Source organism: Lactuca sativa, chromosome 8 (assembly GCF_002870075.4).
Source record: "Lactuca sativa cultivar Salinas chromosome 8, Lsat_Salinas_v11, whole genome shotgun sequence".
In the NCBI taxonomy this organism is placed as follows: domain Eukaryota; kingdom Viridiplantae; phylum Streptophyta; class Magnoliopsida; order Asterales; family Asteraceae; genus Lactuca; species Lactuca sativa.
This window is the reverse complement of record NC_056630.2, coordinates 82,660,504-82,732,592: the sequence shown is the minus strand read 5'-3', so window position 1 is coordinate 82,732,592 and position 72,089 is coordinate 82,660,504. Positions and strand designations below refer to the sequence as shown.

General features: G+C 37.4%; 2 protein-coding genes and 1 long non-coding RNA gene across 7 annotated transcripts; all 3 read right to left on the bottom strand.

Moving 5' to 3' along the window:
- Nucleotides 1-28,791: 28,791 nt before the first annotated feature.
- LOC111897866 (uncharacterized) lies at nucleotides 28,792-29,921 on the bottom strand. Of its 2 annotated transcripts, XR_002852421.3 has the most exons (3): nucleotides 29,822-29,921; nucleotides 29,603-29,750; nucleotides 28,792-29,310 (listed from the first exon to the last, which is right to left on the bottom strand). It is a non-coding gene; the product is annotated as an uncharacterized LOC111897866 (long non-coding RNA). The 2 variants fall into 2 exon arrangements; XR_002852420.3 differs by lacking the exon at nucleotides 29,822-29,921 and having other exon boundaries at nucleotides 29,603-29,812.
- Nucleotides 29,922-32,560: 2,639 nt separating this feature from the next.
- On the bottom strand, nucleotides 32,561-35,600 carry LOC111897855 (uncharacterized). 4 transcript variants are annotated; one of them, XM_023893791.2, is made up of 5 exons: nucleotides 35,447-35,594; nucleotides 35,086-35,249; nucleotides 33,814-34,663; nucleotides 33,609-33,728; nucleotides 32,561-33,524 (listed from the first exon to the last, which is right to left on the bottom strand). In XM_023893791.2, the coding sequence occupies exons 3-5, from the start codon at nucleotides 34,549-34,551 to the stop codon at nucleotides 32,682-32,684; spliced, it is 1,701 nt and encodes a 566-aa protein (XP_023749559.1). In that variant the 5' UTR covers nucleotides 34,552-34,663; nucleotides 35,086-35,249; nucleotides 35,447-35,594; the 3' UTR covers nucleotides 32,561-32,681. The 4 variants fall into 4 exon arrangements, with proteins under 4 accessions (XP_023749559.1, XP_023749562.1, XP_023749563.1 ...); XM_023893794.2 differs by having other exon boundaries at nucleotides 35,086-35,239; nucleotides 35,447-35,591; XM_023893795.3 differs by lacking the exon at nucleotides 35,086-35,249 and having other exon boundaries at nucleotides 35,447-35,600.
- Nucleotides 35,601-51,196: 15,596 nt separating this feature from the next.
- On the bottom strand, nucleotides 51,197-57,090 carry LOC111897863 (bifunctional 3-dehydroquinate dehydratase/shikimate dehydrogenase, chloroplastic). Its single transcript, XM_023893803.3, has 10 exons — nucleotides 56,672-57,090; nucleotides 53,801-53,909; nucleotides 53,420-53,635; nucleotides 52,995-53,335; nucleotides 52,813-52,876; nucleotides 52,590-52,698; nucleotides 52,355-52,504; nucleotides 52,120-52,268; nucleotides 51,877-52,039; nucleotides 51,197-51,632 (listed from the first exon to the last, which is right to left on the bottom strand). The coding sequence occupies exons 1-10, from the start codon at nucleotides 56,869-56,871 to the stop codon at nucleotides 51,589-51,591; spliced, it is 1,545 nt and encodes a 514-aa protein (XP_023749571.2). The 5' UTR covers nucleotides 56,872-57,090; the 3' UTR covers nucleotides 51,197-51,588.
- Between the last annotated feature and the right edge of the window lie 14,999 nt (nucleotides 57,091-72,089).

Sequence of the window (72,089 nt, the reverse complement as noted above, 5' to 3'; positions counted from 1 at the left end):
CACGGACCTCCTCCGCAGTCAACTGAAATGCTCTCCCATGAGCCTTCGGGGCCTCGGCCTTCACCGGCCGAACCTCGGTAGCCCTAGCAACAGGCGCAGATCCCTGCGTTGACCCCTGAAGAAGCTGAGGGCACTCGGCCTTCCGATGGCCGGTCTAGTTGCAATGAAAGCAAACCGAAATCCCTTGGGGCAATCCCTCACGATACGCCCCTCCTTCCCGCACTTGTAGCATACTCCAGCCCTACACGACCCCTCGTGACTCTTACCGCACTTCCCATAAGTACGACCCTTCACGCCCCCAGATCTCGAATCAGCGGGTCTAGCCCGCTTGGCTGCCGGCTGAGACTGAGTCGGTCGTCGATCCGCCCTCTGTGACTCGACCTCCTCCCTGGCCTGAGTCTCCAACTCAATCTCCCTCTTCTGGGAATTTGCCTGGAGCTCAGCAAATGTCTGGTAAGTCGAGTTCACCATGAACTCCCGAATATCTCTCCTCAGAACACTCAGATAACGGATCATACGAGCCTGCTCAGAAGACACCTGCTCAGGGAAAAACATCGCGCTCTCATGAAACTTCCTGGTGATCACTGCCACAGAATCAGTACCCTGTTTGAGGGTCAAGAACTCCTTAATCAACCGTTCCCCCTCCACCGGGGGAACATACTCCTCTCTGAACATAGCGGTGAACCTCTCCCAGGTCACCTCGGAAATCTTAGCAAAGTGAAGTTTGCCGTCACGAACTTCCACCAATCCTTCGCTCCCAAGCGGAGCTGGTTCAGGGAGAACCGAACCCTTAAGTTCTCTGGACAAGAACACGTATAGAAACATCCCTCGATGTCAAAGATCCATCTCATAGCGGCAATCAGGTCCTGCGTCCCGTCGAACTCTGGTGGCTTCGTGTTGCTGAACTCCCGAAACAACAACGAGTCACCTCCCTGAGGTCTGGCAGCAGCAACTGCAGCAGTAGTTGCAGCTGAAGCAGCCTCAGTGAGCGCTGCATACCGTTCATCAAAAGTCTCAATCAATGTGGTCTTGATGTCCCCAAACATCTCAGGAATCTCAGCTCGGATGCCAGCAGCCACCTCCTCGTGAATCAATCGACGGATCTCCTCGTCGCTGACACCACTGCTCTCAGGTGTGTGTCGAGTCCCAATCATGATGCCTCTGAAATACAACAAAAATTATCAGAGACTCGATCAAGCATACTCATACTCGATGACGCAACCCTACTCATCCTCCGTTGTCCAAAAGATTCTTACTTGGAATGCCCATTGATCCGGTGTCTTCAGTAGTATGGGCCCAATACTACTGACCACATCGCATCAGCATTCACTCCAAGTCCTCCTCCTTGGATCGTGGATTACAAGTACTCTATTCTCATGATCTCCTAACTGCTATCTACTCGCTCTCAAAGTATCTCAGCAGCAGAAATCTCCTAGGCTAAGGCATCACAAATCAGGTCACTCTAGTCCTAATATGTATACCTAGCCTACTCTATCATGTATAATGTAACATAACATATCTCATAACACATAATGTAAGGGTACTTTTAGGGATTCACCATTCGGGCGTTGGCTGATCGTACACACAGATCTACTCTGTTTGTCTCAAAACTCTTTTTAATATTTTCAAAATTTTGACTTCATTATCAAAATTTTCCTCAAATCCTCAGTTTGAGTTCAGATACGCCCGAAGATGCATCCGAATCCATCAAACCAAGGCTCTGATACCAACTTGTAACAACGTAAAATTTGAACAATTTCTCACTTTTGAAAAACCATAAAATATCATTCACAATCATTTTAAAAACATTGTTTCAACATTGTATCGGTACAAAACCCCAAGATCAGAATATGTAAACTCCAATGTGCATGTCTACGAATCATGTCGGCACCTTCCCGCGCTCATCACTGGTACCTGAAACACGTAACACAACAACTGTAAGCATAAATGCTTAGTGAGTTCCCCAAAATACCGCGTACAACACATACGCCACTCGAGGCTATAATATGACCCTCCGGTCGATGTATCTCAGCAGGACCCTCCAGTCTCGTAGCTCGTTGGACCCTCTGGTCCGATCATAGCTCGTTGGGCCCTCCGACCCGGTCTGTATCGTTGGACCCTTCGGTCCGGTCTATAATATCATACAACATACATATAACACATAGCACATAATCTCATACATAACACATAAGACCCTCTAGTCCACACATAATACCACTCTAGGTAACGTATAGTGAGAAGACTCACCTCGGTGTCTCGGTAAGTCTTTGACTCGGTAGATATGTGATCTAGCCTCCGCCTAATCACATAAAGTAAATACTCTCATAAATACAACTATACTCAACCCTAAAAGTCAACAAAGTCAACAGTCAAACTTTGACCCGACTCGTCGAGTGCACTAGGCTGACTCAGTGAGTCTACACGTGTCCACTGACTCTCTTAGTTCCTCTCTTGGCACGTCGAGTACTTCCCCTGAATCGACGAATCACACCTGGCATGAATCGTGGGGCCACCCTGACTCAACTCGCCGAGTCTCAAGAACAACTCGACGAGTTCCGCCTTGAACTCCAGCCCCCTAACTCTCCCTGACTCACCGAGTTATTCCCCAACTCGGCAAGTCTACTCACTAAGTGCTTTACGGGAAACCCTCATCCTACTCGCCGAGTCTGTTCTTCGGACTCGGCGAGTTCATGCCATGCACAAACTCCATAGGCCTCCTGAGGTCAGATCTGTTCCATACATTCATAGATCTGGCCTTCCCAAACATGATAATCACGTAAAGTTCAGACCTTGACACTCATATAACATCTAAATGGTCTAACTTGGTGATTTAGCCCCAAAAATGACATCCCAAGCTCATGGCTCCCAAAATGACTCATAAAGCTCCAAGGGTTAAGGTGTCTGGACCTCTTTGGGTCTAGATCCAGAACATAGACTCGAGAAGGGACCAAATGCTCCACTTATCCAACCTCTAAAAGGGTTAGAAAACCCTAACACTAAGAATCAACACCAAAACTGAAGAAGGTCCGAGCAAAATACCTCAATATGATCTCTATGAACTCAGAAATCACCCAAATCGCACCTCCTTCAGCCTCCTCTTGCCTTGGTCACCTCCTTCTTGCAAAAATACCAACAAAAGGATCAAGAATGGCCTCTCCTTCCTCACAAACGCTCTAGATCTCTTAGGGTTTATCTCTGGGGGTTGGTGGCCGCAAATGATGGCCCTAAGGGCCTTTAAATAGGTCTTAAACCCTGGAAATTAGGGTTTCATTAAACAGCATGGACTCGCCGAGTCCACTCATGAACTCGCCGAGTCCAGCTGTGAACTCGGATACGAATCCGCGACCATACTCGGCGAGTTTAGACACCAACTCGCCGAGTCTCCTCACAACTTCCAAAAATAAAAGAATAAAATATATTACCTGGGAATCCGGATGTTACACATCTATTTTTGCAAAAAGAATAAAAAAGGTAAGTAAAAAAACCTAAAACAACTAAAAAAACTCTTTTTCAATGTAAAGACATCATTTTGGTTCGTCTCAATTCAAAATTAAATTCATAAATCTGCAATTAAAAAACATCATAAACAGCTAATCAAACAAATAAGCAACTTGCAGTCTAAATAAGCATTCCAGCTCCATGTTTGGAAGATTCAATCCCACATCTAAATAAGCAAACTACAGTCCGGTAACATATCAGTACCCTTTCAATATAGGTCATGTACAACACTCAATCGACTATCATCAATTGGATGGGATTCTTATTAGTTACTACCACCTCTACTTAAAAGTAATTGTAACATCCTGTTTCGGATTGTCCGTGATTAGGGTTCGTGAGCCGCAAGTCGGGCATGAGGAGGTCGCGGGTTGCAGCGAGTTGCCAAAGTGTAGGGCATCTCATCACCTGTCCGTAGATATGAGGATCTTTGGAATCTGAAGATATATCAAAGAAGCTATGATAGTTTGGAAGTTATGGCAAGCTAGGTCCTTATTGATAAATGGGGTGGCATCGGGTACGCTGGGCGTAAGTATGGTTACGCTTAGCGTACCTATGAGCGTGGAATGGACGCGAGGACGACCTAGTACATTAGGCGTACCAGAGGGTACGCTAGGCGTACTAGGCGCTGAAGGAAAACTCTAATTCAAGTAGTATCCCTATTTAAAGAATGAGATGGTCTCATTTCTGGCCACCTTCCTCGGTCAATAAACCCTCTCAAACCCTAATACCCGTTCTTGAGCTTGTGGGTGGCTATGTTGAGCTTATATGTGTTATTGTGGGCTCTTTGGAGTTAAGAAGGAGCATGGAAGAGAATGGAGTTGAAGTCCAGGCCTTGGATCTGAGCTTTCTTGGGGCTAGAGCATCATTTGAAGGTAAAAAGCTCAAAGCTTTCCCATTCTTTTGATCTATGCTTAATATGGTCCATTTTTAGGGTTTTATGTCCCAAGATTTGAAGTTTGTGAGTTGGTGAACTCCAGAGCTTAATAACCTGTCCTTTTAAGTGTTTTTAGTGGTGAGGAACCATAAAAATGAGATCTTGATCATGAGAATCAACCTATGCATGAGCTATGTGCATTTTAGGTTAAGAAAGTAAGAGTTCCATGTGTTGTGTCCTTATTAGCCATTCTAGGGCCTAAAGTCGTTAACTTTATGGAGTAAGAGATGTTAGGAAGTCCAGATCTAAGAGATGAGTTAAGGTCTTAATGAATTAAGACCCAGAAACTTGAATAAGCAAAACTGAGAGTACGCGCAACGTAATTCCAGTACGCCCCGCGTACTGGGTTGAGGTCCCCGATCAGTTTCATGCACGCTTGAGTACGCTAAGCGTACTAAGGAGGTACGCCCCGCGTAATCTCTCTGTACGCTTTTGGGTTAGGCTTTATTGTTGGGCCTTAAGTTTTGGACCGAATCTTTGGGCCTGTGTATTTGAGACTTTGAGCAGAGAAATAATATAATTATGCCCTGGGCCCTTGGGTTGGGTTTGTCATGTAGGTTGAGGTTTGAGAAGCCCATTTATTACTGGGCCTTGGTGGGCCCAATGGGTTTAGGGCATTAATGGGCTGGTAGGTGGTCTATCTTTAGACCCAATAAGTGAGAGGTTGGACTTAGCTCCTAATTGAGATAATTGTGGGTTTGGCACAGAGTTAGAGGCCGGTGCGTAGCAGCAGTGTTTATAGGAGTTATTCTTCACCCGAGGTGAGTCTTCTCATTATACTTTACCTAGAGTGGTAATTAGAGTTATGTGACAGAGTAGTTTGTATGCCATTTATATGATGTGATACACTACATTATTTTCTATGTGATTTATGCTATGCATGTTTCAGAGTTTACAAAGTTAGGACCGGGAGGTCCACAGAGTTAGGACCAGAGGGTCCACAAAGTTATGGGACTGGAGGGTCCCACTGAGACATATTGACTAGAGGGTCAAGCAGATTTATAGCCTCGAGTGGCTAATATGTGTTGTATGTGGTATTTTGGGGAACTCACTAAGCTTCGTGCTTACCGTGTTATGTGTTATATGTTTCAAGTTTTCTTCTCAGGATCGCGGGACGGCACCGGCTTGATTGTACACACACCAGAGAAAGAGTTAGGAGGATCCTGGATTAATAATGGAGTTGTGTTTTGTAATTGAATAAAAAGAGATTTTTTATACGATATGTTATGAAGAGTATGCATTTTAAAAATGAAAAACAGTTTTAAATTTTCACATCGTTACAGTAATTATCAAACAGGACCAATTAAAACCATAAAGAGAAGAAAACCTCATAAATTGGATGCAAGTACTAATCGTAGTAGCCTCTCATACAGATACCCTTCAAAGCAAAACCAATCTACCCTAATCCAAGGCCATCATTGGCAACATGGCTTAGCTTAAGCTTATTCTCCATGGTTACAAAATTAGATGCTTTGAGTTTGACCTTAAAGGTAAAAAAGGAACAAAATTAGAAATTTTAGCCTATCGCAACAACTAAAAAGAGGGCACAAAAACGATTTGGACAAAAACCTTAATAAACCATTCCTAAGGTGTTTATTTTGTCACCTCGATGCTGACTCTTTAGGCCTTTCAGTAATCAAAATGAATGTTTCAGTAGATAGTCTACGCTTGATCAAATAAAAATTAGGGTTTTTAAGAAAAAGACTTACATTCCTTACATGTGTATATAGTTGTCATCATCCACATCTGCAACCCTAATATAATCAAGCAACTAAAGAAGTTTTACATAAAGCCAATATATAACCCTAAAGAAGTTTTGCTTAAATGACATAAAAAATTCAGCTTTGCCTCATGACTCAAAGGGAAATCCGCAATTGAAAACTGTGAAATTTGAGCATTCATAGTACATATATGATTGAGAGTTGAATAATCATACAAATTCATAAGTTTTGGAGCCAAACCCGAGTGTTACTTCCTCCAATCTCTCCTATTTAGCTAACCCTCCATCCAAGATACTTAATCGACATCATCCATTAATTGGATTCGAACCTGATATGTCTTAAATCAACCTTCAAACATAAAATTAAACAACTTACAAGATCAAGTATACCATCGGAAGTTGAAATCAAAGAACACAAAACCGGTATAAGTGTGAATGGCAAAAGAAGTAGGATATATAATCAATGAATCAGAATCATCAAGTCCTAAACACAAGACATCTGGCAAAAATTATCAAATTAAAAGAGAAACACAACCAAAAAGAGTAGTATGGAGGGAACAAACTTAGGTTTACCTGAAGTTGTCGGAGAATATGACCATCAATTTATGATTTTCCATTCTTCCATAGCGGTATATGTGTTTTGCATAGATAGACCCATGAATAGAAGCGATTTGAGGTAATATATGGAGTCTACTGAAGTCTAGTAAGTGCAATTCAAATTTGAAAATGATTTTGCTTCCTAATTTCTTGCGATGTAGCTGTTTTTATTGATATATTGATATTTCTTGATTCTTGATAGTGAAATCGAGATAAACCAAATTTGAAACTGATTTTGCTTCCTGATTTCTTGCAACCCTCCTCGTTCTTCCGGCCGACCTTAATGGGCATAGTGTTTATTCAAGGTTATAATAGGAAAATCACTTTTGATAATATAGGCGGGAAATAAGTCGGAGGGTTGCTGAAGAGTTGCCACGTGTCATTAAAGGTACTATTTTATTATAATAGGGGATTATATTCAATCTTTCATAATGTGTTGTCTTGAAGAGACGATGTACACAGAAGTTATAGAGATATGGTAATATAACTTTAGTCGTATATAAAGATAAGATAAATGACTTAAAGTTAATTGACATTTGGTTAATTTGTTTTTGCTTTTTAATACAAAATATAAAACAAATATAAATTTATAATGGTTAATAACTAAATAATAAGCTATGAAAATCTTAGTAACTAATCAATAAATTTATATATAAAATGTTTATATATATTAAATAACTTATTCGGTTTAACCAAAACAATTAAAATTTAACCAAAAATCAAACAAAATAAGTATATTTATTCGGTTAACCAAACCGAATTAAAACCAAATAACCCGAACAAAATAAACCAAACATCATTTGGTTTGTTTTGGTTTTTTATCATGCCCCTGATTGCCATCATTGCTTACTACCTAACTTATACCTTGTCCATCATGACATTCACTAGTCACTCGATGATCTATATCGAGTTATCAAAATACAACCCTTACTCAAACCCCTTAGTGATGAAAGGTTTTTATCAAAATCATTCCAAATATTTAGTTTTGGTAATTACAAATTTACAATGATTTATAATTTGTTAAGTTTATTGACACAATTCTAAATGAAACAAAAAATGTTTTAAATTCTAGCCACACCAAATGATTACATCAACAATCTTGTAACATCCACAAAATTTCAAAAATCTTAAACTTTTCAAAACAACCCTTTTTCTAAAGAAGTGTTTACAAAAACCAATGTTTCCAGAACATTATTTAAAAATCAGAATCTGTTTCGACATAGTTTTCAAAACATTCACATTATCAGAGTTTTCCATAAATCATAAGTCCAAAACGCGAGGATGTGTACGGTCACGCCTTCACCTTGACACGGTCCACTGAAGTACATGAAAACATAAAACCAAAACTGTAAGCACGAAGCTTGGTGAGTTTCCCCAAAAATACCAACACCTAAACAAATAACAGCATGCAATAGGTCCACAGCTAAAAGACAGGATTACCCCTGAACCCACAATATGAGTCTAGCTTGCCTATTGGCCACACAGCTTATATCTGGCTTGCTCCTGAGCCCATAGCATAAGTCTGGCTTGCCCTCAGGACCCACGACTTATGTCTAGCTTGCTCCCTATACCGATCAGTCATCAAACTGAAATGTTAATGTCCAGCCTTTAATATGAGTCTGGCATACCAACCGGGTCCTCAGCTCGTATCTGGAATGCTATTAAGCCCTCGGTATGAGTCCGGTATGTCCTACCCGACTCTCAGCTCATATCTGGATTGCTCCAATACCCTCAAGCCCTCAGTACGATCCTAGCATACCAACTGGGTCCTCAGCTCGTATCTAGAATGCTATTGAGCCCTCAGTATGAGTCTGGCATGCCCTACCCCGCCCTCGGCTCATATCTTGAATGCCCCATGGTTTGTTGGCTACAACACAAAGCAATACAGCCTCAACCCAACACAATATGCTGATAGATAACCACATGCACAGAGAATCATGCAGAAGGAATCATAGGTAATCCTACAGATCTACCAGACTAACATATCAAGAACTAGCATACTCATGCATATATGTTCCATACTAGGCATATCAGCAAATAGCAGAATATCAAGCCAATGGGCCAGCCCTGGTGCCTTCGACCTGAAAGTACCGTGAGGAAAACTCACCTCGAATGCAGAAGCTCCCTGAAAGAAAATCCTTAGTTGTTGCCCTGTCGGCTTCCCGAGCTATCAATACCAACAACACACCCAGTTAGCAATTGGGTTACATGCTATAATCCATAATCCATACTTGGGGTAAAATGATCATTTTACCCCTGACCCAACATGAACTAAAACTGAGTCCCAAAACTAAAAGATCCACAAAGGCCCGCTAATGGCCAAATTTTCCAAATTGAGCCCAAACTCATATGGACCTTATCCTAAGCCCATAATTTTCCTTGTTACAATTCAGATTATTTCAAGTACCCCTTGGGAAATACTTGGTCAAATACGTCAATCAAAAGTCAAAGTCAACGGTCCAAGTTGACCCAACTCACCGATTTGTCCTTCAACTGGTCAAGTTTCTCCATAAATCTGCACATATCGGGAAACACCAAGTCAACTCGCCGAGTTGACCAACTAACTTGTCGAGTTCCTCTATCAATCTGAAAATGTCGGTGAAAACCGAGCCAACTCGTCGAGTTTATCCAACAAACTCGTAGAGTTCGCCAGAAACCCACCTCTTAACACATTAAGCACTTAATCCATGAGGACATGAATCCAAAACATATATATGAATTCCTTGAGCTAGAAAACCACGTAAAGTTTCCAACTTTACATTCATACATGTCTAAATGAAGCTCTTAAGCTTCGAATGGACTTAATAATTGACTTAATGCATGCATGACACCAAAATCCTCATAAAGTTTGCACCTTAAGCTCAAGGGTACCAAAACCAACTCAGATCTGAAGGAACAACCCCTAAAATGACTTTACTCCATCATCATCCCCAAAAAGAGGCCAAAACACAACAAACCCTAAAATAAGGAGATCTAATCATCCATAAGTCAAGGTATGAACTTGATACCATAAAGTGACTGCAAGAAATAAAGTGATTCTGGATCCAAGACTTCCTTCTCCAAGCGTTCCCAACAATGTCATCAACACGACCTGGCTTAGAAACAGCTTCATTGCACTTAATACCTAGACAAACGTCGGCATCCAAACGATCGCCAAAACCACCACCGACATCACTCTCATTAACAAAGCCCTCGCCACCACCAACAGTGCTCTTACCATGATCAATCCCATCGTTTCCATTCACCACATCTTCAGGAGTACCATCGGAACCAGAGAAAGCACAAAGATAACGAACCCCTTGTATGTCGAATTCGCCTAAAGCTAGCAATGAAGCATGATCCATGCTAGTAAAGGCTAATAAGAGAGCCTCGTTGACAGTAGTAACGAGGCCAGCAACAGGGGTATCCACAATACCTGGGTGACCAGCAGCAACCAGAGTAGCACACACAGATTCCGCTCGAGCAACAAAGGTGGCGTGACGAATAAGACCCACCACCCCCGTAAACTTCGGATGCTCGATTATCTTATCAACAACTCGCACAAGCCCCACCTGTAATAACCAGTTCAGGTCGCATTGCGTAGCGGTCACATTTGATTGCAAGTCAGCAACCACCCTATCATGATCAACTGCATCGCGTTCAAGACTCTCGACCTGAATCATTAAACCATCGTTAACCTGAGTAAAGGAATCAACTTTGGCTTCCAAACCGGACTTGAGTTCCTCCATCGCAGCCTTCTCAGAGGCCAGAAGTTGATACCTTTGCTCTACATACTGCAGATCACCAGTAAGTTCTGAAATACACCGCTCTAACTCGGTTACGCGAACCCCATAACCGGCATGCGAAACTTCCATCTTATTGAGCATCTAAATACGTCGAGCCCCGACAACAAGATAAAACATGGATTGCGCATCAACGCAGGTCATGTTATGGGACAGGGTAGGACTACCCATAGCCTCCATATCAGCAGCAGTGACATGAGTAAAGGCATGTCGGGCGAAATCTAAAGCATTAGCACGAACGGAGAGATGAGACTCGTTGTGAAGATTCCAAGTGGGAACAAAGGGAGAGGGTCCTGAAGAGCCTTCACATAAGTTTTTGATGGCAGAAACAGGGGTGGGGTCTGGGTCACGAATATCCTTTGAAGGAGAAGAACGGACAGAAACAGGGTGAACAACTGAAGCAGGAACTATGGGCTGTTTACACGCCCCATCAATCCATTCAGACTGTTGAGTGTCATCATCAGGGATAACAACCACGGGTGCCGTCAGCAAGGAGATTAAGCTTAGAAGGCACGAGAAACTACGTTGGGTTTGAACTCGCTTGGCGACGTTAGGTGCACTACTCATAGTCTCCCCCATGGCCAGAACGGCCTTCTGCTTGGCCTGCAATCGCCGAACATCAGCAATGACGCCATATTTTCTGTCTTTGTCACTCTCGGTGAGAGTAGTATGAACGCCACCTAAAGGAATGACAGAATAAAGTGGGCGGACAACAAGGGGATCCACCCCGACAGACGGCGGATCCACGCTTGTTGTCGGAGGAGTAGGAATAGCGGCAGTAATAGCAAGCTGGTCCAAACGGCGAGGGGGGGAGACAATCAACTAAATCTGTTTCCCAATGATCCAATTTACCCATGTATTGTTTGTGAAGCACCTCATCCATAGTCAAAAAAGACTCGTTACCTGGGGAATTTAAGGTATTAAAAGAAAGGCAAAAAGGGAAGATTTCTAGATAATAAAACCCTAGCATCAATGCAAAACGATAACACAAACACTTACCATCCACGACACAAAAGAAAACCTCCATTTTACCACGACGTCTCCAAGACGGGCTCATTCCTACGCCAGAGAGAAGAGCCTCAGAGTAGTCCTCGGGAGACACTTGGATGTTCTTGAGAAAATCAGCCACACCCTGGTTATGGGGGAAGAGCTTAGGGATAGTATCAGCAAAAGTGTTGGCTCGGTAGCGTCCGCTACCCACCAAACCCTGATTAACCCGAAACCACTTATCTTGCCATTTTTGGGCGTTCGGCCGTCAGGCACTAGGGTATGTCCCCCCCGGCGAACAGAAAACGTGAACTTATCACCAGTGCAACAAAAGCAGAAGAAGTATTTAAACACAAAATAATCAGGAAGATAACCGTTAGCCCAACATATCATCTCAAAAGCAACAACCTTGTTTACAACATCGGGTGTTAGCATTTGAATGCTACAACTGTCTCTCTGGAGCACCTCTACCTGGAAATCAGTCAAGGGGAGACGAAGGCCGACATCTAGGGTTTTTTGGTAGATTCCGACTTTTCTAGGAGGGGGGAAAGGATAGAATAATTTGGTGAAGGAAACTCCACACCATCAAGAGAAGTAAGGCCATAAGTGGTTTCGAGAAATGAATACTTAGAAGCAGAAGGCACAATGCCTGGGGGACTCTCCATGAAAAGAAAGGAGAGAAAATACAGTTGAGGAAGAAGGATAGAAAGGAAGAGGAAATATAGATAAGAAGGCATAACAAGTACCCTTATAAGAAAATGGAAAGGGCGGGATGTTCAAAATGACTGACACGCTGACGTAACCGCCAACCATCATGAACGGTCATGTTTCCATTAAAACTGGAACGGCGAATGAACAGGGAAGTAATGCGTGTAAAGTAGCAGCACAATGCTACGACTACTAGACTGGGGGACTTGATGACGTACCTAAGTCAGCACGGAAGAGTCACGCCTGCCCAAGACGCCTGGCGCCCTGGACGAACCAAGAGGAGCGGGCTCAGCGCCTGCCAGCGCCCCTAAGAGCAGGGCGCCCCGGCAAAAGGCTCATGCCCGCTAGAGGCGCTCCCAGCATAAGGACAAAGTATACGGTCAAGCGACAAGACAGAGAGTCGGAGCATTACCGCTGGAGCCAATGGTAACATTCTGACATAAAGAGGCGCACAACCCTCTAATCAGCACCTCTGACCTTGTCCCCTGAAAAGCGATCATGTCCCGTACGGACAAGCAGGATCGCTAGGTATAAAAGGGCGCACTCAGGAGCCCTAAAGGTAAGCCATCTTTTCTAAGAGCAATTCCCTTAAGAAGCACCTAAAACCCCATCTAACTTGACCGTCAGAGCGTTCTTCTAGGAGCCTCCTCCTGGGAAACGGCTGGCGGCTGTTCTTTCATGTGACCTTGCAAATACCTTCTAACACCGTACCGGAGAATAAGTAGAAGATCAAGGTCAAGGTCGCATCAGTACCAGAACCTCAAATCAATCTTGGAGAACCACGATGCCCCTGCAACTGATCAGAAAGGTCGTCTATCCTTAGGAGTGGGTAACGGTTCTTCACCGTCAACTTGTTAAACTCCCTGTAGTCTATGCACATTCGGTGTGATCCATCCTTCTTCTTCACGAAGACGATCGGTGCTCCCCACGGGAAACTGCTCGGATGAAAGAAATGCTTGCCCAATAGTTCCTGCAGCTGTAACGACAACTCCCGCATCTCCGGTAGTGCCAACCGGTACGGCGCCTTGGAGACAGGGGCCGCACCAGGCACTAGGTCAATCCTAAACTCGACCTGTTTCTCCGGGGGAACTCCGGGCAACTCCTCCGGAAACACGTTATTAAACTCCCTGACCACTGGGACCTCTGCAACTGATAGTTGATCGTCGAATCATGTATCCACCACATACGCTAGATAACCCGCACACCCGTGCTGAATGTACCGCCGAGCCCTGGCAGCTGAACAAAACCCGGAACCCTGTTGGATCAGTGTCTAAGTCCATAACTATTTTGGTATGTACTTGATCCGATGGTGCATGGTCTTTTTGGGTTGCCTTCACTAAAGCAACTTGATAGGATGAATTATGGAGAGAAAGGATTAAATATGATTTATTAATATATTATGAGAATAATATATTAAAGGAGAAATCATATTGTTTAATTAATATTAGTCAAGAATTAATTGGTAATTAGTTTTGTGACTAAAAGAGATTAATTAAACTTAAGGGACTGGAATTGTAATTATAAGATAATTGCAATTTGGGCCATGGATTGCCTTATATTAAGGAGTGGACGAATTCTATGGGGAAGCCCATATGAAATCGTCCAAGGCCTTAAGGAAAGGGATCAATGGGTTGCTTAGGGCTTAAGCATCCAAATTAGGGGTTCCTTGTTAGATAACCCTAATAGCCTCACTATATATATGACCCTTATGACCCAAAAACGTGGTGAAGCATTCTTCTAGGGTTAGAACACGTTTTGGGCAGCCTCGATCCTCTCTCCTCTTCATCCTCTTGCTTATGGTGTTTGTGAACCATTAGAGGAGTGACAATTGTGACTCTAAGCTTTCTAAAGTCAATACAAGGAGATTTGGGATTGTTATTGCTACATAACAATCAAGGTAATATATTAAACCCATTCTTATGTTAATATGATTACTTGTATGCTAGAATTAGGGTTTATAGTCTTGGATAACTTGCATGTACAATAGAGAAACCTAGATCCAAGCATTAGGTTTGTATGAGCACATAGGATGTTCTTAGGACCAAAACCCATTAGTGGTATCAGAGCCTAGATTGGTTTCTATTGTATTGATGCTTTGCATGATTAAAAAATTCGATTTTTGTGATTCTGGAGGTTGGACTCGACGAGTCCATGCCTGACTCGACGAGTCGGCTCGTCAGAAGGAGGGAAAACCGGGATTTCTTGTTGTTTTTGCTTAAGGATAGTTGCCTTATCATATTAGATCAATATAAATCCGAATTTATGATATATTTGACTATATTCTTGATCTAATTGAAGATATTTATCAATTAATAAAATATTTGTTTCCTTATGTGATAATTGATTAATTATTTTGATTAAATTGGTAAATTGTTTTACAAGAAATCATTAAATAAATCAAATATGAATAGTTATGTGATTAAATGTTAATTTAGATTATTTGTTATTTGATTCTTGTGCTTTGAAAAGTCTTCATATTTTCCCCTTTAGGTTTTATAGTTTAAATTTGAACCCAAAAGTTTTGTTGTTTTGAGTTAAAACCCTAATGTTTTGAAAAAGGTTTCAAAACTTGCCCTCAAGTTTTGGAATTTAAAAGTTGATTAAAAGTTTAATTAGGAATGTTAAATTCTAAAACCCTAGTATTGTTTTGAAAAAGTTCAAATCACACCCTTATGGTTTTATTAATTAATCAAGGTGTATAATTAAAAGAGGTTTACTAAATCCATAAAAGCTTAGGTTTACAATTTAATTGAATTAAAAGTATAATTGTTAAATTAAACCACCTAGTATTTTAAAAGTGTAAAATACACCCTATACTATATATAACATTAAAAGTCTAACATTATATATATGTATGAGTAAAAGTCAGTCTTACCATTAGTAGGCCTCATTCACGAAGCTGGTCTATAAGGGGTGTTTAAGGAAATTGCCTATAAAATGGCGATTGAATGGGTATCCACTCTTACCCACCGCACTCTTGACTAGTGGAGGATCGTTAGCCGAACGGGTAGTATAGGACGAAACCTTCCATTATAAGTATAAAGAATTACTAAACTAACTAAATGTTTTTCAAATTCCCAATCTTAGTTACTTAGGCAAAGTGAATTGATGCAATTCCATGAAATTACACTTTGTACCCTTGCGAAGACGTTATTGGAGCGTGTGTGGTTTACCGGCACACTAAATGGTTCTAAGCAAAGGTAGCAAAGGGTGACTCAATGTTTGTCATAGTTCGGTGGAGCGTGTGTGGTTTACCGGCACATCGAATAGGTGACTGTAACATGTGAGGGCACCATGTAAGTTTGCATGGTTATTCACACCCGCTTTGTGATCCTCGGCATCCCAGTCACAAACTAGAGGGGCATATCGAGATTAAACATGCCATTGAAAGTTCAATGAATCTCAAAGGATCTAGGAGTTTTCATAGATTTAAAACTTAAATGTCTTTTTCGTTTTTCATGGTGGAAATTAGTGAATCATCATTCACTTACCTTCAAATGTTCTGCAATTTGGGTTACAACATCCCTCTCCCGAGTTGTAGAATATTGTGTTGGGTCCTAACCTTAGTAGTTCATTTGGGTGATTTACTAAGGACTCAATCAATCAACTAACTTGAGTTTGTTTTCTCCCGTTTTGTAGATGTCAAAGTTCGACAACTATGGTCTTCCTAAATCCCGTGGAACAAGCATTCCACATGAAGATGGTATTCCACGATTCGATCAAGGAACAAAAAATCATGCTTCACTTCCTCCACCTCCTCCAATTATTCTCCCTAACCCACAAGTTCAAAGGCTTGAAACGTTCAAGATCACTCAATCCCTTTTGGCAAGTAAACATAAAGAAAGAAAGCCGGTGTGTGCACACGTCCTAGGGATGAAGTCACACATTGATAGGTTAATAATGTTGGGATCCGTCGTCTGTGAGGAAATGGTTGTTGATTGGGTTCTTCAGTCACTTCCTAACTCATATAGTGAGTTCGTAAGAGAGTACTATATGATGAACTGCGACGTGACCCTTATAGATCTCACCTATATGCTTATTGCTGCTGAATCAGCAATGGTTTAGCGCAATAGAAAAGCAAAGTTGATTGGTGAATCTGCCTTCAAGACCTCTATGGATATAGACAATGGCAACGAAAGACATGCTATGATCGAAAAGTTTGATCATAAGAGAAAGACAATGTCTGAAGTAGTTCCATGGCATGTTCTAAAAGAGTCAATTTGCTTTTATTGCCAAGAGAAAGGGCATTGGAGACGAAGCTGCCCCATTTACCTAAGAGATCTAAGAGATGGGAGAGTCGAAACATATGGCTCTAATATAGGTAAAATCCATTAACTAACTCTTCTAAGCTTCTATTCTAGATTCTTAATACATAATGTGATAAGATTGCAATTGATGTTTTGTAGGATCGAAGAAAAGAAAGGAAGCTTAAGGGAATAAGTAAGCAGAATCTAACCGTGAAGGAATGGATTTTGATCGCATTTCTCGAAGATTAGATTATTGAGCTACTACTTAGAGTTAGAATTAGATAGCTAAGAAAGATGTATTAGCATAGTTTTTCAATGAGTTGCATTGTAAGGACAAAATTTTTCCGCAATAAAATAAATTTTGATTTTATATTATTAATTTATCCTTGCAATGGCGTATATGAAAAAATTGATGTTTGAATTATTAGCAATAATGGATTTGGTTCTTATTATGTTATTTATGGAAAGTAGAGAGTTTATCAAATAGGGAGAGTTTCTCATCGCCCAAGTTTGAATTGGACATAAACTTGGAATCATGCAACTTGGTTGCACGATGAATGAGAAATTTCATATTTGGAAATTAGACTAATTCATTGACAAAGTGTTAAGTGAAGGACTAGGAGATCGAGCACACAAAGTTGCGTGTTAATCAAATCCCACATAAGAGTAACAATGATATTCGTCATGATTTACTAAAGGTTTAGTAAATATGATTATACTTACAAGATTAAGTGTAATTATGAATTGATTAAAAAAAAGTTTAAATCAATAGCAAAACGAATAAGAAGAATCATGTAAGCAGAAAGATAAAAGTTTCTCCATTCTAAGAAGGGAGAGTAGTTTTTATGCTTTATGATAGGTCTTAATGATTAAGAACCATATCTCAATTGATCCTCTAAGTGAGTCTTATGGTTAGGAAGAGGAATCAAGAATTGAAGAAATGGTTAAATCAAGAAGTCAATCATACTTCGTTCAAAAACAAGTCTTTGAGTAAAGATTGTGACATTGAGTGACAAGAATTAGAAAGGTTTATAACATTCATCAAATGTGGAAAGTTGTGATGTCTTGGATAAGACAAAGACCAACTAGGACCCATTTAGGAAGTGTTTTGATAAAAGCTACACTAACTCTTGAATATTTGTTTGTCAAGAAATGGTTGTTGACAAGAGATTCTTATATGTCAAGGAGTCAGTGGGAGTCTTATTGGTCTTGAAAGGTTTCAAGAACAAATCAAATAGACCTTATCGATCATCACTAGCACACGAGTTGAGTTTTACAACCCATCGCGTTGACATTATTTTGTTTCTGTGCCGATCCAATCGAGTTAATTATGCATGTGAGTCCTATGAGTTCTCATTTAAATGCATAAAAGGCAAGGACCTTGATCAATGAAAAGTACATTGATAAGAAAAGGTGAGTTGCTTAACTACTTGGAAGACGTGGTGGGCAGCTGTGCTACCATAAGGCAAGAAATCGAGATTAAGAAAGTTCGGTCCATATGAGTTTGAATTTGTCGTAAACCTTGGTTTTAACAAATTCACATGGATAGGAACACATACACCGTTTAAATCTAAGTGTCATAAGATTTCCTCCTTCATGAAAATGATTGTGAGGAAATGATTTCACTAAGAAAGATTTTAAGAAGATAGTGATTGTAAAATTGCATTCTTGAATTCGATTATGGTTACGGTATCCCTTTCCATAATTTGAATTGTGAGGTTTGGCAATTAGTCTTAATTGTTTAGACACACATATGAACTATCTAAGGCAAAGGTGTATAAGTTTAAGAGGCCTTTATAAAAGATTATCAAAGCATTAACTATTAGAAACATGGACTTAAGAAATTCAATAGGTATTGTTTTTTCTGGAAGTTAGCTGTTTCTGAATACATGTCGAAGCTAGTGGGAGCATAAGTGTTATGTTTATAATAATCATCATGATAGTGGGAACATAAAAGTTATGATTGTATGATTATTAAGGCACGTATTACAAGTTGTCAATATTAATTATAGAAAACAAGAGTTATACCTTGCAAAGTCGTAAGGGTTGTAAAGTTGTTTTGCTATAATTAAGGGAGAGAATATTATGCTTCATTTCAAATCTAAAGGATTAGGTTGAGAAATGTTAATAAAATTAGTCAAGGGTACATAGTGTGTTCTTAAAATTTCAATTATGATTACGACATTCCTCTTCACAATTCGAATTTTGAGAACATAGCAAATAAAATATTATGGAAGAAGATTGATGAAGTATCAAATCTTTATGCATCGTGTCCCATACGCTTCGGGTATTGGATCGATTGCAAATGCTATGATATTTGACCATTCTAAAATTTTCCAAATGTCTAGCACATTTAGAGGGAAAAAGGACAAGAATCAGTTTTGACAAAAATAATTAAACAACTATCAAAGGACAATCCAAAGTTAGCCGAGGATTGGTCGCTTGTGAGTAGTTGGAAGTATAGTATTGGAAAATATGGAAATGTTTCCATATTGGATGGATCATATCGACATTACTATGAGTAGATGAGATTCTATTAAGAATGAGTTGTCATATGGAAAATATGGAAACGTGTCCATATTGGGAATTGAATATTGAAAATCTATGTCTAGATTAGAAACTTTTATGCAAAAGGATGTTCAAAGGAATGTACTTTGAGTGAGAGACATCATATCTAAGGAATTGTCTTGTAACAATGTCCAATAGAGGACTTTGTAATATCATTGACAATAGTCTTTGTGACTTTGGTGCAGTGACATTACGAAAGGATCATTGCATAGAATGTTAGAATCTAGCATATTTTATAAGTAACAAGAATTTGATATTCTCAAACTTATGAAAAAGGATTTGGAGTTGTGAAATGAGTATGATTGGAAATGTGTTCAATGTGATCTATTTCACAAAGTAAGAACCATAGGTAAACATTGTGTGCATACTAGGAGCATGGGACACGTGTAATAATTCAAGTAAGAAGTTGATTACCCGAAACGACAAATAATGAGTAATCGATATGGTGATAAATAAAAGGTGTTTTATTTATGCTCAAAGGTTGAGGCCATATGGGATTAGTATTATTCTTGTGTTTCACTTTGCATGTTTTGACTTCCTGAATAATTTATTTGGTTAAGCACGGTCAAATTATTCGAATGGGCCACAGTCGTTCATATGTTGGAAGTAGGTATGAATAAAGACTGTCGTGAATTGATGTGTGGATTGTCTAAAAAAGTATTAGACATAAGCAAATGTTTGCTGCAACGTTCATGAGTGCTTATGAATATGAATTTGAGCATTGGATTAAACCCACGCTCACTTGGATCACTCCATGGATTGTGTCACGAGTGATTGGTGAGACGATAACATTTTATATTCTTGAAACCGAGATGTGTGAGTTGTATCTTGCAAATCGGTTGCACATTGATAATATGTAAACGCACCAGTAACTTGGTGTTATAAAACATATTGTTGTGTGTAATTTGGTGAGTGAGTGCAAGCAAACATTGAATCAAAGTTTATCCATTCCTTTTATCCAAAGAAGGATAAAAGCGATATCTTTGGGCCCCTCGATGATTTAGTGATGACAAACGTAAATGCTCGGCCGGGCTAGGGCTAATTTGATTTGTTCAATTAGTCAGTCGTCATAAATCAGGAATCGAGATATAGTACAAAGAGAATGATTTGAAATCATATCTCATATGATATCTAGAATGGAGGAATATATGATCCCTTATCTAAGGACACACGTATCTGATAGGATCAGAGTTGACAGCGGCTTTGGAAAGCTACGATTGCAGATTAGGATATGAAGTCATACGCATAATAGTTATTAGACTTATCCAAGTGGGAGACTGTTGGATTAGTGTCTAAGTCCATAACTATTTTGGTATGTACTTGATCCGATGGTGCATGGTCCTTTTGGGTTGCCTTCACCAAAGCAACTTGATAGGATGAATTATGGAGAGAAAGGATTAAATATGATTTATTAATATATTATGAGAATAATATATTAAAGGAGAAATCATATTGTTTAATTAATATTAGTCAAGAATTAATTGGTAATTAGTTTTGTGACTAAAAGAGATTAATTAAACTTAAGGGACTGGAATTGTAATTATAAGATAATTGCAATTTGGGCCATGGATTGCCTTATATTAAGGAGTGGACGAATTCTATGGGGAAGCCCATATGAAATCGTCCAAGGCCTTAAGGAAAGGGATCCATGGGTTGCTTAGGGCTTAAGCATCCAAATCAGGGTTTCCTTGTTAGATAACCCTAATAGCTTCACTATATATAGAACCCTTAAGGCTCAAAAACGTGGGGAACTTCTCTTCTAGGGTTAGTACATGTATTGGGCAGCCTCCATCCTCTCTCCTCTTCATCCTCTTGCTTATGATGTTTGTGAACCATTAGAGGAGTGACAATTGTGACTCTAAGCTTTCTAAAGTCAATACAAGGAGATTTGGGATTGTTATTGCTACATAACAATCAAGGTAATATATTAAACCCATTATTATGTTAATATGATTACTTGTATGCTAGAATTAGGGTTTATAGTCTTGGATAACTTGCATGTACAATAGAGAAACCTAGATCCAAGCATTAGGGTTTGTATGAGCACATAGGATGTTCTTAGGACCAAAACCCATCAAATCCGATCTGGTGCCCTCACCATAAATAACCAGTTCTCCCCCACTTGGGGTTTGAACTACAACCCGCTGGCCCTCGCAGTCAATCATGGCACCGAACCGACTCAGCCAATCCATACCTACTCTCATACCAACATCCCCCATGGGGATAGGAATCAAGTCAATAGGGAAGGGTACCCCAAATATCTCTAATGTGCAACCCCGGTAAACTGAAGAAGCAGAAACCCCGAGTTCGTTGGCAATAGAAACTAGTAATTGACACTCAAGCTCCCGACCGACAAATCGAACTCTCCATCGAAAGTCTGAGAGACGAACGACCGACTCGCACCCAAGTTGAACAATACCAAAGCAAGTAAAGATTTCACTAAAAACGTACCTAATACAGGTATACACATACATAAGCATAAAACATATACAATCAACGAGATAAAAGGATACAAACATACCAGCCACCACATCTGGTACTGCTCTGGCCTCCTCGGCTGTGAGCTAAAAGGCGCGTCCTTGAGCCTTCGGGGGCTCTGCTCCGCCCTGCCTCCCATCAGTGATCCTCAGTGTACCTGGCGTTGGGGCCTGCGTTAGCCTGGAAGCTAACTACGGACAGTTGGTCTTCACATGACCAACCTGATGACAGTGAAAACAAATCCTCATATCTGGGGTAGGGACGGGCTGGCGACACTCTCGTGCGTAGTGCCCCTCCTTGCCACATCTGTGGCCTCCAGTACTCAATCGTCATGCTCCGGTATGAAACTTCCCACACTTCCCACAAGTGCGGGCACGCTGCCCTCCCGTCCTGGAATCAGCGGCCTTGAACCGCTTCGGCACCGGCTGCGCCTTCCCCGGGGCCTATCTCAACTCTCGTAACTGTAACTCAATCTCCAGCTCACACCGCCTTGTGGCCTCCTGAAGCTCCAACAAGGTGTCACATCTCTGTGTCGCAACAAACTGTCTGATATCAGTCTTGAGCATGCTCAGATATCGATTCATCTGAGCCTGCTCAGAAGCAAACTCCGGGCAGAACATCGCCCTCTTAGTAAACAACCTGGTGATCTCCGTTACCGACTTTGTGCCCTGACGTAGATCTAAGAACTCCTGTGCCAATCTCTCCCTCTCCACCCGTGGAACATAACGGGTACTGAACATGTCTCTGAACTGATCCCAAGAAATTGCAACTTGCTGCTCCTTAGTGTATGATCCGGTCACCAATCTCCACCAATCCTTCGCTCCGGACCGTAACAGGTTCAGAGCACACCTCACCCTCTGATCAGCAGGTCATCAACATGTGAAGAAACATCCCTCCACATCAGACAACCATCTCATAGCGACGATCGGATCCTGAACCCCATCGAAAGTAGGGGCTTCGTGTTGTCGAAGTCCCAATACTGAAATGCCCGGACAGCTCCTCCCCCTGCTGCAGTTATAGCCGATGCCGCTGCAGCGGCAGCCGTCTCAGCTAGGGATGCATAGCGCTTGTCAAAGTACTCAACCATGACGGTCTTAATAGACCCAAACATCTCCGATAACTGCGCCCGGAACAGAGTAGCAACCTCATCATGCAAAATCTCACGAATCTTGACATCCAACTCATTCGTCCCCATATGACCGATAACCTCGGGCGGTGCGGATCCATCCTGACCGCCAGCTCCTGACCCCGATCTTGATCTAGATCCAGCCCCAAAACGTCTCGTAACCACCATACTGAAAATATACCAAGGAAGATATCAGATAATCCGCATAATAACTAGGAACCAACTCCCAACTAGCCCTAGGGATTATGACTTCCTTGACACGCGTATGGGTCCTGTGCTTTCAGTAGTACGAGCCCATACTACCTTCCACACATACCCATATTTGTCGCAAGTATCATCATAACGCCCTAGTATACACATGCATGGTTTCCACTCAACCCTTGCTCCTAGTGAAGGGCCAATTGTTTCATAACTGGTCTACTGACCTCCTACAACTCACCCATGAAACTTCCACCAACCCTGAAACACTAGTGTATGCTAGCCATACATAACGTTGGACCCTATAGACTTTCAAATATCTGATCCTACCCTAATCCCTTAATCAAATAAGAACAGAACATAAGGCCAAATCAAACATACTCAGGCTATAAGATCTTAATTAGGTATAACCATGATGCATACACTAATCGACTACAGTAATGATGTCAATCTCATATAAAGGAAACCCTAGGCTAGCAAGCATCACATAAACATACAATTATATCATGCAATTTCCTTAAGATCTCTAGCCTAGCACTAGCATGCTATTCTAACATATCACATAATCAAATAACTGTATAGTATTTTGGGGTCTACTTACTGGCTCCAACTAACGTACACATCACATCCCTTTTCTTTATTTTGAAATTCATTTGAAAATCATTTGGAGAATCCTTTCCTTGATTTGAGACAGGATTCACATGAATGTTCCTCCAATTCACTCAAACCAAGGCTCTGATACCAACTTATAACAACCCAAAACTTTGCTAAAAATTTTAAACTTTTCAAAAACCAATCAGAGTAATCAAAAACTATTCAATCATCAACATAGTTCACAATTGTTTCAAATGATTTCATATCAGAGTTCCCAGAAATCCAAAATCATAAAAATGTGAGGATGTATGCATCACGCCTTCGCCTTGCCATGGTCACCTGAAGTACCTGAAACAAAAATCGATAAATGTAAGTTCGATGGCTTAGTGAGTTACCCCCAAAATACCAACATATACCACACAAAAAAATAATAACAAACAACATGTAAAAACGAGCCTTCAACATGACTGGACCGCCTCCTCATGGCCTACAACCAATCTGGACCGCTCCCGAGCCTTCGGCATGACTGGACCGCCTCGCAGGGCCTACAGCCTACCCGGACCACTCGTCGGGCCTTCGGCCTGACTACCTATCTGGACCGCTCCCGAGCCTTCGGCATGACTGGACCGCCTCGTAGGGCCTACAGCCTACCCGGAACGCTCGGCAGGCCTTCGGCCTAACTGGACCGACTCCTCAGGGCCTACAGCCTATCCGGACCGCCCCGGGTATGTTGGCCTACAACACGAAGCAAGACCGCCTCAACCCAACCCCCAAACAAACAATCATGTGCACATGGATAACATATAAACAATAACATGCATATAACAGTCAACCGATCTAACATATCACAAACATAGCAATGATCCTATAACCAGGACACTGACCTAACCAGGTCACTAAGCATAAGCATACCACCATCCTAACTACCAGGATGTAATCAATAAACATATCATGCCATAATCCAGATAGAAATATATATATATATATATATATATATATATATATATATATATATATATATATATATATATATATATATATATATATAAAGGGCCTGCCTTGGTGCTTAAGACCCTGTTGATATTGTGTGGATAACTCACATCGCAAGTAGTGTAGAACTGAACTGGGAGTCTCCCGCCGCTATATCACCGACCACCCTAGCTGCCTAAAATGGTGAACACTAAATTAATAAGTGGGCTCTCCAAAATTGCCAAAGGGTCCATATTGTCCATTTTCCTAATTTGGGCCTAAGGCACAATATCAAGACACTTAACCCAAGTCCATATGCACAAGCCCAATAATGGCCCAATTTTCCTAATTGGGCCTAACTTCCTAATTGGGCCTTACCATGGGACCCTTTATCAAAACTGGGCCTACTTCAAATATTCAGGCCCAACAAGGCCCAAGTCCAAAAAGTCTAACAGCGGCCTAACCCAAAGCCCACAAGTCAAAAGTCCAAACCGAGGACGTACGCGGGGCGTACGCCTGCCCTATGTTGACCGCCATTGGGGTGGTTGACCTCATACGCTGGGCGTATAGAAACTATGCGGGGCGTACGCGGGGTTTCACCAAAACCCTAATAAGTGCTTAATGGCTTAAGCACTCAAGACCAACTTCCAGATCCATCGACCAAATGTGCCCTTGAACCATAAAGTTTCGAACTTTATCACTTTGGACGTCCATAAAGTTCTTAACACATGGTCTTAATCCATTAAGAGCTTCCTACTTCATGCATGAGACAAATCTAGCTATTGGGACCTCATTTTTATCACTTAGGACATATTCTAGGGTCTTAAAGGAAAACCCATTTCGTCCAAGACATCACATGCACCATTTTGGGACTTTTGGGACAAGAAAGCTTCCATAAAACAAAATGACTAGATCTATAAGACACAAGCATAAAGTTCCAAGCTTTTTACCTTCTGGAGCTTCTTGGACACAACACAACTTCAGATCTATAGCCTTGATCTCCTTCTCCAACTCCTTTAAGCAATGACTTCACCTTCAAAGGTTCAAAATGCACACCAACTCACACTTCTCACATAAAACTAGGGTTTGGAACGTTTTTCTGAGATATAGAGGTTGAGGATAAACAGAGGAATGAGCTATAAGGTTGTTTATATAGTCCCCAACCCTAAATATTAGGGTTTTCTCTTGACATGAGTATGCCCAGCGTACAAGGGCGTGCCTAGTACACTCATCGTACCCTTATGTACGCTCAGCGTACTCCTTCCGGACTCAAAGTGGCAACTTTAGTCCTCATACTTCTCATGGCCCAACTCAACCAACTCCAGGGACTTCAATTGGCAACTTATAAAAGAGGAGGGATCCAATTATACCTATGAAAATTCAGGATGTTACATCCTTCTTGTTCAACCATGGTTTCTTCTTAGAGACAGATGTTGACTTTGAAGATTGTCCGACAGATGGATTGTTGAAATTGGGTTTTATCGGAACTAAGGTAGATTTGGAAAAAACTTTGGAATTCAGAATAAACAAATCGGAAGACTTGTCGTCATCACAAATGATACCATCATCATCGTCACTGTCTTAGGATTCATCATTATCTAGGGATGCCCAAAATGAACTATCATTTTCGATTGGTTTTTCAGAGTCATGTATAGACATCTCAGGAATAATTTCTTCAATAACATAATTGTGTGGAAGACTTGAGTTTGGAAAATAACTCCAGTACCCCCCCTGTGCCACGTGGAATTTCTTGATGTTGATTCAGGTCCAAGGATATTAGAGGCGAAAGTTGTGTGAAATCAGGACATATGACAATGATAGGTTTGAATTCAGGAATCAAGGATTGATATCCTCCTGTTGGCTCTTGAAGAGACGACAATGGAGAGACAACAGTATCTGGATAAGTGTGATTCAAAATGTTATCCATAAAATTCAGATTCTGAAGTTCCTTCAAGGGTGTAGTAACTGGCTTCAGAAACTCGCTTCCGAGACCACGAGCTTTTGACCATAAAATTCAGAAACTCGCTTCCGAAAGTTGTGTGAAATCAGGACATATGACAATGATAGGTTTGAATTCAGGAATCAAGGATTGATATCCTCCTGTTGGCTCTTGAAGAGACGACAATGGAGAGACAACAGTATCTGGATAAGTGTGATTCAAAATGTTATCCATAAAATTCAGATTCTGAAGTTCCTTCAAGGGTGTAGTAACTGGCTTCAGAAACTCGCTTCCGAGACCAGGAGCTTTTGACCAAGGGTGAAGAAAATTATGGGTCATCTGTTCATTTGCTTCAATCATGTCAATGAAAGTATGCAACTTATCAATATTAGTATTAAGACAAATATTATCATTAACCAAAATATTTCTTTCATTAACATAAATATAACACTTGTCATTTAAGATTTAATTAATTAATTAATTAATCAGAATTAATCTTGAATTAATTGGAATTAATTAACAGAAATATGAAATCAATAAGAATTAATTACTTATTAATAAGAATTAATCTTAAATTAATTGGAATTAATTAAAGGTGCAAGGGTTGAATTGTGATTGTTCGTAGTTGATCAAGGAAATGCAATTCTAGATGGTTCCATATGGTGGATGGTTTTTATAGAGCTTTTAGGGTTTTCGAAAGCCTCCTGAAGCTGATAAGGATAACTAACTTGAATAGTTAAATGTGAATATTTTATTATTCAAATAAGGGTTTATCCTTCAGATCCCCTAGCTATAAATATCTTCCTTGGGCATCAAATTTCATGTTTCTCACTTTCAAGAAGGTTATACATGAAATTCTCTTGCTCATCCTCTCTCCTCTGTTGTCTTCTAGTTCTAGGGTTTAGGTATAAACCATTAGAGGTATCATCCTCTTGGTGCTAAGCTTTCCAAGATCAATAACTACAAGGGATTGAAGTGATTTGTTTATTACACAAATAAAAAGGTATGTAACCCTAACTTGGTATTTTGATTATATTAGGGTTCATGTTAGTTTTGTTGTTCAAAGTATGTTGTCTTTAAAGTATTATGACATAGATCATTCATGTTGCATGTATCCTTAAGTGTTAAGTGAAATTCCGAAGCACATTGTTTTTGTAACCTATAAAACTCATCAAAAACAATACTAAACTATGATCATTCAATCTTTGCTTCACTTCAAAAAGTCCACCAGCTCGGATAACTTCATTATCTCGGATCATACCACTCTACACTTCATTGAAAAACAATTATCTTGGAACTTGGAATTTCGGATTGCCAAATGATCACTTTTTTTGAACTAACAATAACTTTGTTGCTTCAACTATTAGTTTCAATCATCGATTATCCAGTCGTTATCTGCCTTGATCCCCAAGTCACGTAGTATAGACAATTGAAAACTTGACCGTTGGCATTTGAACCTGCCGAAACCCTAATTTATCTTGAGAGCCTTCAGGTCAACTTCTAAAAAAAGTTGTCTAAATGATTTGCTAACTCATCTTATTTCAAATTTTTATTAAGTTAACACATATCAACCTAAAGTCATTTTTTTAGTTACCATTTACCAAGCCGCTCTATTTGTCAATTTCGTCAAATTTGTGTTCTAACAAAGAGTTGTCTAAAATGATTTGCTAACTCATCTTATTTCAAATTTTATTAAGTTAAACACATATCAACCCAAAGTCATATTTTTAGTTACCATTTACCAAGTCGTTCTATTTTTTCATTTTTTTCAAATATGTGTTCTAACAAAAAGTTATCTAAAATGATTTGCTAACTCATCTTATTTCAAAAATTTTATTAACACATATCAATCAAAACTCATATTTTTAGTTACCATTTACCAATACGCTATATTTCTCCATTTTGTCAAATTTGTGTTCTAACAAATATATATATTAAAAAAAACCTACCATTTTATCCCTATTACTAAAGTTGGTTGCCCATTTGAGATTTGAGCATATATGAAAAGGTTCCCATTTGCACCCCAAATTGATGGAGGTAGGTCCCACAGAGTAACAAAGGAAACAACATAAAGTTATTGCTTGCTACAAACACAAACTAATGTGTGGTGTATCCCATTAAGTTATAGTGCACAGCTCTTTTATGAGGTTTCCGACATGCACCTACCCTTTATGGCTAAATTTGTGATTACGAACCAACAATCCCCCGACACACATATATTGTCCCTACCTCGACCCAAGTTGCCCTTGTAACTTGAACATGATGTGAAAGCCTTGTTTGTATAGTATATACTAGCACATTAGCACCTCCTTTTTTAGTAATCTTAGTTATTAAAATTTTATATATATATATATATATATATATATATATATATATTACATTCCATTGTCTTTGTATAGATATACATCGGGATCATACCAGTCTTGCTTTTGAATCACCCAAAACATCTGGAAATTCAATAAATAAGTACTTGGAAAACAAACAAGACAACTAAAGGTCTGTGTTTGGTTATGGTATCATGAAATGGAATCACAAAGGAATAGGATGAACACCGTAGGAATCAGCAAGGTAATGGAATGGATTATTACATTCCATTGTCATGTTTGGTTGGCTTGAAAGAACATAATGGTACAACATCTTGATCTTTCTTAATTTCCAGTTTTTCTTCATCATCTTCGACTCTCTTTAACCCCAAAATAACAAAAACAGCTTCTTTACCAATCATTTTCTTTCCTCTCCAAAGGGAACCTCTAGGTAATAGCGAGGCCTCAAACATGTATGAAACTGGTATTGGTAATGACAGATATCGTAAACAGTTTTGGTTGTGTGATTGAATGCTAATGGTGATGTAGTGCCAGAAGAATAAGAAGAGATGTAGAGTTTCAAAATGGGTATTCTGATAATCGTAGTTTTGACCTCAATAGACCTCTAATGGCTGCCATTTGATTGCTGAGCAAACCAACACCTGCTGTCCAAAAGGCAGTATTTCCCATCAGAATGGTATCTTATTTAAATTATACCAAAACAAGTAAAATATTGTTTTCAACCAAAATTATTCTGATCCTGTTCTTGTTTTACAAAAAGTAGACGCTATTTAATATAAAAAAAGTAAACCTGCCATTGCTTGAAGAACAGATGAATAAGGATGTTATACAGATCAGATGAACCATGTTATAAAGAATAGATGAATCGATGTTTTATAAAGAACAGAGGATCAATTTTGATTTGTAAAATTAAGAACGATTAAGATGCTGTACCTGAGTGAGGTGTGCACGCATAGTCGGAGATAAGGGATCGATGCTTCAAAAAGTTTAAATCTTCATTGGAGCAGGAACTTTGGGAGTTTGAATTGGGATGAGTGAACTGATGAGAGAAAATGTGACGCAATACTTTCAAGTTTCAGCCCTTGCCAAAAAGAAACCCTTTAATCATTAGAATTTACTTTCAAATCTCCATATTTCAAGAACTAAAAATACCTTTTTAATTAATAAGATAGCAGACCCGAGCGAATTGATACCCGTCGGGTTTCAAGCGGGTAATGGTTTTGTAAAAATGAGAACATGAACTGAATTCTGAAATCGTTTATTGGTGGTTCCCCACTTTTAGGAATACCCGTGCTTACCGTTATAAAAAGTATAATTTATATATTAATGATTAAAATTTAAAACATATTTATTATTGGTTTTATTAAAAGATTTGCCTTTGAAAATACTTTAAAGACTTATTTTATTTATTTATGTTAGGAGGATGGATTTATCCATCATGTCATTTCAAAGAATCTTTTATCTAACCATGGTGGGATATGTAATATTTTTCGCATGGACACTTCAAGATAAAAAATAATGTTAAAAATTCTTATATAAGGTGCTAAATATGTATATTTCATGAATTTTTTTTATCAACTTTACTAATTTATTGAGATAATTCGGGGAATATGCCATAAAATAGAACCAATAGTCATGTATTTGTTCTTTTAAATAGTTAATATCTAACTTAACTTATCAATATTTTTTATTTGTTTTTATTATATTATCCACTTCGTCTTTTATCGGTGATAAGTTGTTTTGTAGACTCCATATCACTAGTTATGTTCACATAGTTGATGCTACAATAGCACCAAAAAAAATTCGTTAGTCAATTAGAAGCTTAATAATTTAAACAATAAATAAATTGTTATTGATTCATAACATTTTCTATTTACATAAATAGTTGGCCATAAAAATATTACATCTTTATCATAAAATAAAAATAAAAATCACTAGCTTGAAATTGACATAAAATGCAGAAAAAACTAACAAACATGTATCCGTTTGAAAAAAAGATGGCTATGTTTTGTTATGATGATCGGTCATAACCAACATTATGCGTTTATCAAACGGATATTTCAACACTAAAAGCAAACAATTCATAAATTTTTTTATGAAGTGTTGGACAAAATGATGTTTTTCGCAAAAAACATTTTAGTATCAACTTCTTTTAATCTAAATCTCAATATTCTGATACATAATAAGAGGCTACGATAGGTTTTCAAATGAGCAGTTGGTGCACTTGATGACACTTTGATACATGTTTTGTCCCTGCTAAGAAACAAAATTTATATAGAGGTAGGGAAAAGACGATTGTTACCAAATGTATTGGCAGTTAACCAATTAATAAAAATTTAATATGCACATGCAAAACTTTAGAACGTCATTGAACATGCTTTTGGTGTCTTGAAAGCACAATTTTAACTGTTTTCTACTACGGAGGGTTGTAGATGTGGTCCGCAGACTTTAGCTGTTTTTGCTTCGAAAAAACAAACAACACCTAAGTTAGTTATATACATTTGGAAGAAGTTAGGACTTTAAGTCGCTAAGCTTCTAATTTTATCAAATTGGCCAACAAGCTTTTTTTTTGTTTTATTATACCATTGATTACATGTATATAACATGTGAAATAGAGTCCATGTAGACAGGTAACAAGTAATCATAAGTAAAAGATGAAGTCGATGGTATAATCAAACCAAAAATATATCGTTGGTCAATCGGATACAATTAGAAGTTTAGTGACTTAGAGAGAATAAGATGAGGCTCACTTTCTCAAGACCTAATAAACTACTATCTTGATTACTACTATACAAACATCTTGGCGTTGTCCAAAATAATTTTATATAGTTAAAAGTTTGGCAAATATATATTGATAATAATATTGATGTTGGGATTATCTATTAGATAATAATTGTTGCATTAAGTTGATATATAAAATTGTAGTAGTTATTTTGAAGCATATTAAAAGATAAAATATCTAATATAACATATCTTTTAATGGTCTCTACTTCAATATTTGCTAAGGATTGAGCTTTTCTAGCTTGTCTTTCCTTTTTGGTGTCTGTGCATTTAACAACCAAAGGTGTTTAGTTGAAAACCTAATACACAAAAAATACGTAACAAGATCACAACTACACAAACCAACGGCAGTTATACAATCCAAATAGAAATACAAAGAGTATATTGCAGGAAATAACAGCATTCCTAAAGTCATTTTTACCAATATGAGGAAAATACTTTATTTTTTACTCATAATAGCAACATACTTTCATTTCGCTATTAATAATGGCAATGTACTATAATCTAATTTCGGGTGCTTCAACTACTAGTTTCAATAATCAGTTATCCCATCATTATCTGCCTTGATCCCCAAGAGACATAGTATAGACGATTGAAAAGTGATTTGATAAATGACAACTCATCTTATTTCAAAAATTCTACCAACGATATTATTTTCATAATAACTCATATGCTTAAGTTAACCCATATCAACCGAGACTTAATATTTACTTGTTACCATTTACCAAGCCGTTGGTGGTTATGTCATTTGTCAACTTTGTTTTCTAACAAACACTGAAAAGACCACCATTTAATCCAATATTCAAGTCGTTGCCCATTTGAAAAGGGTCCCGGACCCGGTCCCATTTGCACCTACCTCATTTGATCCCAAACATGCCAAAATAAAAATATTATATTATTATGTTTAATATGAAAACTTTCACCAAACATGCCAAAAATAAGATCATCCTTTTCCTTTATAAAAACTATTATGCAATAACACAGAAGGAAGTCATCTCGGAAGACCTTTTGTTTTTTCTCTTCAGTTCCATCCTATGGAAATAAACATTTGATCCGAAATTGAAAGATAACTAAACAAACAAGTTGTTTGCAACAGCATAAATAGGCTAATTTTCCCTTGAAGCAAGTAGAGCGATGTTAAATAAAATACTAAAATGTATACAGACAGTAACAAGATTGATTCTGGGACAACATTTGAAAGATAACCAAAAGAAGAAACCTTTCATTGCAATCAACGGTGTACTACAGAAGGGCCCACAAACGCATATCGAGAAGAAACAGCTCCACCAGATCTGCTGTATTCACCCTGACCAATGTTTTGTTGCTGCTCATTAACCGAATATAACCTTTCTACTCTATCAGATAAAATTGTTTCCTGACGAAATCGCCCCTCGCTATTTTCCACACTGATGTTGTCATATTGGTAAGAGGTGGAAGGATGAGGCGGCAGAGGCAGATAACGTTCCACCAAACTAGAAGTTGGTTCATAAAAATATGGTTCAGACTGATACAAACCGAGGGTAGGGGCAGGGGCAAGATTGGAAATTGTATCTATTTTTGGCTTTTGAGTCTCATGTTGACGTTTAAGCCCATATGTTCTATAGTCCTTTTCACTTAGAAAAAGGGTATTATCCTGATCACCTCCAGCTCCATAACTTCTACTATATTGTTGCCCGGGTAGGATCCTCCTGCCCGAATCATCTTCTCTTTCTTGACCGGTGGTTCTATTACTATATGGATCATACATAACTCCATAACCCCGATAATCATGTTCGGTCACCATATTTGGGTTTAGGAACTGCATGCTTTCTTGTTCAAGGATGACCGGATGATCATCTCGGGCAGCTTCTCTTTCTCTTTCTTGACCGGGACCAGGTCTATAAGGATCAGGTGGAGGAGCAGTGGTTAAGTTGTGGTGGTGGTGGTGGTGCCTTTCGCCTCTAAGACCGTAACTTCTATACTCTTGTTCGGTCAATAAAAGTGGAGACTTTCTTTCTTGTATGAGAAGAGGAGGTTTTTGTGGAATTGAATGTAATAATGGAGCTGGCTTGAATAAGTTTGTAAGTCTCTTTACCTAACAAATACAAACCCCACCAAATTAGAAAAGCACATAACAGAGATAATGTGACAGAAATAAAAATGGAAAAAAGAGACTCACTTGATCGATAGTTAACTCGGTCTTGAACTTGCGAGTTCTTTCATCATAACTCTCCTTAATAGCCTTCTTAAAAACACTCTCAGGTAGTGGAAGACAGTCTTTATAAACCTCAAAACGAACCTGTACCAATTAAAATTTCTTCAGTAAACAAAAATGAAGTAAGTTTTATTTTTTATTTTTTTAAATAGTAGAAGTGAAAAAGAACCTGAAGAGGAAAGGCCCCACCAAAAGCAGCTGGTTCAAGTTTCATGCCACCAGGTGAAGATGCAGTGTATATACCATATAAAAGCTTCACATCAAAATCAAAGAGAAACAGCTTCATACCAGGTTTGATCCCCATCACTAACTCTTTCTTGTGTGCTTGAACACCCATCACACGGTATCGATAACAATCTCCTTTTGTTTTTCCATTGCACATAAAGATAAATCCTCCAAGTTTTTTCGTGTCTTTATTTCTCTCATGATGAAACCCCTTTTTTGCACCTTCAGGTTTAGTGTTTTGGGAGTTTTGAGTTTCCTTGGTATTTTTTACTACTGGTTTAGATTCTTTATCAGGCGTCTTTTCAACATTTTCAGAGTTCTGTGCTTCCTTTGAACTAGAAGCAATAGGCTTCTCATCAGAGGCTTTATTCACAAATTTACCTTTATTCTTTTCAGAAGTTATAGTTTTCTCTTTCGAGGGTAACAAGGGTGAGCTAGATTCACCAAGTTTAGAGTTTTTATCAGAGGATTTCTTCACAATTTTGCTTTTAGCCTTCAAAGAATTTGGGGTTTTCTTTTTTATTGACAATGGTGAGCTGGATTCAACAGGTGCAGATTTTTCAGTTGAGAACTTCTTCACAAGTTTATGTCTGTGCTTAATAGACTTTTGGACTTTCTCTTTTGAGGTCAACAACGGTGAATTGCTTTCGTTCTTTTGAACGATATTATTTTCTGATGACATTGTCTTCCAGACAAAAGATCGCAGTTTATATATGAACTTTAAGGGGCCACAAAATTATTCACTAAGAAAGAATGTCATCAGCATAAAACTACATGACATAAAGAAAGAGAACCTGCAACAATGAAGATTCATCAAAATATATCAGTATATGAAGGAAAAGAAAAACAAAAACATACTACACAGAATTCCAATTTCTAACTGATGGCTAAGCAGATGCATATGCAGTTTGATGTACAGGAGGCAAGATTGTTTGAAGCATAATGACGCACGTATATTGAACTTTTGATACGATCATATTTCTAATTGACTAATCTCATTGTTCCATTAATACACTCAAATGATGATCGAAAGGGTTGACTTCAAGTTGACTAGCTGCTTATCGGAAGAGTGGAGGCCACTAAAGTCTAGATGCACATACGTCCATCTCATGCTTAAAACTTGGAACTTGGAAGCAAAGCAATTGATTTCCCCCAAATTTTGATGTTAATTTCCTAATATGTTCCGAATCGTAGGATATAATACCAAAAGACTTACCAAGGATATGCATTCAGATGATCATATACTCCATATGCTAAAACTGCAAATAACTGTTTAGATCTTTCATCTTAAGCCTACGTTCTCTCTCACTTTAACGCGCACACCTCGTCCGTCATTCAGATCATTGCAGCAGTTCAGAAGGTTACATCTACTTTTTATATCTCAAATCACAACCAACAAAAAATTTAAACGATTTCTAGCGGTCAGGAGAAGCAAATAAGAACAGAAAAACGAAACGGAGAACGAAATTGACGCGCAAATTATCTAAATTTACACATAAAACACATAATCAAATGAAGTCGCAGGATAACACGAAGAATTTAAAACAAATCAGTAGCTAAAACCTAAAATCGCTAACCTCAAGAGGACTGCTGCAACAAGGACTAAAATCCGGCGATGATGAGGCCGATCGAGATTCGCGAAGAAATTACGAACCAACAGGGTACCTTTATATATCTCCTGGTAAGGCTACCAGGTACCATTTTAGATTTTACCCTAGTTCTTATATATATAACCTGGTAAGGGTACCTTTAACATTTTTACCCGTCTCATTTTTCCTATTAGTACCTTATCAGTAAAAAAAAATACTATTTTTTAGAACATGTTTTTTCTTATTGCGTTAATCATCTCATGTTTAGAATTATTATTATATATATTTTTAATTTATTACTTTTGATAAATAAACATAGTATATCGATTGTTTGAAAAAAAAATAATAACGATCAGTTTATAATTTCTTTTAATGAGTCTTTTAGTTATACCACATCATTATTGTTTGACGAAAACAAAACAAATTTATCCAAAAATTTTAAATAATTGTCAAAAAATAGTCAATTTTTTTATGAAATGACTCAAATAATCATTAAAATTGCAGTTAGATTTTCATGAGTTACGATTTCAGCATTTGTCTAATTTATATTTTTTGTCAACTTTAAACATTTATATATGTTCATACGAACTCTGTTGATCGGATTCTTTTTTATTATGTTTTTTGTAACAAGGGTTTCAATTGATAGCATTAAAATTAATATTTGGAAATTCCCTTTCAAAGATTCAAAGTAGACATCTAAGACTACTAATTCAATTTTCTCATATTTTGACATTTTTTCTTAATTTTTATGAGTTCATAGAAACTTTTCCTAACTTTAATTATTCACAAAATTTTCATATGAACATAAATTAAGTCGATTATTTTATATACATATTTCTTAGTATATCGAACACAAAATTCATTTAGAAAGCTATTGAAATAGTCCCCAGATTTCAGGTTATAAAGCTAATAGGCTACTTAGTGATTTTTTGAAATTTCCAAATATCGTTTTTTTTTTCACATAAGCTTCATGGAAATCTCTCCATTAATTTCAAACCACGCATAAACTATTATTAATAAGAACTTATACAATTTTATCCATGCTTCATTTTTTTAGATGTAAGCCCTTAAACTTATTTCTCTTTTTCAAGATTTTGAATGAGTTTTATGCATACACCAAGTGAAAATCATATGAATGCAAATTAGTCAGAGATAGAACAGATGGGAAGACTACATCAGGATACTTCACTTTCATAGAGGGTAATTTGGTCACATTAAGAAGTAAGATGTAACGTTCGTTTTCTGGATAAGTTATTAATAGACAATTTTATGGAAATGAGAAAATGGTGTTAGACTGAAAGTGAAAAGAGTAGTACGTTTATGGAATAGCGTGGTGCATCATATAAGTGGAAAAGCGTGTGTGCATCTATGAAAAAGCGTGGTTCTTCGTTGCAACACTCAAAACCCTAGTTCTCAAGTTTTAGACCCTTTTTAATGGCTCTAACTTTTAGGGTTTGTCACTCTCCTCAACATCCAACCCCAGAAGAGAAACCCTAGCCTCCTTCCTCCCACTCCTTGTGTTCTTGCGATTTTGTTTTTTGTGATTCTTGGTGAAGATTAAAGCATTTAGTGTATTGTGAAACTCGTTCTAATAGAAGATTCCACATTTTAGATCAACTGCAAGCTTTGTAAGTTTCAAAGTTTTATGCTTTATGTCGTTCATTCTTAGATCCATGAATTGGATGAGTTTTTGCCTTTTTGGTGTTCATTTTATGATGTTCTTGAAGTTTGGAGAACTCCAGAACATTATGATTATCCTTGGATAGTTTTTGGACATTTTCAGGTCATTTGAGTGCATTAAAGAACTCTCTTTAAGCCATGCACAAGGTTTTGATTATTTTAGACTCCTTTTTTAGTTAGGGTTTAGTATGTTGTTTGATTGAGCCATGGATATGGATAAAATTGGGAACTTTATCCATTAAGACCCTTGTTTGATTTAGATATGAGACTATGAGCCTTGGTCTTACAGGATTAAGCACTTAAGGAAGAAATGCTTCTGCCCAAAAAATATGGTGCGCCATCCCATAGAAAGCATCACATCGAGGGGCAAATTCATGACTATTTTTGTTTGTTAGTGGACGCAACACATCAGGTGTTGAACGTGGCGCTTTTGCCCGTTGATCGTTGACTTTGACTAGTTAACTAGTTGATCGTTGACCCTTTGACCAATTTGATTTTTAGTGGTGGTTAGACTAAGGTTGGACCTCTGCTTGGTTTTAGCTGGTTCATGATAGTTGTTTATCCATCAGAGGCTTGTGAGACTATAGTTGCTAGCATCGAGTGAATTTTCTCACTAGATTATTATTGGCATAAGTGTCCAAGGTCATAACTAATTGGTCAAGGTCATGACTAAATTGATATAAATTTATGGAATAAAAGTAAGGTCCTTTTGGGTTGCCTTCATAACCAGAAATAGCAAGAATTGATATTAGGAGAGCGATAAAATGATTTGTTAATATATTATATGATTAATATATTAATTGGAAGTAGTTAATAGTTAATTTTGAATGAATTATAAATAGATGGAATTAATTAATTAATAATAAAAATTAATCTAAAATTAATTCGGGATTAATTAGAATTAATTAAATGTACAATGGGTGAATTGTAATTGTTTAATAATTGAATAAAATGAGCAATTCTAGAACCTCCTATAGGTGGGATTGCTTTAAGGGAGCTTCTAGGGTTTCTAGAATCCTCATGGTTGCTGATAAGGAAAATTTTTTGAACTAGGATTAAATCTAATATTTAGTTTTTCAAATCTGGATTTATCTGCAAGTCACCTAAACTATAAATAGGACTCTTGTTTACCAAATTTCATGGTCAATACATTTTATGATGAGAAATTTGTTTCTCATCATCTCTCATTTCTCCTCTTCAAGTTCTAGTGTTCTAGGGTTTGGGGTGTGAGCCATTAGAGGCGTTCACATTATTGGCACTTGCTTTCCATGGAATTTTGAAGATCAAAGGAGTTTAACATATTTGATTATGTTAAAGGTATGTTTTCTTACTAGAAATTTTAATTATTGTAGGATAAAACTTTTGTTTCATAAATTATGTTGCTATTAATAGTGAAAAGTCATAGATTTATTTAGGTTGCATGTACTCATAAGTGTTATGTGAAATTCCGCAAGTACATTGTTATTGTAACCTAGAAACCCCAATAATTATGCGTGACATTAGATGTCATTGATTTTTAGGTGGTATGTATGAGTTTTATAGGAAAGGCTATTGTAATTACCCAAATTTTTCTCATCTAGTTATCTAGGGATTATTGCAGTTTTCTAAACAAATGTGGAATTCTAACTCATAAAAACACTTTACATCTCAGGGTATAATTGGGTTTACAATAAAACCTAACTAAAATCTAAATAACAAAGGATTATCAAAAGTAAAACTACTTCTAGTCCAAGTCCTTGTTGTCACACCCCGAAATCCAGGGGGGAAACGTTCCGGGGCGGAGGTGACTTCATGTTAAGTATCACAACCAATGTACATAGTAAGCAAAGTAAACAACCAATACATTACATATGAAAATTTACATTTGTTTGAAAGTAAAGTGTTACAAGTGTTATACATATGTATATATGAACAAAAGTAAAGACGTGTCTTCTACGGGTTCCGTCTTCTACAAAAAGATTGCGGGTACCTGTCTAATGTGGACCTGAGAATACAAGCAGTTTGAAAATCAGCATAAAGCTGGTGAGTTCATAAGCGATTTGTTTTCTGAAAATGAACAAGTTTCCTTTCGGTTTCGTGAAAAAGTTACGAATCCAAGAAAATCCCATATTTTCTTATATGTAAAGTTTAGTTATCTGTTTGTTACACAAGTCTGGTTATGAACAGTGGTTATCCCAGGAAAATCCCATATTTTTCCTAGAAGTTGGTTTCCGATCTGAAATGATATGTAAGAAATGTATTTTGAAGACCTGTTTATCCTTGTGAAGTGCATTAGTTTTAACACGTATATAAAACTAATAAGTAAGTTGAAAAGTTTTCATAATCTAGATTGCGAGTTTTATAACCATACTAACGACTAGATAAGGCTCGGAACGGGGCCCGTATCGTTTTATGACTTTTATCACCCTTGAACCTTTCAGTTCGGCTGTAGCTAGCAGCCAGGTGTGGGATAGTCAATCCCGTATAGATCTATACACTCAAGTCACGTTCTCCCTCCAGGAGATTCTGGTTACAGGGTTAGTCCTACACTCTCGTAACTAGGGGGAGTGTTGCTAAGGACATGACTCCAATCGTTAAGATTAATGAATTTCAAAAGTAGTAATACGGAGAACTCTGTCTATCAGTCCTTCACTCTCGTATCCAGGGGAGTGTTATCCAGGATGTGTCCTTCACTCTCGTTTCTCGGGGGAGTGTTACCAAGGACGTATCAAAGTTATAAGGTTAATGATTTTAACATAAATAATGTGAAAATTATTTGTGAAGTATAAATTATAACATTTTATAAAAAGTTTCACAAACAGTATGGTAATTAATTCTGCAAGTTAAACGGTTGTCCGATTCGATTTCCAGTGTTAAAAGCATACGAAAATATGAACATAAAACATGAAATAATAAGTTTTGAGTACAAGAATTTCTTGTACTTATGCTTGTATTCTCCCCCTGAAAACATTGAAAAACACTGAAAAAGGGTAGGGGTATGAACTCACCAGACGGGAAACGTGTCGGTTTGGATGCTAAGTGTCAGTTTGGGGCTTGATTACGCGTGAGGTTCCTATGTAATATGAAATGATACACAATTGTATCTAATTAGACTTTGAATCTGAATCACTAATTAGATATGAATATACACTCCAAGACGCGAAAACACTTCAAATCAAGTGTTCGGAGTGACTCGGGTGGCATCTACGGGCGTATAGGGCATAGATATGGGGTTTGCTCTTCAAGAGTAAACTCCTAAGGGAGTTTTCGGCCCTAAGACCATGTCCCCATGAGTTTACGGCCATAAACTCATGGTTGATGGGTTCTTGGTTGCTAAATGGCCTTATAACATTTGGGGAAATTAGCTAGGATCAAATATAGGGTATAGGGAAGGATTAAACCACCAAAGAGACCATTTAATGGAGTTTACGGCCGTGAACTAGGAGTTTACGGCCGTAAGCTCCTAAGTACTCTTTCCTTTCATGTTTTGGTGGCCCTAGATTAATCACATGTGATTCTAAGCCATTATTCTAAGCCATTATACAAGCCATGGAATGAATTTAGGGCATCATTTGACTAAGATATAGGATTTTACTGCCCAAGAACCTTTCCTTGGGGGGTTTATAGCCGTGAACTCATAAGGGATTTGTTTTTATCAAGTTTAAGGCTCCTAACTTGATTGTGGTTGCTTCTAGACTTTAATCCAAGGCTTAGGAGGTGTTTAAGGGGAATCTTAACACCTTAAAAGGAGTTTACTGCCCATGAAAGGGTGTTTACGGTCCAAGCATGTTCTTGGGCCGTAAACTCATATTTACCCCCTAAATGTTGAGTTTATGGTGTTCCTAGTCCATTCCACTAAGCCCTTAAGTCATTTCCAAGCTCCATAACTGATTTGGGAGGGTTTTGGGGCTCCAAAACCCAATTTATGTGTGTTTACGGCCTAGGATTGTTCTAGGGGGCATAAAAACATGTTGATGGTTCTATTTCATAGTTTGAACACGAATTTGAAGGCTAAGGATGTTAATCTATGAGTTAGGATAGTTACCTTATCGATTTGGGGCTTGAATTGAACGATTTTGGACCAAGGATTGAATTGTAGAGAGAGAGAGAGAGAGAGAGAGTAGTGAGAGAGGGTGCAAAAGCTTCAAAAGTGAGGTCATTTGAACTTTATATATGATTCGAGTTTGGGACACGGCGGAATTCTACCCGATACTGACGTTAGACGAGGCTTTTGGTCGCACCCGATAAAGTTGTCGTAACCCGATATGGTCGAAACTAAAAATTCTCTGATTACTAAAATGGGGTTTTATCATGAGTTTCTAATATTGTTGGACACCCATTAAGTCATAATAGAAGACTTAAAATTAATGACTTAATTTAAAAATGTAAACGGAAACAATTCGAAAACGACAAATTTTATTGACGGAACGAACTTCGGGTTGTCACACTTGTGCTCCTACATCCTCTCGTACAACGGATATAACATGCATTTGCAAAACATGGAAGAATCTACAACATCATACCACAAGTATGGTGAGTTATACTTTAATCTATTTTCATGTATTTATACTCTATTATTCTATTCTTTTTTCCATTTTTCTTACTCTATCTCACCTCATGCCTTCTCATCTCATTCCTTCTTTTTTTGATCCACTTCATCTCATTCCTTCTTCTCATCTCATCTTTTTCCTTTTGTTCCACTCTATTTCGTATCACAATATTGTCCGCTTTGGGCTCCCATCACGAAAAGTTCCTAGGGGTCACCCATCCCTGAATTGCTCTCGCCCGGGCACGTTTAACTGCGGGGTTCTTATAGGATTTGCTGCCATCACGGATTTAAAACACGTTGTGATAAGAAAGGTATCAACACCGCTTATAAGGAAGGAGAACGAGTCATTTTCCTATAAGGGGTGTAGATATATTCCTTGTCACAACGTTTTCTAAGGCTGTGAGGGAAACATATCCCATAAGAACTCTGTAGTTAAGCATGCATGGGCGAGAGCAATTCAGGGATGGGTGACCCTTGGGAAGTTTTCATGTCGGGAGCCTAAAGCAAACAATATTGTGGTACGTGCCAGATGGAGTGAAGGTGGGTTATAATAGGGGGTGAAGGTGGGTTATAATTTGCAGTTAAGCGTGCCCGAGCGAGGGCAATTCAGGGATGGGTGACCCCTTGGGAAGTTTTTGTGCCAGGAGCCCAAAGCGGACAATATTGTGATACGTTCCAAATGGGGATGTTACACATTCTCTCTCACATATTACTCTCATTTCAATCTAGGGCATACTTTCTATTTCCTCTTCATCCCATCTCATATTTATTCCCATCTCTTCTTACCTCACACCTCCCTTTTCTCATTTAGACCCAACCGGTCTAATCATATATGATAGATTCACCTATCATATAAACATAATTCTAACTAACCGGAGTACAACCGTCCAGACTAAGTGAAGGTTTGTATTGATCGGATATACTCAAGTATGAATAATGAAGAACAAACAAGACAAGACAAAGAGTAAACAAAAACATAAGAACAAGGGATGATCACAAAGATGTTTTCACTAAGAAAAGGTTCTCACAAAGAGAACAGTCACACAAACCGAGGCACAAAGCTCTATTAGGGTTTAACCCTAATAGTATACTATGTACTATTACAGAAATGGATATCCCATTATTTTAAGGATATATTATAATCTATGTAAAGTATGAACCTAATCACTAAGATTACGAATCAAGTGTCTATTCTATAATTAAAGAGTATATCTGCCTAATATACAAAAGATTACTAAGATCATGGGGATCACATTGTCGCTAATCAAGTTGATGCTGGTGGACAACGTGTTATGTGTTTGACTCATCAGATCATAAGATGTGACCTTACAATCTCCCACTATCTAATGATGTCAAATCTAATCTCCAAAGGAGTCATCAAAATCATCATTGGAAAACTTTTCAGCTTCTTTCAAAATCTCATGTTTCAACCACTTAAAGTCATCAAGATGAAGATCAGTAAAATGCTTACTAAGTTCAAGATAGATCAACACATGATAGGCTCATTCTAGATCTTTATGACGAATGCCATCCAAACAAATATTGAACAGATGCTCGGTGGGAGCAACAATAAGATCATCAGTGAGTTGAAAGTATATTTGATTTTTACTATCAAGGTAGAAGATACCATGTTCTAGTTCCTAAATGAACATGTGTTTAACTGGCTCAACACCCACTGTCAGCTTGTTGTTTATGTATATAGTGTCATATGGAAGGAGGAAATTAGTATACTTGGACATTATGGGCTTGCTTGTTCTATCTGAGGTAGATGGTTGAGATGGACCAGCTGAAGTCACTAAGTTCAGCTTCTTGACTTTGTTAACAAATTATTGACTTACCAACTTTACCTCCTGAGTATGAACGCCTTTATGTTTTGAGATTATCTCCTGAATTTGGATCCACTCATTGTAGCCGTATTTAACTAACTCATGAGCAAAAACAACTTCAGTCTATTCATACTCTACACTCGTCCTGACCAGATGAATTTTGAGCAATTCATCCTTAGGTTTGGATCACCTAACCTTGATGATGGGATCATGTTTTTATCTTCAAGCTAGAACATATCTAAATTTCTTCCTGTCATTTTGATCCTTCAGCTCAGAAACCATATTTCGTTTTGCAACATCGATATTGAAACATTAAATACTTGTCTTTTGATCATTAATCCTTTCACTAGCAGAGGCAAGGTCTGATAAAGTTTGATGGATCGACGTTCATCTCTTTGTCTTCGAACTGAAGCATTATGCTCCAGCATGATTTATTTGACCTCCTCAATGGTCATTTTCCAGTTCTTAGCCAATTCTTCCAAATCAACCGTTAATTTGCTTTTCTTGGAAGGAAGAGGGGTTGAAGAACTACCAGCAACTGAGGAAATTCCAACTTCAGCTTCATTTGCTCCTCTTGGTAAAGAAGCCTTTCTTTTTCTTGGATTAAGCTGATCATCATCAGACTCAATGTCATTGTAAGTTCCTTGATGAATCTCCCCCTTAGAAGATACATCAGGATAAACAATACTTAAAGGAATAGCAGTCTGTGCCATGAAGTCCATATCAAGAAGCCATTCATAAGCAACATCATCAGTATCGGACTAATCATTATCAGCTTCCGATATAGGTTGATCATCACTAACTATTTCAAACTGAATAACAACCATTGTTCCTTGATTATCATCTCTTTGTGATTCAGATTGTCCAGGTTGAACTGGAATTGTAGTCATCCTCACCGGTTCTTGATACTCCTTCTTTTTAGCATCATCAGTTTGGGGAGGGGAGTTATAATATGGAGATGGAGTGTGAGGATGGGGATTTGATGATGGTGGTGGAGGATTATTATCAGATGTTGGGGTTGTGGATTATTATCAGATGGTGGTGGTGGTGGATTATTACCAGATGGTGGTGGTGGTGGTGGTTGATCATTTCTTAGAGAGCTAGGAGGAGTGTCTTCAATCATTTTGTCCTCATTATCAATCAAAGACACTATATGTTTAACGTTAGCCACATCACTCTCAACTTTGGTCGGTCTTCCGCCAAGTGACTTAGTCATTCCAACCGATATCGAGAGCCGAGAGAGCACATTCGTTTGGAAGTTGGAACAAGACCCCCTGAAAGGTAGCAATAGGTTGTAGAGGAGTTTACAGTGTAAAGACAGTTACAACTCGAGGAGGAGGAGATGCTAGTCTTGGAGAATTTACAGCTTGAATGAGTGGATCAATGTTTTCCACTAGAGGGTAGGATGATCTGCACTATGTTATAACTTCTACAGAAGGATTTGTTGATGAAGGAGAGGACGATGAAAACCAAATGTGCTTGTTTTTATGGGTTTTACATGCACTAACGTGGATAAATCCTTAACACTTAAGGGTACATGCAACCTAAGGATCTACGTCATAACTCTATTGAAGTAATATTTTATTAAACAACAAAACTTTACAAGCCCTAGGCTAATTTCGAATTTAATAAAACAAAAGCAGGGTTTACTTACCTTTTAGTTATTGTAGTAAATAAATAAACAAAACCTTCTTGAAAGACTCTTGAAAGCAAGCGTCACAAGTGTAGCCCCTCTAATGGTTCACACCCAAACCCAAGCAACCAAGGAGCTTGAAGAGAAAGACAAGAAGAAGAAGAATTTCATCCTTATGCCTCTTGGAAGAGCATTATACGAAAATGAAACCCTAGATGAGTTTATATAGGTGATAGGAAGGTATTGGATAAGGTAGGTATCTCCAAGATAACCCTAATATCTTAACTTCCTCCCTAAGGCATCCAAGAACCCTTAATGCCCAAGGAAACCCTAGAAAGCCTTCTAGAATTCGTCCCCCCTCTAGGAAGGTTCTAGAATTGCTCAATATCCAACTATTTAACCTTTAGTCCTACTTTTAATTAATTCAATTAATCCCAAAATTAATTCCAATTAATTTCTTATTAATTATTAATTAAATAATACTATTTTCAATTAATATATTATTCTCATAATATATTAACAAATTATTTATTTTGATTCTCAATTAATTTATTAATCATATAATAAATTATTAAATCAGTTTCTCTCTCTAAAAGCTATCATATTCAATTTTTAGGTTTAAAGGCTACCCAAAAGGACTGCGCTACTATCAATTCAAGCATATACCAATTATAGTTATGAGCTTAGATACCTAATCCAACAGTATCGCACTTGAATAAGTCTAATAACTATAATTTCCAGTATAACTCCCAAAATCGATCAACAAATTATAGCTTCCAAAATCCGCTGTCGAACTCTGACCCAGTCAATCACGTGTCCTAAGATAAGTGATCAAATATTACCATATCTATATAATCAATAACTTTATATGAGGAACTACTAAACTCAATCACTTGTTGTCGTAACTCTTTAGTTTTCTGTTGAGGTTTATCTTGTAGAAGTACTCAAATTGGATCAGTGATTGATTTATAGGTTTCGTCATAAACCTAATTGGTTACTTTCAATTACGTAAATCAATAGTTCAAACTGCACTCAAAGGTAGTTCAAACTGCACTTAAAGGTAGGACATTTTCCATTTTTATAGGAACTTTTGTTCCAAAAACAATGGTATCTCTAGTTATAGCCCCCTTGGTATGTAAAATATATATCTTCTGACCATCCATATAGTGTGTGAGACAAATGTATGCATTTCGATTCATGTCGGATTCTATGGTTACGATTCTACCATATATGTCTTCTTCATTTTGTCGAAAATATATTTTATGATATTGATGCTTATGACTTCCCCTCCTCTATGCCATGCGATAATGATTCCTCTAGTGTTACGAACTTTACCACAATGATGTTGTCCATAGATCAAATTATTTCGTGGATTGGATTTCACTTGACTGTCTACGACTCCATTGTGTGTGCTCGGGGTAGAAGTTTTGTATAAATGTATCGACATGCTATTAAGTATATTTGATTTAAGTTATTTTCTTTCTAATTGGTGGAATAGAATAAGTTGGTTGAAGCGTAATGATCATACGTTTGTAATGCATTGTTTGTCCCATAATAGGTCCTATTCTTCTAACCCTTCCCAAAAGTTGATGACTATTCATCGCGATTACCTTGACACCAACCCAATGCTTTATTTTTGTCTTATTGATCCTGATTCGACATTAGAAGTATATTGATTTTCCCCCAATAATTGAATACCTTTTTCTGTAAATGTTGCATACTTGATTTCATCCATAAATCGATTTGATTCCCTATGAGTTTTAGTCTCAATAAGACTACTAATTTGTACTGTTCAGATGGTATGATATGAATATACGATATCAATTCGTTATGTATGGATGGTTAGATTTCATTGATACATAGCTAATTTCAATAGACTTATTGGACGGTCCCATTGGCGTGCATCCAGTAGGGAGTTGAACCTACGAATTTGCCAATTATGAGTTAGGTGCTTTAACCATTTAGTCATGGATGCTTAGCGGGTCATAATTAATAACCATATTCCAATTCAAATGAAATCTTTCAACTAAAGCATGAGATGCTTAAATGAAATTCTTTTAGTTCTAATAAATCAGGAGGAATTTAATGACATGACATGAATTCAAGTCATGGATTTTAGAATTGAGAGAGGTCAATTCAAAGGGCTTCTAGCCCAACGGTATCAGGTGGTGCCCTCCCTCTTTGAGGTCGAGGGTTCAAGTCCCGTCGTGGACATATGTGGAATTAGGTGTTAGTTTAGGAGTAGATTAGTATATTTGTATTTGCCGGTTCAAAAAAAAAAAAAAAAAAAAAAAAAAAAAAAAAAAAAAAAAAAACGAGGTCAAGAATTCTCACTATTTCTAAGATTCTTGGACACAATTCAATTCAATGGGTTCTTTCATTCACATTTTTTTCCACCAAGAACGTTTTATAAAGCTTTTTGACTCCTGAATTTGGAGTATTCTACTTTCACATAGGAGTGTCAATTTATGACACGACACGACAAAAATATATGACACGAAACGAAATCGGGACGAAATCAAAATTCGAATTCGTTTTCGTGTCGTGTTCGTGTAAAAAATAAAAAACACGATGTCGTGTCGTGTTATGTTCGTGTTTACAAATCCACACAAAATTGACACGATTGAGCATGTTTTTGTCGTGTTTGTCGTTTTTATCGTGTTATATATGATTAAATATGAATTAAATAAAATAATAGTTATGTAATATTATCTTTGTCGTGTCGTGGCGTGTTGTCGTTTTTTAATTGGTTCGTTTTCGTGTAAGTGAAAAAAAACACGACATCGTGTCGTGTCGTGTTCGTATTACAAAAAAACTTGTCGTGTCGTGTCGTGTCAGACAAAATCACGACACGACGGCCCGATTTGACAGAACTACTTTCACACAACTCATAGGGTTCAACAAGCAATCAATATTTTCACAATCAAGGGTGTAATACTCTTTGGAGTAGCGGTCCTTATATATCGTATTAAAAATAGAAATATGGTCGAAAGAAAGAATCTCTATTTGTTATGGCTTCTTCCTATACCTATGAATTCCACTGGACCCATAAATGATACATTAGAAGATCCGTTGGGTCTTCCAATATCAATAGGTTGATTGTTTCGCTCATGTATCTTCCAAAAGGTAAAAAGATCTACGAGAGTTCTTTCCTGAATCCGAAAGAGAGTACTTGGGCTCTCCCAATCACTAAAAAGTGTAGCAAGATTGAATCTAACTAGGGTTCGCGGTGGTGGAGTGATTGGATTGGGAAAAAGAGGGATTCTAGTTGTAAGATATCTAATGAAACCGTTGCTGGAATTGAGATCTTATTCAAAGAGAAAGATCTTAAATATCTGGAGTTTTTTTTTTTTTTTTTTTTTTTTTTTGTATATTATAGGAATGATCCGATCCGCAAGGACCATGATTGGTATTTGTTAGATCATATTTTTAATTTCTTTTTATGTATTTTTTATTTCAGTTAATTAAAAATTTATTTTTTATCTAAATTAAATGGTTTAAATAAAAAAATATGGCATGGCAGAACATTCTCTTGGTGTGGCAAAGAAGTAGGATGTGTGTGATAAAAATAACGTTACGCAAATGTAGAAGGAAAAAGGGAATGAGAAAAGTTGCATCGCTTCATTTAATCTAAGAAAATAATAACGTACAAACAACCAAAAGGGAAATTTGATACCTGATTGTTTTATTTACAAACCTATTTTATAGGGTCCGTATCCATTCACCCTATTAGTTTGTAAACAAACCCTATTAGTTTGTAAACAAACCAAACGTTAAGCGCACCATTTGTTAATTATTCCTTTAAAAATTCGTTTATGTCCTTTCATTTAATAAATAAACGAACGTGAACAATAATTTTTGTTCATTTAGTTAAATGAACAAACATTAATTATGGTCTTGTATGTTTAATTATTTTCATTACTCATCATTTATGTTCATTTAGCATACTATATAATATAATATTATACAACGGATGAGAGTAAAGTGACGTTTAAAGAGTAGTTCAATTTTAGCAATTAGGGATTTGGTAAATATTAATATGATTAAAATATTTGTAGCAGTGATTCCATATTTTACAATTCTTATTTTGAATGTTTATGTTCATTTATGTTTTTTTATGTTTGTTCATTTATCATTTAACGAACATAAATAAATAAACATGAACAAGGTAATTTATAAAACTGATGAACACAAACAAGAAATTTTGTTCATTTATCTGTTCATGTTCGTTTAACTTAAATGAACAAACATGAACAAGCTATTGTTCATGTTCGTTCAGTTCGTTTACAACCTGAATCATATAGATGAAAATCATTTTATATCTTTTACAAGGTCAATATACTCTTCATATAGTTAAACCATTAAACCATCAAAGGGAAAACTATTTTTTCACGGATAAATGAGTTGTATGGGTAATAATGTATTAGAATTGTAGAAAAAACATCATTAAACTTTTTTTTGTACACATATTGCCAACTAACTATAAGGTTTGTACACGTATGACTGTTAAATTTTATATTTGTTCAAAAAATATCATTACGTTATCGATAAAGTAGGTCACCAACCACGTAGCATGTCATGTGCTGATGTGAATTTTAATGTTTATTATGTATACATTATACCATTAAATTTTTTATTTGTACACATTATACCATTAAACTTTTTTATACATATTTTACCATTAAACTTTTTTGTACACATTTTACCATTAATCTTATATAATTTATTCAAAAAAATATCATTCCAAAAAATACAGATTATTAACTAAAAATGGGTTCTCCATCGCCCATTGCGGCTCCCCAATTTTGCAAAGTTTGAGGGAGAGGGTTCTCTTTTGACGATGCTCTTAAACACTCCTTTTTATAATTATACATTACATTTTAATTGATCATGTCTTGATTGAAACCAACAAAGTTTGAACCGAAGACTTCCTTCTAGAGTGCCCAAACCTTACCTGGCAAGCCACCAAGATGACAATTTAATATTGTTATATAAGTATAAAGTATTTTTACAAGTAAACACAAAGTATTTCAATATATAAATACGTATTTTTATTTACATATAAAACATATTAACAATAAATATTTGTTTTTAGGTATAAATAGATATTTCAATGTATAAATACAAATTTTGACATTTGAAGACCATATATTGTCTGTATATATTATTATATGTAAATGTATAAATACATAAATATTCAATTATCTATTATTTTAGCTAAATTTAATATATTTAAATGTATAAATATATAAATAGTCAATATTATATTTTTAATCCCACCTTTTTTTTATTACGGTTGATGATTAGAAAAGTGCATTGAAATTATATTGTTGTTTACCGATAGTAAAATGATTTTATAAGGGTAAGTTTATTAAACTTCAGCTAAAATAGTGAATAACTGAGTATTTCTTATTCTAGAGGGAAGTGTCAAGTTCAAATCTTGTAGGTTTTAATCGAAATATGACCAACATAAATATATGATGCATTTGTAAAAAAGGAGTGTTTAATATCATTGTAAAAAACGAATCCTCTCTCTTCCAAACCTTGCACAATGGGGGGTCACAATAGGCAATTGAAAACTCATTTTTATGTAATAATATGTATTTATTTAAATAATATTTTTTTTAAATAAATTATATGAGATTAATGATAAAATGTACACAAAAAAATCAATGGTAAAATGTGTAAAAAAAAATTAATGGTATAATTTGTACATAATAAACAGTAAAATCCGCGTTAGCGGCGTGACTAGTAACCTACTGATAACATAATGATATTTTGATGAGCAAATGTTAGGTTTAATGGCTATACGTGTACAAACGTTATAGTTGGTTGATGATATATGTACAAAAAAAATTATTGGTATTTTTTATACAATTCATCTTTTCTTTTTTTCATTTTTTTTCCTATTAAAGTAATTATCCATCACCAGCACAATGAATCAGGTAGACAGCATTCGTGTTTCGTGATCAAAACAAAAGCATTGATAATGTATTCACTTTATACAAAAGTGGCCAAATCATACCATAGTTAACTGAAGAAAAAAAACAGAACAAATAAGTACAAAACTGTTTATTTAAGCGCTTGTTTGCTATTCCAAATATTGATTAAAAAATATTACTTAAAGTCACAACCTCCGATAAACGGTTCAAACCGTTGAAGCACTTGCACTCCATTATTAACTCAAAAGCTGATAAGCTATATATACAATAACAATATACAATAATTCCAATTTCCAATTACTTCAACAATAATAATAATAATAATAACAATAATAATAATAATAGACCAAGTACTTGCAATTCACAAATCATCTTCTTATTTGAATCCCTTCTCTTTTTCAAGATTTATGGAATTTCTCATCTGCCAAATGTATTGTGGTTTTGTTCTCTTCCGCCAACTTGTGGGTTTGAATTTTGATAAAAATATATATATATTATATATGGTGAGGATGGTTGAATGGTCAAAATTGTTCTAATACAACCTTGCGCATGAAATCCTCAGGTGCTGTAACAACATAAAAAAAAAAAAAAAAATTTAAATAACATCTATTCATATCTCAAGATTCTCTTGTACCAAAGACTTTCTTATTTACTCGTAGCAGTAAGTATATATATATATATATATATATATATATATATATATATATATATATATATATATATATATATATATATTTCTTCCAAGAAATGAACACAATACTTTCTAATTTCAATTTAACTTAAAACTAACATTGATAAAAGATGAATACCTAATCCATTGGTGAACAATCTGAACTGGCCAAGAGCTTGTCTGATGAACATCTCAACACCACTCACAACTGTAACTCCCACCTCTACAGCCTCTTGCAATAGCCGTGTGTTTCTAGGTGTATAAACCGCATCAAATACAAGATCATATGATCTCAAATTCTCCTGAACATGTCAAAAACATTTTAACTCATAATCCCATTTTCATAAATGCAACATATTCCATATTAATAAGAAAAGAGAACCTTGGAAACTGGTGTCAGGTGTACATCTGGTTCCATGCCAATAGCAGAACAATTTGCAAGAATCATTCCGTTTTCAGGGCAATATGCATCCAATTGTTCGATAGGCAAAGCCTCCCCTGAAACTGCTCGTGCAAGAGACTCTGCTCTCTCTGTTTTAGGAATTTTATAAAGTCAACAGAAGAGATTCATAACATTAAGATTAAAAAAAAAAACACATCTTTTAAAGTTTAATTACCAAAGTTTCGGTTAAAAATCACAACTCGTGCTCCTTTGCTTTTGGCACCAAAAGCTAATGCTCTTCCAGCACCACCTGCTCCAACTAACACAAACAATCTTCCACCAATTGGGGACACATTTGCTACATCCCCATTTGAAACTTGTCTCTCTGTTCATCAATAAACATGAATTACTGATTCAAAAATAATAAAATATATGATCATTGCATAAGTTATAATGCTAATGCTACCAACCTCGCAAAGCATCTTCTATTGCAGTAATGCAAGCATCACAATCTGTGTTGTAACCAATGAGCTTTCCATCAGTGGGCCGCCTAACAATGGTGTTTACAGCTCCAATTGACTGATAATCAGAAAAAGAATGTGTAGAATCAGCTTTAACCTTTTCATGTTTTAATTGCAGATAAATGGTTTAATTTCACTTAGATTATGTTATTCTTAGTTCTTAGTTTCTTACCTTAGCAAGGGAGTCGACTTCATCACAGCATGCTACTGCTGATTCCTTATGTGGTAGACCAATACTATTCGTTCCATCAAAGAGAATACATGAATGAATGCATTAGAAAGACCTAATCAATAACAGTGTTATATTTTTAATTGATGAACTTTGAAAACTAGTTTTGTGATTAGATCAAGTACCTGAAACCAGCAAAGTCGTTACATGAAAAAACTCTGAGAAACTCCTTGATGTTATCAACCAGGAGGGGGACATAAATTCCATTATAATTGCAGTATCTGAAAGCTGGATTATGCAGCAGAGGACCTTTGCTGTGACCTACTGGATTTGAGACAACACCAAATACTTTTGTATCTGTGTCCACATTATCGAGTTTATAAACGTTCTTGATGCTGAGAAGAGGTGGCAAGCCAGGTATAGATTTGTCTCCTAATGAACCATAAACCATGAAGGCACCATATTTTGGGCCCAACAATTGGCTGATAAGACCTCTATCTCCAACAGCTCTTACAATCACAGGGACCTACACATTCCATGCAAAGTCTAGGGTTTTACAAGTATTAGAAAGAAGCAAAGCTGTAAATTTTGCGAGAAGGCGAGTTCATACATGGGAATGAGTGAGGACATGAAAGACTGGTGCTACATCAGTAATATAAGCCACCTCTGTCACAACTTTGATTATATCTGCTCCAGTAGATTGGAGGCATACGAGCAAATTGCCTAATTTTTCTTTGCAACGAACTCCGCTTTTCACGTGGCTTGATACAATTATCTTACTATTCTCTCGTTTTTGCATTAGTTCATCAATAACATCGAAAGCCAGCTGAAATTACCACAAACGAAGAGCATCGCATCACAACTTAACCAAACCCCTTACGAAAAGCTGTTCATTCTAAGGAGCCTCCAGGCAGAATTCACTAGAATGCGCTTTCTGAAATTTGGGGAAATCAACCAATGTGATGACTTTAAAAACGATAACTGGAACTACCTCAAAGTCGATCTCGACGAATTCGACATCCAATTCGATGGCGAGCCTCAAAACTTGTAAACATTTGTTCTTCGAATCTCCTTTGTATGAGTTTTTCTGCGAATTTAACCTGTAAATTATGAACAAACTTGTCGGTTCATCAAGTAGAGTATAATATTATGATATCTCTATTTTCAACGTCTGGTTTTGCTTGGACAAGGCCCATTATGATTACGAACTGAGATCGGCCCAAAGCCCATATAATGCTTTGCCTCTATTATTAACAAACAAATCAAAGCTATCCATATTAATTTATTATTAACAAACGAAAAATCAATTAAAGTGAAAACTTTATAAAGTAAAGAAAATATTGTATTTTTAAACTAAATTCATTTTAATACTATTGTATCTTTTATTTTTATTGGACAATATTGAAAAAAGGAACAAAATTATACTAAATATGGCCAGTTATTTGATATGGACTCTTGTTATGAGATTTTGCCACCTACTTCTTTAACACGAGAATAACGTTTCTTCTAATCACCAAAAAGATACATCAAACATATTTGAATTTTTAAATATCAAAGCTTACAATTTATATTATAACCAAGATTTTTTTGCTGAGAGAATAAATAGATCTTCATTGCTGTTAATATGAGTTCATAAATATAATTCAATTTGGACTTCGATGTGGTTGAAACTTAAAAGGATGATGGCATATATATATATATATATATATATATATATATATATATATATATATATATATATATATATATATATATATATATATATATATATATATATATATATATAGGGAAGAGTTATATGGAAAATGAATGATTAGGGCAACACATATTTGAACCAATGAAAACATGACAATTAGAAATATATATATATATATATATATATATATATATATATATATATATATATATATATATATATATATATATATATATATATATATATATATATATAACATTGTAATAAGATATAACAATTTCAACTTAGTTATTTAAATATTAGTCGATTTAAATACTATGCATTCGAAATTAGAAACCTCTTAAATTATTTTTGTAGAATAGTTATAACATTATTCTACAGGTGGTATAATGTATTTCCATTAATATATATTTTTACACGAAATTATTAAATGCATATAATCTTTTATCTTTTTAATATAAACTCCACCACCAAAATTAATGACCATTAAAGACAAGGAACGAGATTGACATGGCCACAGAATTAATGTGTCCCAACTTCTGCCACTGCCACACCCATGTAACATTAATGGAAGTGGTGAATTGATTTGATACCATATTTTCATTGATGGTGATATATTATTATTATTATTATCTGATCCACTAGGTTTATGAAATAAAAATCTATCATCATATATTATTTAAATCGAACAGATATTTCTTCTTACAAAAAATCAATATAGCTTAAAACTTAAAAGTAAACAAAGGTTCGAACAAGTGACTCAATGTATGATACCACATGTTAAAACTATGTCTTAATGTTTTCTTTTAACTTAAAAGGAACCCGACAAGATGCGGTAGATATTAATTATATATTTTTTGTTAGTTTTGTAACTTGTTTTCTGTTATCTTCTATCACGATGTAATTTATATACTATAAAATATATAGCTTGAAACTGATTGATTCCGGGTATATATTCACAAAAATGACCTATGATTTTAAAAATATAGAAAAATTAACTAATTTTTCGCCATTTGCAAAAGTAACCATCCTTTCCGGTATAGGCATTTTAGATTTCCATAAATATATAATGTGTATTTTTTTTCTAAATAGCACAATTGTCTTTCAAAAACTCTACCAATCTCCAAAATGCACATTTCAAAATGCCTAATACCCTAATTTATCTGCTAGATGTCACATTTTATGCTATTGTACCGTATTTACTCTGGTTTGCTATGTTTTTTTTTTTATTTTCTGTTAGATTTAAGTAAAAACAAAAAAATTTCCTACAACTTTGGGATTTATTGTCAGATTTTAGATTTGTACTTAAAATTCGGGAATACGTTTTTTTCTGTCCAAATCCGAAATCCAAAATATAAGCCTGAAAATAAGACTTTGAAATGTACTATTTTTTTGCCAGAAATGTACATTTGAGATAATAATAACTCTTTTTATACTTATATCTTATTTTTAGATATTTATTTATTAAGTTACTAAGAAGAAGAATAGTCATGGATGACATAGCCACCTACCAACCACTGGTGGCGTCCAGTTTCCATGTGCATCTGTACCTGGACTCTCGTCTTCTTCGCCTACCTTTCTATTATTTTACAAATATAACCCCACCATCACCATATTTTGTCTTGCTCTCGTCAACTTTATGGACCAAATTTGACCAAAACTCGCAGGGGCAAATTTGGAATTGATGTGAAAAGTTAAAACTGACTCAAGAATACAACACCCAGTGTGTGGATGATGGAAACAGTACAACCGATGTAAAATTACCAAAACGACCTTCTAAAATTTCCCAATGATTTGCCAACTGATGAAAAGAAAAGGTGCTTTGCTGCAATGTAGCATAATCGAAAACACATGGAAACTAGTCCTAAAGCTGACACCTTTCGTTTCTCTTATTATTTTTATTGAGTTAAAGATTTAAGGGCAAAAGAGTAACATAAAAATTTCAACTTGATTGAGTTCACGATTTAAGGATGTGATGTCGACGAAATGGGATTGGCGTAAGGGCAAAATAGTAATAAAGCATACAACTTGATACAGTAAATGACGATTTTGGGTTTCTTTTTTTCTTATTGTGTGATTAAGACATGAGATTGGTGCAAGGGCAAAAAAGGGTAATATACTAAAGAGAAGGTTACGAAAGTGTAAATAAAAGAAAGACGAGGGTACCTGAAAGAAACAATTGCAGGGAGAGTTCTTTGTTTGAGAAGAAGCTCGACTTCAGAAAGACGGAAGGGAGATATGGAATCTATACAAAGCTCAACAAGATCTGCACCTTCTTCTTTAGCTTTCTCCATTGATTTCACCATTTCTTCTCTGGTTTCACTTACTATTGTGGCGCATACTAGCAACTTGTTCCTGAAACCCATCTTTCTGAATGTGTGTGTGTGTGTGTAGAAGACGAAGAATTTTAGTTGAAATTGGAAGGCTTGAAATTGAGTAATAAATGGCGAATGGCAGCTAAGCTACCTACCCACTAATGTGTGATGATATATGATATGAGAAATGAGATGATGGATTGCTGTTTCGTTTTGGGTTCTTAATATTTTTGGCCCATTGGAGAACGATGAGAATCTGAATGTCTAGCTTACCACCACGTGTTTATTCACTTTCACAACAATTGTTTATAAAATACTATTATCTACAACCTTCATTTAATCATTTAAAATTATTAAAGTTGTTGCTACCAAAATTAATTTTTGTTGGATAAAAAAGCTCTCTCTAGTCACTAATAGTTAATCCACTATCTTTGTGGGATCAACTTTTTATTTATCTTACTTAACAAAAATATCTAGTTATGTTTTTATATCTTTTTAAAAGTTTTTCTAAAATAACAACTTTTTATATTTTTTTTTTATATTTAGGTGGTTTGAGGTTCTTTACGAAGTAATTGAAATATATCAAAGAAATGAAATTTGTCATGAATTGAAATTTAGTTTTATATTCTAGTTTGTAGAGATCAAATCACTTTGATTTTAAAAATATATAATATAATATATAAATTATAAAAATAATAAATGGTAGTGGTGTTTGGGGTGGCGGTTAGTGACAACTCGTAACGGTGGTGGTGGTAGTGTTGTTGTTTATGGATGGTGGAGATGATGGCAGTGACGGTGGGTGATGATGGTGACGCTAGAGTTTAGAATGAAATTTCCCTTTCTTAATAGAATTTTTATCTCCTTTAAGATTTTAATTATTTTTCAAAAATTAAAACAAACATGATGAAATTAGAATCCACCTAATTTCATAGGATTTGAGCCAAACAAACCGACTGTCACTTAGATTATTTATTTTTAAGCTCTATAATATTCAAAAATATAAATGGTTTTATTTGGAAGACTTAACCAAATAAACAATATAAAGTATTTATTATGATATAGTACTAAATGTTAATATATTTTTGGTTATTACAATAAAAGCTACAAGTTTTTACACTCCGATTCTAAATTAGCCTTAAATGGATTGTTTGTTTCTAATTGGCCATTATGTAGGTGTTGACTTTTGCCTCAAGACCTGATAGTTGGTTTAAGCAGGTTACCTCTTTACAAATAAGGGTTTCGAATGTTAGAAATCAAAATCTCATCTCCAATTTTCCTCCACGCAACAAAATCAGCTGACACTTTATTCTTTTTCATGGCAAGTTCTTCTAAAAGGTCTACAACTATTGCTTCATCATGGCAAAATCCTCATGGCGATTTTAGGAACAAAAACAACCCCATGGTTTTGTATCAGTGTGGTGTTGAAGCTAGCTTCTTAGTTTCCTGGACAGATAAGAATCTTGGAAGGTCATTTAGGGGATGCCCCAACTACAAGGTATGTTCTTCACTCTTAGGTTCAGTATAATGTTTTCCTAAAGGACTATGGGCAAAATCGTCAAAATATTATATAAGGTCCTTTAAGATACTGTAAGTTCTTCAGGTTGGTGGACCCGCCTTTGCCTAATCAAGATTACAAACACCTGATGTTCCAAATGCATTTAGCTCTGGTTGGCATGGCTGATGGCAATGCTCAGTTGGAACTGGCGAATCATGATCAAAATAGGAGGTTGATGTTGATGATGAAGCTTGTGTTGAATCTTGGTCATGTTATTTATAGTGATGTTGGTAATTGGGATTGTAGTGCTGGTGAAGGTCTAGGAAGTTAGGAAGTTTAGGTTGTTAAGTTTAGTCTTTTGGGAAGTTTTTGGTTAGGTGAAAGATGTGTTAGATCCTTCTTTTGGAAATTTGGTGTTATAGTCCTATGGGACAGTTGTAATAGGATGTGAAATACATTTTGAAGGTTGTAATATAAAGTCATATGGGACAGTTAATATGAAAAGCATTAACAAGAAATTCACAATGTATTACACACTACAAAATGACATTATGCTTACTACAAATAATAGTCTTTATAAACAACATAGCTAAATACATACATAGAAGGTTGTAACAATCAGAACCAAACTTCCAAATTTACATAGAAGGTTGTAACAATGTTTACTGTTGTGACATGTTCGGCAGGGAATTGGTTGCTTGTAGACGGGTTTGTCTTGGAGTTTTTCCTGTGAACACAACACAGAAGAATCGTTAAAGGACGACCGGGGGTTCTTTTATACCCGTTTCTAACGGAATGAAGTGACTATCCCATATGGGAGTGAGACGTGGCGCCCTCTTATTGGGAGGAATATGCCCACGATAATCAAATGCTAGGTGACGTCAGTTCTGGGCGTTACCAAGCTCCTTGTCATGACCTGTTTGGTCGTGAGAGAATGAGAAGATCACGAGGAATATTCTTTCCTCATGAGGGGGGACGGGCTACCAGTTCAACGCTGGCCTGCTTGGGCCAAGTCCCTGGCTTGATAACGCCCAATTAGTGCTTTCCGTTAAGTTTAACGTGGCCGCATACGCTAATGTTAACAAGTCCCTTAAACCAGTAGGCTTTTGCGTTTGTGACGTAGTAGAGTCATTTTGGTCTACCTGTAGACACGTGGCGGACTGCTATTGCTTGTCTGTGCGGTTGTCAGGACAAAGTCGCCGTTCTTCGACGGTTTCATCATGACACATAGGGCTGTTAATCGGGTTAACCCGATCGGGTTTCGGGTTAAACAGGTCGGGTTAGTCGGGTTTTTTTAGAAAAAAATATTTACCCGAAACCCGACCCTAACAAGGTACGGGTTAATCGGGTTTGTAGGGTCGGGTTAATCGGGTTAGTCGGGTTGAGGTTGAAATGTAAGATGAATTTATGTTGTGCTATTTTAATACATAATCCACAGGTATAGGGACTTAAATTGTAAAGTTGGTATACGATATGAATTTTTGGAGTTTCTTTTACCATATTAGTAATGTAAACAGTAAATAAAATTCGTAAAATTGTTACAACACAACCGTACTGCATTAAGAAGAGAGGAAAGTTATGTCATTTTATACATCTCTATACATAGTAATTTTACTATCTGGTTTGTTTAAATAAGAAATATGTATTAGTTGTAAAATCTCATAGGATCTTGAATTCATGTCATTCAACGCAGTAAAAACAATTTTGGTAATAAATTCTTAATCGGGTTATTCGGGTTGACCCGAAACCTGAATTGTTTTGAAAAAATCAACCCTAAACCCGACCCTAATAATAATTCGGGTTAGTCGGGTTGACCCGAAACCCGAATTGTTTTGAAAAAATCAACCCTAAACCCGACCCTAATAATAATTCGGGTTAGTCGGGTTAACCCGAATAACCCGATTAAGAGTTCTAACCCTATTAAACCCGACCCTAATTACCTTATTCGGGTTCGGGTTGGGTCAGGTTGATCGGGTTCGGGTTTTTTTGACACCCCTAATGACACGGTTCGCTGCCCCTTTAGTAGCATTTAAACCCTTGTTCCTCCAGGCGTTTCCTCCTCACTCTCCGCCTTTCTCTTTTTGCTTCCTTGCCTCAAAGACCCCTTTCGACCTTTTCTTGCATTCTTTCATGGCTACCGCTCGTCCTTAGGGAAGGGAAATTACTGTTGAGGAATGGGAGTCCTTCGAATTCCGATTCGGGTTTGTCCCCGAACATAGGGTTCAAATTCCTCTTCCCGATGCATCGCTCTAAAGTCCTCCCGAGGGAAAGGCCGGTATTCTGATTTCACTGTTCAAGGCGGGTCTGCGTTTGCCCACTACAAACTTTTTCAACCTGATCATCCATTAGTGTGGGTTTTCTGTGAGGGAACTGACCCCAATCGCCATAAACAAGATAGTGGGCTTTGAGCTTCTCTGTCGTGCCCTCGGCCATCATCCGGCTATCCCGACGTTCAAGCATTTTTTCAGTGCTTCCACCCAGTCTGGGACCCGAACCTTTTCTTGTCGGCAAGGAGTCCCTACCCTCATTCATGATAAAATAAATCCAAGAAGAATTGGCAGGAGAGGTCTTTGTGGGTGAACAGCGACCTTGTGGTGCTTAGCTATCCGAGGACTAAGGCGTACGTAGACCGTGATCCAACACTCTTTGGTGCTGACAAAGAGTTGTCTGGTGCCCTAGAGAAGGTTAGCGTTAATAGTGAGGACTGGCTCAACTGCTTCTTGGCCGCTGGCGGGATGAGCGCCGCTTGGAGGGCTCGTGGGAAAATTCCCAAGTTTTTCATCGAGGAAGAAGGGTATGATGTTTCTTCTTTTGTTTTCTCTTGCCCTCCCCCTCCCCCCCCCCCCCCTTTACTCAGTAAAGTGCGTTAAAATCGGTAATTTTGTTAACCGTTGCTGCCTTTGTTTTGTTGTCAGGTGTGGAGGAGGTTATCTCCATAGAGAAAGCTCTTCAAGGTTTATTTAATGGTGATCTTGAGCGTCGCGACGTCGACCTTGTAGAGACTTTTCCACCCCCTTTTCTAGTCGGGGAATCGAGGCTATCGTCGGTTTAGAAAGTGTTGTTGGCGCCGACGAGGATCCGAATCTACAGGACGTTGTTGTTACTAGTGCTTCTCAGAAGGATCCTACTCTTTCCGGGTCCCAAGGCGTCTCCTTCGTGTCAAGAGGTGATTCGCGTTTTTGGAAGCCTCTTCTGGCGGCAGCGCTGAGACGGCTAGCACCGAGCCCCCTCTTTGCAAGAAACGTAATATGAGTGGCGGTTTTAGATAGAAAGATGAGGGCCTTGCATAACAAGGTGGTATCTTTGGTCAAGGTCCAATGGCAGCATCGGAAGGGTTCCGAGTGGACTTGGGAACCTGAGGTAGAGATACAAGAGCACTGCCCTGAGTTATTCGTAACACTGGACTTCAAGGACGGAGTCTGATTCAAGTGAGGGATGATTGTAACATCCAGTCCTGAGGTAATTTAAATTTCAAAATTCTAAGTATTTAGGGTTGCCACAACTTGGGGGAAAGTGCCACATCATGGTGTTTCAAGAAATATCGCGATCTCATTTAAGGCCGCCATGGCGTGCCAACCTATGGCCACAGTGTGGTAGCGGTTTAATGAGAAACCTTAATATTAAGGGTTTGCACCCTATTTAAGAAATATCGCGATCTTAGCTTCTAAGCAAACCCTAACCTCCATTTATGCTCTTTAATCTTTTTGCGTTGATTTTGGGGATTTGAAGAACAATGTGACTTTTAAACTTGAATTCAGCAAGCAACTCTTCTCATCATCTTGTTGTGCATCTTTTGTACTCTTGTAAGTCCCCAAGTTCCAAGATTTTTGGTTTATTGTGCATAGATCTAGGTTTTCAATGCCTTATTCTCCATGTTGGTACATATTGGAGTGTTGGGATTTCATAAAGTTGTCAACTTTTTGAATCCCCAAAGGCCCTTTGTGGTTAGGAGTGTTGGATCTGGAGTTTTATAGAGTTTTGAACTCTTGCATGAGATCTTGGCCCCTTTTACTCTATTTTCACCTAATAAGAGTCCATGGCATGCATGTCTAGAAAGTATGGATTTTTATGTGATTATAAGGTGTTAGAAACGTTCTGGAATGTGGATCTAGTAAACCTTCAAGGAGAAGTGCTTAATGGGTTAATCATGTTGGGTTATAAGCAAAACATCAATCATATGGTGCACATACAAACCCTAGAGCATTAGATCTAGGTTTTTCTATTTGTACATGCAATAATCTTCCAAAGCTTATAAACCCTAGATCTAGCATATCAAAATCGAAATCCACTTAAATAAACTAGTAAAAATGTGACCTTTGATTGTAGCTTGATGATCTTGAGCTTATGAGAACCTAGCACCTCAAATGTGATGCCTCTAATGGATCACAAACACCAAAACAATTGGAGAATCTTAGAGAGAGAGGGGGGAGAGGTAATTTTCGGCTCAATGAATCCTTCTAGGGTTGTGGTAGCCGAAATTGTGAAGCCAGGGGGTTCCTTATAAGGTGAGCTGCTAGGGTTTCAGTCAAAACCCTAATTAGATTGCTTAGGCCTTAAGCAGTCCACATGATCCTTCCAGAAGGCCTCATATGGATGATTTCTATGTGGGCTTCCCCATAGAATTCGTCTATCCCTTCTTTAGGGTTCATCAACTCATATTGCAATTATCACATAATTACAATATCAATCCCTTATATTTAATTAATCTCTTTTGACCACAAAATTAATTATAAATTAATTCTTGACCAATATTAATTAAATAATATGATTTCTCTTTTAATATATTATTCATATAATATATTAATAAACCATAATAACCTCTTTCTCCATTATTCATCCAGTCAGTTTGCTTTGGTGAAGGCAAACCAAAAGGACCATGCTACAACCGGGTCAAGTACATACCAAATATAGTTATGGCTTAGACACCTAATCCAACAGTCTCCCACTTGGATAAGTCTAATAACTATAAATTCAAGTGCGACATCAAAATCCGATTAACAATTGTAGCTCTCAAAACCCGCTGTTGAATTCTGACACGTCCTTTAGATAAGGGATCGTATAGTCCTCCGTTCTCAAGATATCATGTGGAAAAATACATGGAGCATAGTCATACTTATTGTCCAGCAGTTTATTTCTCGATCTCTTATTCGTCTGACATAGAACTTAATTGAACACATCAATTCAGTCCTGACCGGGCCTGGCACATAATTCAAACCAAATCATCGAGGGGCCCAAGATATCGCTTTTAGCCTCGCAAGATAAAAGGAACAGATAAACTTCGACTTATATGCTTGTACTATTTACTCATCAAATCGTACACAACAATGCGTTTTATAACATCAAGTTACTGATGCATTTACGCATTATCAATGCACAACCGACTCGTAAATAACAACTCATATGTCTAGGTTTAAAGACTATATGATATTATCATCTCACAATCACTCGTGATTTAAAATTCCATGAAGTGATTCATGTGAGTGCGGGTTTAATCCAATACTTAGATCATATTTCATAAGCACTCATGAACGTTGCAACAAACTTTTGCTATGTTTAAACACTTATACAATCTACAAGCCAATTCATGACAGTCTTCTTTCATACTTACGTCCAACGTATGATCGACTGTGGATAGTTTAAATAATCTTATTATTTAGGAAATCAAAACATGCAAAGTGAAACAATAGTAAATAATTGACATAAGACAATAATGTTACTCATAAACAAAACATCATTATTTCATAATCAAAACGTCAATTACAATTTATCTATTAAAGGTTTCTAAGGCTATCTAATCATTAAAAATAATATTGTCCTTCAGCCCAATGCTCCTAGCGTGCTGTAAGTGCTTAACCCTACTCAATCCCTTCGTAAAGGGATCTGATGGGATCTCTTCTGACGATACCCTCTTCACTACGAGGAGTCCCTCTTCTACCCGATGTCTAATGAAATGATATGTTCTATCGATATGCCTGGATCTCCCATGATCCCTCGGTTCTTTGGTTAAGGCAACCGCACCTTCGTTATCGCATAAAATCTCCATAGGCTCCTTTATGGCAGGTACAACTCCAAGGTCTCTAATGAAGTTCTTTAGCCATATTGCCTCCTTTGACGCTTCGCTCGCTGCTATGTACTCTGATTCGCACGTTGAATCAGCTACGGCCTCCTGCTTGGAACTTTTCCAAGTCACTGCTCCTCCGTTTAGGGTAAAGACCCAGCCAGACTATGAGCTGAAATTGTCCCGGTCAGTCTGAAAACTAGCGTCACTATACCCTCGCACTCTCAAGTCATCACTCCCACTGAGGATAAAAAACCATTCCTTAGTCCTCTGAAGGTACTTAAAAATATTCTTCACTGCGATCCAATGTGCTCTACCAGGGTTCCCTTGATATATGCTAACCATGCTCAAAGCGAAGGCCACATCAGGGTGAGTACATGTCATAACATACATGATTGAGCCAACTGTGGAAGCATAAGGTACTCTACCCATCTCTGCTATCTCGGCATCAGTACTCGGGCTTTGGGTTTTACTCAACTTGGTATTGCTTTGGATTGGTAACTCCTCTTTCTTGGAATTCTCCATGCTAAAACGTTTCAACACTTTATCCAAGTAAGTACTTTGACTAAGTCCTATTAGTCTTTTACTCCTATTTCTCAATATCCTTATCCCAAGAAAGCAAGAATATAAACAGCTTCTCCGAGGTCCTTCATAGCGAAGCACTTCCTAAGCCATGACTTAACCTCCTATAAGGTTGGGACGTCGTTTCCTATGAGTAGTGTGTCGTCCACATACAAAATGAGAAAGTTAACTATAATCCCACTGGCTTTGACATATACACATGACTCATCCTCACTTCTCGAAAAGCCAAACTCTTTGACTTTCTCATCGAAACAAAGATTCCATCTGCGAGATGCTTGTTTCAATCCATAAATGTATTTCTCAAGCTTACACACTCTATTAGGGTGCTCTGCACTGACACAACCCTTTGGCTGACTCATGTAAACATCTTCGGCTAACTTCCCATTAAGGAAAGCGGTTTTGACATCCATTTGCCATATTTCATAGTCATGAAATGCATCTATGGCTAACATAACCCTTATAGATTTAATCTTCACAACTGGTGAGAAGGTCTCATCATAGTCAACTCTGGGAGTTTGAGTAAATCCCTACGCAACCAATCACGCCTTATATGTGTTTACTTTCCCATCAATGTCGGTCTTCTTCTTGAAGATCCATTTGAACCCGACCGTCTTACGACCTGGCACAATGTCAACCAAGTTCCAAACTTGATTGTCATACATGGACTGAATCTCGCTGTCCATAGCCTCTTTCCATTTTGTAGACTCCGGGCCTGCCATGGATTCCTTGTAGTTGTTAGGTTCATCCAAATTTATCAGTGTACTATCACTAACTCTACTGGAACATCTAAGAGGTAAGGACTCGTCAATTGGTTCAACAAAATTTTTCTCCTCGGGTTGATCGCCAGTGTTAGTGGTCCCTTCAACGCTTGATTCTTGAAGCTCTTCAAGATCAATTTGCCTCCCACTGTCCTCTTGGCATATGATTTATCGTTCTCGGAAAACCCCTCTTCTCGCAACGAAGACAATATTGTCACTCAGTCTATAGAAGAGACATCCAAAGGACTTCTGCAGATAGCCGATGAAAATACACCACTCACTACGAGGTTCGAGCTTGTTGTGAGTCTCTCATCTTACGAAATCCAGTCAACCCCAAACCTTGATATGTGCCAACGAGGGAGTTTTCCATGTCCATATATCGTGAGGTGTTTTGGAAACCTTCTTATTCGGGACTAGATTAAGGATATGGGCGGCAGTCTCTAAGGCATACCCCCAAAAATGAGATAGGTAACGAAGCTCGACTCATCAGGGAACGAACCGTGTCCAACAAGGTTCGATTGCGCCTCTCAACTAAACCATTCAACTGTGGTGTCCTGGGTGGTGTCAATTGCAAAACAATTTCGCATTCCTTGAGGTAGTCGTGGAATTCCATACTAAGGTACTCACCTCCTCAATCGGATCGAAGCATCTTAATTTTCCTGCCCAGCTGATTCTCCACTTCTTGCTTAAACTCTTTGAACTTTTCAAAGGTTTCTGACTTGTGCTTGATTAAGTAGATATACCCATATCTGCTATAATCATTTGTGTAAGTCAGATAGAAGCGGTTCACATCCCTTGTGGTGGATCTAAAGGGCCCACATATATCGGTATGTATGAGATCCAATAAGCCCTCACTCCTTTCACAAGTACCAGTGAAGCGCGACATGGTCATCTTTCCAAGTAAACAAGACTCGCACGTGTCATCGTCCCTAAGGTCGAATGACTCCAACACTCCATCCTTTTGAATTTGGGCTATGCGCTTCTTGTTGACATGTCCAAGACGACAATGCCACAAGCATGCTTTATCCAATCCATTGGAAGAATCGATATGCAATACATCATTTCCTAAGTTGTCTACAAACATCACAGTTTCATATATTCCATTACAAGGCAATGATTCAAAGCAGAAAGTACCATTAAAGAAAGCATTAATAGAACCATTTTCATTTTTAAACGAAAATCTAAAACATTGTTTATAAAAACCATGAAAAGAAATAATGTTTCGTGTCATTTCTAACAAGTAGCAACAATTATTCAAATCTAGACCTAACCCACTACTAAGCACTAAAGAGTAAACTCCAATCTTTGTGACATTCGACGCTTTTCTATTCCCCTTGATCAAGTTTATCTTCCCATGTTCCACATCCCTACTTCTTCTTAGACCCTACAAATCAGAACAGATATGAAAACCACATCCTGTATCGAGGACCCAAGACATAGCATGTGATGATTTATTAGATTGAATAGTATATATACCTGCGAAGGTGGGATTTATCTTCCCATCCTTGATGTCCTGCAGGTATTTCGGGCAACTTCGTTTCCAATTCCCTTTGTCGTGGCAGTGGAAGCACTCTGCATCCTTCGGGTTGGAAGAGGGAGCAACAGGACCAACTTTGGTTCCACTAGGAGAGGTACCATCGTGAGACTTTCCCTTGTGGCTCTTAGAAGGAGCCTTCCTTTTCTTTCATTTTCCTTGCACAATAGCCAAAACAGGGGAAGCAGTAGTAGGAGTAGATGCAATAAATTTGCCTTTCAAACTACTCTCAACAGTCCTTAGCAGGCCTTGAAGTTTGTTTAGAGTGACCTCCTCCTTGTTCATGTGATAGGTCATATGAAACTGGTCGTAGCAAGGAGGCAAGGAGTGTAGAATGATATTTATGGCCAGGTCCTCATTGAAGTTGACATTCAACTCCAGCAAGTGGTCCACATATCTCTACATTATCTGCAAGTGGGCCATGATGGACTCTCCATCCTTCATTTTGGTAGTGAACATCACAACGATGATCTCATATTGTTCCTGCCTGGCACTTTGATGGTACATTTCCATCAAATCTTGGTGTATCTTGTATGGATAGTAGTCCTCGTAGGACTTTTGGAGTTCAACAGTCATTGTTGCGAGCATGATGCAATGAACCTTCATAGCATCTCGCTCATGAGTTTCATAGGCAGCAATTTCTTCGGGAGTGGCAGTGTTTGATGGGTTTTAGCCATAAGAACATCCTATGTGCTCAAGCAAACCTTAATGCTTGGATCTAGGTTTCTTTATTTACATGCATTCATCCAAGACTTTAAACCCTAGATCTAGCATGTGATAATCGAAATTAACATAAGAATATGGTTTAGAAATTACCTTTGATTGTTATGTAGGAATAACAATCTCAATTCCTCCTTGTAATTGGCTTCTGAAAGCTTAGTGTCACAAATGACACACCTCTAATGGCTCACAAACACCAAGAGCAAGAGGATGAATTAGGAGAAGAGAAGGAGGCACCAAAAGACATCCAAGAAACCCTAAGGAACACTTAGCCACGTTTTTGGGTGCCCTAAGGGTCATTATATAAAGAGTCCATTAGGGTTTTGAACTAGGAAACCCTAATCTGGCTGCTTAGGTCCTAAGCAGCCCATGGAATCCCTCCTTAGAGGCCTTGGACGAATTCTCATGGGTTTACCCATAGATTTCGTCCACTCCATCCTTTATGGAGTCCATTACCCCAATATCCAACTATCACACAATTGACAGTTCTAGTCCCCTTTATTTAATTAATATATTTTAGCCACAAAATTAATTCTTATTAACTCTTGACTAATATTAATTAAACAATATGATTTCTCTTATAGTATATTATTCACATAATATATTAATAAATCATAATTAATCTCTTTCTCCACAAATCATCCTATCAAGTTGCTTTGGTAAAGGCAACCCAAAAGAACCATGCTCAATTTCGGGTCAAGTACATACCAAAATAGTTATGGACTTAGACACTAATCCAACAGTGTTCGCATTAGCCTCCTCCAACTCCTTGTCGAGAACATACTTTTTGTCCTCGTAACGGGTGACCATGAGTATGTTGTAGATCCAGTCATTAAAATTGGACCCATTGAATATCACCATCCCACACAAGTTCATGAGTGAGAATGAGCCAGAAGGGGTCGAGCCGGAAGCGTTGTGGTTGTTTTGAGTAGACATCTGAAATAGAAAAAGAACAAAGTTTAGATTAGATAAGAATCCCCAATTAAACACCCGAATGAGAAATTAGGGCTAGGACCCAACACAATTATTTACAATTCAGAAGAGGGATGTCGTAATCTAATTGCAAATAATTTGAAGGTAGGTAAATGACGATTTACCAATTTCCACCATTAAACGAAAAAGAAAAATTAAGTTTTAAACGAGATGAAATTCCTACATCTTTTGAGATTCATTGAACTTTTCAATGACATGTTTAAATCTCGATATGCCCTTCAAGTTTGTGATTGGGATACCGAGGATCACAAACAAGGTGTGAATAACCATGCAAATGTACTTGGTACACTCGATGTCATTTACCACCTAATCAATGTGCCGGTTAGCCACACACGCTCCATTGATCTATGATAAACATCGAGCTACCCTTTTCCACCATTTTTAGTCCCAAATTAGTGTGTCGGTTATCCACACACGCTCCACTAATGACTTGGCAGGGTACAAACTTGCCACTAGCTACTTCGACTAATAAAGCATTATTTAGTCTATCAACAGGCAAAGCTAGCTTTCTACCAAACTCATGCGAAATAAAGGAGTAGTTGGCTCCAGAATCAAACAATATATGAGCAGGTAATTCGTTTACGAGAAAGGTACCTGAAGCGACATCAGCTTCATCTTTCGCAGCCTCAAGTGTCATCTGGAAGGCTCTCGCCTTCGGCTTTGGTGGAATGTTGGGCCTAGCTGCCTCCTTCTTCTTCGGACAGTCTTTCAAAATATGCCCCTCTTCATTACACCCAAAACACATCCTTTTGTTGTTCGGACATTCATTGGCAAAATGTCCAACCTTTCCACACTTGTAGCAGGTTACATCCTCGCTACATTTCCCAAAGTGCTTTTTCTTACACTTATCACACCACTTCGCTTCGCCTCCTTTTCCTCCAAACTTTTTCGAATCAGATTTCGAAAATTTGCTTCTTTTACCGGAACCAGATGTTCCCTCAAACTTTCTTTTCTCACCAACCTCAACCTTGTCGGTGGTTCTTCCCTTTATCATGTTCTCCACAGACTTGGCAGCCCAGATAGCTGCCTCTAGAGTAAGTGCCTGACGTACCGGCACCTCGTACTCCCATGGAAGTCCCTTCGCATACCGATCCACCTTTGTCAGCTCGTCTGGAACGATACGCAAGGCAAACTCCATCTTATCGGTGAAGTTATTGGTGTATTCATCTACTGACATGCTACCCTTCGTCAATGTCAGAAACTTGTTCTCCAACTCCAACAGATTTTGAGCCGAGCAGAACTTGCGCTTAAACTGCACCAAGAACTCTGCCCATGACAATTGCAGTGGCTCGCTAGGGCTTAAGGTCTTCCCTAGAGTGTTCCACCAACGAACGGCTCCACCTCGGAATTGTCGCACGGCATAGATAGTCTGCAACTTGCCTCTACAGCCACATGTCATAAAGGCTAACTCCATTTCGGAGATCCAATCCATAACCCCAATCGGATCCTCCTTTCCATTGAAGGTCGATGGTTTACAAGTCAAAAAGTCCTTGTACTTGCATCCCATTCCATCATTCCTTCCATCTTGGTTATCTTGCCTAACTATCGGTGGGTTGGCTGGACCAACAGACCCACTGAAGTTTCCACCTTCCGAGTGCCCTTCATTCAGTTCAGGCTCTTCCACACGAATCGACAGTTCTTCACGATTTTGTTGAAGCAACCGTCTAGTTTCATCCATCTGACGATCCAACATCGTCTGAATCATCAATTGCACACCAGCCATGGTTATTGGCTCAGGTGCTGCTGCTACGACAGGTATTGGCTCAATCACTGGTGGTTGATTCCTGTTTTCGTCAGCATTTCCAACTCCACTTCTTGTTCTCACCATTTTGATCTACACACCGAATAAGGTGAAATTAGATCCTCAATCATGATAGATATTCAAATCATCCTTATCACTCCGAAACGTTTACATGCTAGTTCTAATATCGTAGACGTACGCTTAGAATCCTACACACATAAGGTTTCTAGATCCGGTCGGCAACAGACCATAGATCCGAACAAATAATATCATATATGGCAACATATAACATTTAGCACATAAATCATTTTAGGCAACTTTCCTAAAATAAACTAGTGCTCGTGTCTAAATCACAACAGACACACATCTCAAAACTTCACTTAGCATTCTAAGTTTAAGTCTAGAAATCCTACAAATTCCTAGTTCGCTTAAACTAATGCTCTGATACCAACTGTGACATCCCCAAAATCTCGGCCAGAAAAGACCGATTTTCATTTATGCTTTTAAATATTTTCAGAGTAAATCCTTTTGATTTGAAAGAGTTGCGGAATTTGTTCCCAAAAACAAAACATGATAAAACATTGTTTACCGAAGCATTTCATAAAAGAAATGTATTTTCATTATAATCAAAACTCGGGGTGTCATGTTCCGATACAGACCAATAAGCATAAACGAATACATTACAAGTCATATAACAAATATAAACATATGCAGACTTGTAAACAAAACAACTTGATGGTTCATCCATCTCATGCCCTTCCGCCACTACCTGTAATACAATTTAAAACTGAGTGGGTCAGGCTTGGGAGCCTGGTGAGCATATAGGGTTTTCAACCCACAATAAATATCATATTTAATTTTCACCAACCAACAATAACCCAATTACCCATTCCCGTTATTCTCACTTTAATGTCCCTAAAACAACTAACATAAGGGACCTAGTCTAAGAATATTTCATCGGGGCGACAACACATGCTTCGGGGGTACCTCAGCAATATAAGTCAAATAAGGCAACCATGAGGGGGATGGAGTACAGCGAATGAACACCCAAGTTCATTAACACCTACAGGTGGCGAACCTGCTAATGTTTCCACAAGACTGTCTAGAATAGCCAGTGGTCGTCATCTAAACTCCGCTAGATGACTCAATCAAACAACAACGAGGCCTCTCATCTGTTTATTACACACCAACTGTCTACCCATGTTCTACCCAACATATTAGTAGATAAAAATATACATTTGTATACATAGTTTAAAGAAAACCTGTATAGCATGCTTTAATCAACACATATATCACATAACAGATGAGGCACACACACACATAACACATATCTCATAAAGAAATAAGCAGATCTATAAGATAGAAGAGAGTGAATACTCATTCACACA

Bases quoted from the DNA above. Each gene is read 5' to 3' on its own strand.
- LOC111897863 (XM_023893803.3), bottom strand. From the start codon at position 56,871: ATGGGTTTCAGGAACAAGTTGCTAGTATGCGCCACAATAGTAAGTGAA. The intron at 52,877-52,994 runs GTACTTGATCTA...TGGAACGAATAG, and splicing joins AACGACTTTGCTGGTTTCAG to TATTGGTCTACCACATAAGG. The intron at 52,699-52,812 runs GTAAGAAACTAA...TCTGATTATCAG, and splicing joins AAGTCGACTCCCTTGCTAAG to TCAATTGGAGCTGTAAACAC.
- LOC111897855 (XM_023893795.3), bottom strand. From the start codon at position 34,551: ATGTCATCAGAAAATAATATCGTTCAAAAGAACGAAAGCAATTCACCG. The intron at 33,729-33,813 runs GTTCTTTTTCAC...TAATTGGTACAG, and splicing joins GTGGGGCCTTTCCTCTTCAG to GTTCGTTTTGAGGTTTATAA. The intron at 33,525-33,608 runs GTGAGTCTCTTT...TGTATTTGTTAG, and splicing joins CCGAGTTAACTATCGATCAA to GTAAAGAGACTTACAAACTT.